The following is a 72,089-nucleotide window of genomic DNA, read 5'->3' as shown; positions in this document are numbered from 1 at the left end:
ATATCCAGTTATAACAGTGTCTTCCCGTAGGGCATACTGTTCACCGTGCTCAGAATACCAAATGCACAGTCAACTTGTTTCTTTTTTTATAATGGTCCTAGTGTGCTAAAATTGTCAGTTTATATAACGCCGGTATGTTTTGATAGGTTAACAAATTCTATCGTTTTCATACACCCAATTTTAGTTTCTAGCATTTTTAATGCAATGCAGGGACTGTGCTTTGTTCTTGGTGCCAAGTTTAGTACGTTTCGATTGGACAATGCAGTGGTTTATCATCTGTAGTTAATAAAACACCAAACTTCACCCACATTTGGGCTGTTAATTCCTTCAGACAGGGAACTCAAATGAAATGCTTAAGTACTGACCAGCTCTTATTTGTTAAATCTCCCAATGCTCGCAAATGTACTCATAGTAGACCTGCTACACATATGTGTGAGGTCTTTAATCTGATGTCTCTTCTTGTGATGTCACTTCCTGTGTGACATGGGTCGTGATGCTCCTTCTTGTGATGCCACACGCCGTGATGGTCACTTGCATAATTCCAAATTTGGTTAGACCTCCACTTTTTTCTTTTAGGTCTTGTGCCCTACTCCGAAACGTTAACATGCATGCCATTACAAACGCCCAGAGATGCGCACAGTATAGTGCCATTGTGGGCAGAATACCCACTCATTTATCAAGGTGCATTATCATTATGAAAAACACATAATTCTTCCTCGCCAGCCGGCAGACCCCCGCCCCTTACTTCCCTTTCCCCCTCCCACGCGCGCACTTCCATTGCCGCCTCGTTGTGCGTCTGCCATTGTTCCGACGCTTCAAAGGCCACCGCTTCCTTTGACATCTTTCATTATGTAGTGTTATGTCTGCAACAGCAGGCCTTCCTAGGCTGGCGGGATCAGGACGTCCAGGCCTTTGATCGGCAGTCGGCTCCTCCTGTCTGCTGGGACGGCCGCGAGGAGCTTCCGGTGTGACATGAAACGTGCAAGATGCCCGCTTAGGTAGAGAGGTACCATGGACCATCTGTGTGACGCTGAAAACAAAGCCGGATCGGATGACTATTGGCTGATACGCGGCGACGTAGGAGGGGAAAAAAACACACCGTGCTCCTCCAGAAGAGTAAAAGGAAACCCCTTCACCTCACACTGAACACGGCCTTATCTCAGCAATCAGCCCCGAACAAAGAGCTTTTAACTGAATAGAAACAGAAGGCTGGGTGGTGTCCCCACATCAAAGGGCAGGCCACCACCGAGACTACTAAACCAACAAGCCTTTATGACAGGTGCATGCTGTAAGGAACCCGGCTATTCTTTGATGTTGCAGTTTTGCTCCATGTGCAGCGTGTCTGTGCACTGCAGATGGTTTCGAGGACATTTGTTCACCGAGAGCTGTAAAGGTGCATGGCGGAAAGAAATAGCTAAACTCCCTGAAAAGTCAATAAAAAAGAAAGGCGCAGAGGCCAGAATCTCCCAGAGTACCCCCATTTCCAGCAAACCCCGCGCATTCTACAGAAAAATACTGATTGTACTTTATTAATGTCAAATTCACTCCCATAATTCACATTTCAAATGAATGTTCACAATCTTGTATCCCAAGGGCGACCAATGCATTTCAAATTTTTAACCGTAGCTACCTGGAGTGAAACACATACGCACATTAAATTGTCAATTTCCGGTTATACTATGTATTGAATTTAATAGCGAATACTATTCTAAGCCTTCTGCTGTCACTAACAAAAAACCCTTACACAAAGTGTGGTATCGTTACCCAAAAGATGGATGAAGCTCAAGTTATAGAAAAACACGTGGAATCAGTGTGCACTGTCGTAAAGATGTCACGAGAACGTCTTCTGTGGAGATTGTGTTTATGCATTGGCACTGACTTACTCCATAACCGGAAGCTCCTTATCCTGTTGCTGTTTAGTCCCTCATCAGACAAAATATGTCCTAGATGAAAGCTTACATTTTTGTATATCATACTACCCGCCAAGCTGTGTGTTTTGTGTTTTGGCTACGCGTGAACACTCATCTAAATATGCTACATATATAGCGGAGTCTAAATTTTCCCGGAGGTATTCTTGCATACGGTTAAGTGGAGTTTTCCAGCCAAATTCCACAACAAATGTGCAATCGCGGAGAAAATACTTGTGTACCCCCGTTTTCAGTTCATCATATGGATATTTTACCCTAAGGCATGTTCGTCACTGAAGGACACCTCGGAGATTAACTGACAGATGGCTAAATGCAGCGTTGAGCAAACCACAAAATTCCCAGGTTATCAAAACCGTGCTCTGGCCAGAGTTACTTTAAGGATGAAGATCACTTCGGCCCTGCAGTCGATATGTCACAACTTATTGGGAAAAGGAGGACTCTTATAGTTGAATACTAGCTATGAAAAATATCTCCTGCTTTCAGTTTGCCCGAGGACAAGTGACTGACTTTATTCACCTTGGTCACTTTTTTGCTGAATGCAACCCATACTGTGTACAGTGCAATCTCCCCTTTCCCACTGGAGAGACTGGATATGCCTGTCACTACACCATTACTAAGGTTCAGATTTATTTTTAACACTTTCAGCAACAGTTGACTTTCGGTAACAGAAAGAAATCATTAAACAAGAAATGAAATGCAAAGTTAAAAATTTATGAAAGCATAACAGATCAAGGAAAGAGAGAAGAAAGAACAAATATTAATGAGAAGAGCACCGGGTGCGACATTTTGCAGGGAACCAGTCCAATATAGGGCGAGGAAACACCTATGAAAGAGGCAAGAAAAAGAAGCTGTCAGTAGGACAAGCACTACCCTCGTAGCGAGGACTCAAGAGATCCAGGTAGACGTCTGATCGAAGACATTTGCTGATGTAACATCTTCTAAGAGGAAGGAGAATAAGATAGTGATTAACAGAGAGTAAAACCCATGAAATGTGAAACTGTATGGACAATGGATAACATGTAGGGGGGCAGAAACAGAGTAGGAGTAATTTCGTTCACCTCTTAAGGGATTATTGTTGAATGGCTGTTTGAAAAACTAAGGCTGGCTTGATCTGTGTGGGGCTCCAACAACAAGTTTAAATTCCGAGGTCTCTTTGTTTTCTTATTTATTTTATTTTGTTACTGCTATATGTGGACCTAGCCACAAGCACAATGGAACGTTTTTACAAAGAACATATCTCAAGTACAATAGGATTGCAGGTTGCCTGCTCCACAGCCAAAAGAAATACATTTGTTTTGGAGCCATTGTAGGATTTAAAATCATTGTAAGCATCTCGAGTCTTGGTGCCGCTCTGCCTCAGGCCCACATGTGTCACTTAACTATGTATCTAATATTAAAAGGCCCCTCAATATTCATCATATGAAATTGTGGGTATTTTGGTCATTATAACATTACGCTTATCATTGATTAATGCCCTTAGACTTTGCTACACTGGTATTGGTATATTTTTTTCATTTGCACGAAATTTCCAGAATCCTGCATGCAATGCAATAAGTATTGGTGCGGCTGGATATGATATCACATGCTCTCCTCACCATTGGCTGACACTAGAACGTTCCCTGAGCGCAAGTCCTCACAGCATTCACATACACAGGCCCAGTTAAAATGTGAGCACCAAGACACAACAATCATTATTATGACTAAAAAAACTCTCACTCAATGTAAAATGTAGGCCACACAACATTGTACATCTCAAAAGGGTCACCCTAGTAACGTTACTGCATGGTTGCTGTATTTACCACTCCGGTTTTATCAGCCTATTCCGAGTTTTACATGTTGGAAAGGGGAATAACGTGTTTTCAGTTTTATTAGTGATCTAATAACATGTTTTCTCCCTGTCGGACCTAGAGGAATTTGTCCAAAAAGGAAAACCCCGTGGTCCAAGCGCAATTTACATGGGATGCAGAAAGGTACATTTTGATTTTACGCAGGACTGCGGTAAGGTTGCTGCTCTTGATTTCTTAATAGTATATCCATCTCTGTTTCCTTGTGATTTGGGCCCTGCATGTAGCTGCGCCTCTTTTTTTGTGCTCAGCTCATCACAGGGTTCACTTTGGAGTCTGAGTTGTGAAAATGGGGCCAAGGCGGGAGACCTAAGCTAGCGTAACGTCTGGCTCGGCTCCAGGTCCCATCTGAATGATGGCTCAGAGCCAAGCCAGGGCAGTGCCCTCACTAACGTGGGTTTGCACAAACCCTGCCAAGTGAAGGAGAGCCTCTGTAACGCAGTATGGACATTAGTCAGATCTGATGTGTGTGTGCTTCTATTCCTAAAAATAATTACGATTTAAAATAAACACAGAGTTAAAATAGTCCACCACGGTAGCTGAGCTGAACCTCACAGGTAGTATCTCTCAGAGCACGCTCAATGTGTCTGTTTTAATGCCTCTGGTGGGATCACTGGAGGGCTGTGGTAGTAACACAGCCCGCTTCCTCAAACTTGCCTTTGTGCTACATAGATAAACACAGATTATTTGAAGACATTCTTATTTTGTAAATATTCATTCCCTTCTGTGCCCTCACTCATTTTGACATTGAATCATGGGCCCTTGCTTCCACCTAAAGTTATTATTTCATATAAAACTGATTTATCAAGTGATTTGTGTACTTGGCAAGTCCGCGTTCTTGTGCAAATTGTACTGATTCACAGGTTCGGACTGGGACAGACAATAGTCCCAGGTACAAACGTTTAAGTAGAGCGACTGACAGCTACGAACATGGCCCATATCCTGCAAATCCCGCCAGTTCTGAACTTGTAAAGACTTGCTGAGAAGGTGTTTTCAATCTGTGGAAAACTGCATGCATCTGTTCTTGCTGCAGGCAATGTTTGGGGTAATCAGGGAAATCATCAAATCAGTGATCAGTGTTGAAAAAAAGGCACCATCAGACTACAAACAGCCAAAAACAACGGCAATGCACGGCCCTGCCAGACCGACCCCTCTGCACCGATAGACCAGCCCGACCCTGCTCATTTCGATCTTGAAACATAACAATTATCTTTTTTTCCTATAAAATAAGAGAGTAAAGGAATAATGTCCTATTGATGATTTGTAGACTATGTGATTGTTAAAATGGTAGAGAAGTCACAGCTTCCCTACTTGACGAAACCCTGTAATCCTCGGCCAATATCTACACCTTGCGCTGCCTCATTTTCTTTTACAGACAATGTTGGGGTGCATTGAAGTGGTTAATATGTGGTTTCATTGACTTCAGGCCAGCTTGGCTGTTAGGGCGAAGCCAGACCATTAGCTCTGCTCCTGCTTGGCTCGCCTTGTGGAGTTTGTGGCGCGCCTACTACCACAAAAGGGTGTGTTGCAACGCTGGGCTCAGCCTGTGTTTTACAGTGCACTGTGCTCTTGTTGCTTCAATCTGTGGGCCTCAACCTTGTCGCTTGTAATAAGAACTGGACATAGAAGATTTTTTGGAAAGCTCATTTCTCAGAAGAACTATCTGATATACCAGCCTATGCAAGCTTTCTCTCCCACTCTATATTTGAGAGACTGGAGGTAGCTTTGTGAGTGTGTTTTTTGAAGACATGTTTTCCACAGCATGTGCTGAAGTGGGCATTCTAACTATATGTATGTTCTGTGTTTATTGTTTCATTTCAGTGCATTTCATTACAATCCCGGAGGCTACCATTATGCAATAACCTTTTATTGCTGCCCCAACGTGCAGCCCTTTAAAGAACAGTAATACATCATAAAGCATAGAGTGTTCAAAACATATAAGCATCTAGTGCACATAGTCCCCTTCCTCTTTTATTAGCTGCTCATTGACGTGTAAGTACTTCTATCATATCTGTATTAATCGTAGCTTTAATGGTTATTCCTTTTTTCTGTGTTTAATGGTTTATGCCTTTTTTTCTGTGTTAGGAATTGTTTCCATTTATACCCTTCCAAATTATAGGTGGGTTTTGGGTACAATTGTTTCACCTTATTTTTTTTATTGTTGCAGATATCTATTGTTCTCATTGTAACCTTTCAGACTTGTTTGGATCAGGGATCTATATTTTGTTCACTTGCCCCTTTGTCGATCCGCTTCACAACTGCTTTCCTTGAACTCCATTTGTGCTCTCAGAGCTTAGCTAATTGAGCACAGCCATGGCTCCTTTACAGAGTGCCCTTGCAGGGCCTGCTTCACTGGGCGCGGTCGCGGGAGGTGTTGCTTCTTTTAATATGAGGGCTCCATCTTCAGGTAGGAAATTAGTTTTAGCTGACAATCAGTTTTTCTGTTCTGAACTGGAAAAATAATTTTAACTGAAGATTGTTTCTTCAAACTTTATGCCCTAATAGCCTTATATTTTTCCTTTTTTTGGAAATGTTCCTGACCTGGTCTTGGAATCAGGTGCAAAGAACCTAGGTTAGGGTGGACGTCTGAACAGTTTAGAAACAGGTGGAAGATGGCCCGAGAAGGAACAATTACTCAAAGTAAATTGTTTAGAAATATTAGCGGCATTGAATGCCTTAATGCAGTAGTTCCCAGCCTTTTGACATCTGTGGACCCCCACTTTATCATTACTGGAACCAGGGGACCCCATCGGATCAATATTGGAATCCATAGACCCAGCACTGAGTCATTACTGGAAGCCAGGGACCCAGGCCTAAACATTGTTGATATTTTGAACCACGAAACAGTACACAAAAATACAGGAACAAGCATTCCATCAAACACAGGCACAAATAATAACACATTTTATTTAATTTAACAAATAAAATAGAAAAAATAAAAAAATTATGGAAAAAATGTATGGATGGTTGAGCTTTTCTAAATTCAATTGAAGCCAAACTTCGTCCATACTATATTCTGTTTGGTGCACCTGCACTTCTCCCACAAATGATTCTGAGGATACTAAATTAATTTTCATCTTCCAATTTCAAATCCCTTGAAATTTACAGTATGTTTTAAAATGTTCATATGTACATTTAGCCACTTTATTTATATACACTGTATTCATCTGTTAACATTAGTTAATTATCTAAGCAGTCACGGACCACCTGAGAAGGCGTTGCGGACCCCCTGGGGTTCCCGGACCAAAGGTTGGGAGCCACTGCCTTAACAAGTTTCAGAGATTTTCTGGCAAACAATGTTACCCTGATTCATGTAGACAAGTGTACAACTGTTTCTTATATAAACTGCTTGGGAGTTGTAATGTCAAAGGCTTTGCCAGACCTGGCCAAACAAATTTGGTATTTTTGTTGGATAATAAGATCGTGCTGAGAGCAGAACTTATTCCAGGCAGGCACAATGTGAAGGCAGACTGGAACTCGAGAAACCTTATGGATTACAGTGACGGGAAATTGAACCCGAAGGTTTTCAATCAGATCCAGGGACTTTGGGGTCCTGTATTTGCGAGCAGATTGACTTACCAGGTTCCAAGGTACTTCATTTGGAGGCCAGATTCGGGAGCAATAGGAGTGGATGCTTCCCTCCTTTCTCCATGATGCAAAGATTTTTGATGAAAGTAAGATCAGAGACTTGTAGCATTATTCTGATAAATCCCTTTTGGAAGTCTCAAGTTTGGTTCCAGGGGTGATGGAACTCGCAGTGGCTATCCCCCGGTTGATCCCAGTGTCTTTAGGCCTTCTGATTGACTCAGGCAGAGAAGAATATCTTTTAGATTGAGAAGGGAAAATGAACCTTCTTGTATTGAAAATCTCAGGTACTGGCAGATATCCAGGTCTTTCAGGAGAAGCTAAAGCTCTATTTCATGAATCTTGGGCCCCTGGAACTAGAAAGGGCTACAGGGTGTTTGGAACAAGTAGTGTAGTTGGTGCTTGGAAAGTGGTTTTGATCCTGTGGAAGCTCCTGTACAGGAAGTAGCCAATTACTTAGCATTCCTATTTAATTCTGGACTCTCCTGTAGGTCCATTAAGTGTTATAGATTAGCTATTTCTGCTGGTCATGCTTTTATCAATAATTGTGCAATTGGAAGTGACCCCATAATAAGAATGTTGATAAAAGGTGTGAGATTAAGGAGACCCCCCTAGAGCTCATTATGAATCACTTTGGGATGTTAGTTTGATTTTCAAATTATTTGCTTCTTGGCCATGCAATAAGTAACTTAAATAAAAATAGATTTCTATGAGGTTAGCTACTTCACTTTGTTCGATTTCATTCAGAAGAATTTCTGATGTTAAAGCTTTAGAAATCTCGAATAGGTTTTATTCTCCAGAAGGGGTACATTTTGACATTTGGAAGAGGTCAAAAACAATGCATGAATACAATTTTCTAACCATTTTTTCATGAATGTTAGAAGCTTTGAGTGGTGAGTTGTATGAACATTTATGAAAATAAAGATTTTAAGTTTTGAATGCAAGGGGAAAATCAATTGCTTTTGTCATATGTTAAACCTTATGAAGCAGTGTCTACAGCTACCTTGGCCTGATGGGTACGTTTTGATATGAATGAGGTGGATCTTTCAAAATTTGATGCCCGTTCTTCCAGAGGGGCGATGGCTAGCACGGTGTACTGGGCATGTTGTTCGTTACCTGAAATTTTAAGAGCAGCTGACTGGTCGAATGTGAATACTTTTGCTAAGTTCTCCTTAAGACATGTGGAGCATGTAAGTTGTGTGGCCCTTGATAGTTTTAAACGTACATAACGGTAGGCTCTGGTCTTGTAATGAAATGGCTATTCTCCAGCTAACAAGCAGAGAGAATCTTGATTTCATTAAAGACAACGGAGGCTAACAGTATCCCATCCTCCTCACCCTAAAAGGTGATGGTGGGAAACAAAAAAAAATTTAAGAAAATAAATAAAAAATAAATAAATAAGAAATAGAAAAAGTTACGTTTTTAATTTAATGGATTGTTATTCCTTAATTTACATATGGAATAATTTAGAGGTTTTTTTTTTCCAGACAAGACTTTATGAATTTTACTTAAAGAAGAAGTTGTTCGTCGCAGCCTAAAAGAGAAAGAGGACTGTGTGTATTAGATGCTTATATGTCTTCAACATTCTATTCTTTATGACAGTGGTTCCCAACCATTTGACTCCTGAGGACCGCCAATTAATCATTTCTGGAAGCCGGGGACTGCCAAGCACTATGTATGATTTAAATTTGAAACATTAAAACAGTAATTTGCAAAAAATACACAAACAAGTACACACCAAAAACAAATACTGGCATTACTAAAGATATAATTATTTTATATTGAACAAATATGTAAAAATTAAAAAATGTTAATGGGAAGGTTGACGCTGCATCTCGGCAACTAACTTTTCAATGTTTGGTTTTATTTAGGAAAGCTGAATCCTCAGGTCCAATTCTACATTTCTCAAGCGATTTCTGTTTTTATTTTTTAGCTACATAAGACCTGAGAAAGCATTTTCACATAAATATGTGACGGGGAAAGGAAGTAAAACCATGAGGGCCTTTCATTTCTCCATAGATTCTGTCACATGCAATACATTTGTTTTTATATCACCTCTCATACCAGTGTAGGGTGTCAAAGCACTTTTCAGGGGAATACAAGGGGTAGGATTCACATGTCATCCACACTGGTAGGAATTTTCTAAGAGCGCTTGGTCTGGAGAAGCACAGACCCAGGATTCAGAACACAACACAGTGGTTAGTGTTGACTTTAATAATAGGAATGTATTTCTACGCAAGCAAGCCTTTTTAGCGGCATAAGGAAAATGAAAGACTGGGAAAAACACCATAATAATTTGTGCCATGCAGTTTGCATGCAGCTCTTTGATGGCAGTTCATAGCTCACTGTGCTAGATTACGATTGTAACTTATGATCTGCACAGTAACAAAAGAATCTCTGTGACAAAAGCAGTAAGCCACTGTGCTATGCACATAAAATACTGTTCTTTGCATGATACATATTCTTTGCAGCAGGCATATTAGCCATGTGCGCTACCTTTGAGTCAATACTGCCACTAGACAAAACTCCTATCTCTCTCCAGCAAGTACATTAATCACTAGAGTTATCTTAACGCTTTTATTTTTGCCCAAAAGCTGCGAGATGTGCAATTAACTTTGGAATGCTTTTAAAAATGCTGCACCAAGCATGTTTGCCAGGGGCCCCAGCTGGAGAAGTGCCTTCCCCCAGCCTCAGGCCTGCTGACCACCTGGGAATGTGTCACAGACCCCTGGGGGTCCGCGGACTGACCACAGGTTGGGATCCACTGCTTTATTATGTATTACTGTTCTTCAAAGGACTGCATGTTGAGGCAGCAATAAAGTCATTGCATGTTAGTCTCCATTGTCTTCAATGAAATCAAGATTCTCTCTGCTCACCCCAGTGGCATAACAAAGGCCCCAACAGCTCCTGCGGAGGGGGCCGGAGCTCCATGGGGCCCCCTCAGCACAGTACTCTGTGCCCGGGCGGCAGGCCTCTGACTGGGTCCAGGAGGGAGGGGGTTCCCCTCCAGGTACTTTGCAGGGGGCTTCCTTCAAGTTTCATTTCGCCGCTGTCTCACCCCTCGGTTTACTGCTGCTTTTGTTATGGATGTTTAGACAAAGCAATGCTATGACTTAAGGCCAGGGCAGCTGGAAAAATAAGATGGTGTTTATTAACCATAACAGTTTTATATATTTAACAAACAAAGAGTGACACTGGTGTGATATTCTATTTCTTGCAAGTTCTACATATGCAGCTTGATCCAAACTCAGTGCCTTACACCACCCCAAAAAAGCAAGCCTTGTCTGTCCAACCTTACTGCCTACTGTAAAGTCAGTTGTAATTAGGAGGCACTTGGTAATTCATGGAGCTCACTGCAGGGCCTGGTTCCTTTGTTTCAATGTTTTTGCAGCAATGGTGGTTGCAAGGATAGGCTGGCCTTGTCGTAGCTGTCCGGTATCTTTTGGCATGTTTCCCCTGTCTTTTTGCCTTCTGACCCTCTGATTTTAGGGTTGAACCTGTGAGTGCATGCGTCAGCGCATGCGTCTCACTTGCAAGACTCTATGTTCAGTAAAGGGCTTGGAGCCCGCCCATCGCTTACCATTTGTTGGTTTGCATGGCACTCGTCTTTACAGCCTCGTAATTCACCAGGGCAGGCCTAGCATCACTTCAGTTTCTCTGTGTGGAGTAGGAATTAAGCATTAATTGATGCAACTTAATTAGTCCCATCCGCTGCTCCCAACATGATCGAGGTTCAGTTTGTTGTTTTTAACTTCGACTGCCCTGCAAACAGAAGGCTTGTTTGTGACTGGCAAAAACGTGCCCAGCAGGCACAAAATTGCAAAGTTTCATTTTTTAAAGCTAACTTTATTTTATTTTGCCAAGTCGTCTTTTCTCAGTTTCTTCTTGTGTTTTCTTTTGTTTTTGCTTGTGGGCGCTATTCTCAAAAGATGACAATCAACTTGTTCGAAATATGCAAGACCTATTACATTGCAAATGCTTGTTATGGTATGATGGACTTTGGTTTTGCTGGTTTATTGTCTCTGTGCACTTTACCACTGCTGATCAGTGCTAAAGTGCAAGTGCTCCCTGTGTAAATTGTATTGGTGATTGTGGTTTAACCATGATTTGTATATTTGATTTACTAGTAAGTTCCTAATAAAATGCATTGTGTGTGCCCAGGGCCTGTAAATCAAATGGTACTAGTGGGCCTTCACACTGATTGTGCCACTCACATGCAAGCCTGTAAATATGTCTGCAATGTCTGTCTGTGCAGTTTTAAATTGCTAATTTGACCTGGCAAGTACACCCACTTGCCAGGCCCAAACCTTCCCTTTTACTACATGTAAGTCACCCTCAGTTAGGCCTCTCAGTAGCCCCATGGGCAGGGTCCAGTGTATTTAAAAGTTAGTGTGTTTTTCATGTCCTGATAGTGAAATACTGCCAAATGCAGTTTTCAATATTGCAAGGCCTATCTCTCCCATAGATTGACATGGGGATTGCCTTTAAATTCCTCTTACGTGTAATTCCCTATTGGGAGCAGATAGACATTTGGAGTTTAGGGTCTCTGAACTCACAATTAAAAAATACATCTTTTAGTGAAGTTGGTTTTTAAATTGTAAGTTTGAAAATGCCACTTTTAGAAAGTGGGCATTTTTCTGCTTAACCATTCTGTGCCTGCCTGTGGAATCCATGTCTGTGTAGCCGACAGCTGCGGACTCTTGCATACACTCTAGACAGTCACACAAAGGGAGCTTAGGTGTGCCTTGCATACCCTGGTGGCTCTTCCTGGGCCAAGAGTGGTAGGAGGAGCTGACACATGCACCTGAAAAGAGATGGACCTGCCTGCTCAAAGACGCCTCCTCCTCCTAGAGAATGTCTGGGACAGAGCAGGACAGAACTAAATATTGTGAGGAGGAAGGATTTGCCGTTGAAGTTTGCCTACTTCAAAGGCTAGAACTATTATAAATATTGGACTCAAAACCCTTCTGGATCACGAGGAACCTCTGCCAAGGAGAAGAGCTTGAAGAGGAGTAATGCCCCTTTGCTGTGTGTGCTTTGCTGGGTTGGCCTGCAGTTGCTGCTCCTGCTGTGGAGAGGACAAAGACTGAACTTTGCTGTTTATCCTGCTTGTGAAGTTTCTCCACAGGCTTGAAGTAGAGCTTGCATCCAGTTGGAAGTCTCAGGGATATCAAAGACGTAAGATTCATCTGCCTACAGTAATGGGAACTGTGTGTTTTGTGCTGCAATGGAAAAAAAACACCATAAGACCGTCAATGATGCCGCTGCTTGCACCATGACCTGACAATGATGCAGGGGCCGTACCCCGCTTCGCACAGCAACCCTGGTCTCACTGACGCCACCACCTAACACTGTCACCGAGCTGTTCCTTGCACCATGACCCGCACTCCACATCACCTTGCTCATACAGCAGCCTTGGTATCCCCGACAACGCCACTCTGTGCTGACACCGACATCTGCCTGCCCCATGGCCTGAGGACACCGCTCATGAGGTACATGAAGCATCGTCCTGTCCAACACCGCAGCCCCAGCCCCAGCCCACCGACGACAGTGCAATCGACTCCAGTATCGTCAACAGATGCCCCTGTCTGCACCACAACCCCTGGGCGCCACATGGAGCCCGTCCCACATCGTACTGCCGCTTTGGGCCTACCGACGACAGCGCTTCAGCAACAACAACGACTCTGCCTCACCATGACCCGGAGACACCACAGATCAATTAATCAAATAATTTCTTAAGTACACTACTCACCCGGTACGGTCTCAAGGCCCTGGGGAGGGGCAGTTACTGCTCGAAAAGCCATGTTTTTAGGTGCTTTCTGAAGGTTAGGAGGTCCTGGGTCTTACGTAGGTTGGTGGGGAGGGAGTTCCAGGTCTTGGTGGCGAGGTGGGAGAAGGATCTGCCGCCAGAGGTGGTGTGTTGGATTCGGGGGACTGTAGCGAAGGTGAGGTCGGCGGAGCGGAGCTGTCGAGTTGGTATGTGGAAGTTTACTCGTTCGTTGAGGTAGGCCGGTCCAGTGTCGTGAGGGCTTTGTGAGCGTGGACGAGGACTTTGAAAATGATCCTTTTGTTGATGGGCAACCAGTGTAGGGATCTGAGGTGGGTGGATATGTGTTCATGGCGAGGGAGGTTGAGGATGAGACGTGCGGCTGCGTACTGGATTCGCTGGAGTTTTCTTTGAAGCTTGGCTGTGGTCCCTACGTAGAGGGCGTTGCTGTAGTCCAGTCTGCTGCTAATGAGGGCGTGGGTGACGCCCGCCCTGCTTCACACTGCAGCCCTGGTCTCACCGACGTCGCAGGACACCGTCACTGCACCGTGGCCTGTAGGCATCGAACGTCGCATTGTCCCGCTTTACACCACAGCCCGATGCCATCAACACCAGTGCTCCTAACTTCATCATTAGCCCGGAGTTTGATCTGCAACGCGTGTGACTTCCGGGGCCTGATGGCCCCTGCACTGACCTCCAGAAACGACACCCGCCGACGCCTGCCAATGCCAGCAATGCCGCACTCCGGATCTCATTGCGAGGATCACAACGCCCTACATTTCCCAGGTACTGTTTGAGGGTCTTCCCGACCCCGCGGTCAGCCTGAACTGTTGGATTTGTTGTTCACAACGCTGTGATAGCCCCAGACAGAGCTATCAGCTTCAAGGAACTGTATTTTTAAGTAATTCTTACAAAATTAACATCTTTATTACTCTATGTTGGATTTTTCTCGTGTTGGTCTTGTTTTTCACAAATAAATATTGGCTATACTTCTAAAACTGGTGTGGTGTCCTTTTGTAGTGTTCTCACTGTATTACTGTGTGTTATGTGCAAATGCTTTACATATTGCTCCTGAGATAAGCGTGACTGCTCATGCCAAGGTAACAAGGGGGTGAGCAGGGGTTATCTGAGCTGGGTATCTCCCTTACCCTGACTAGAGTGAGGGTCCCTACTTGGACAGGATGCAAACTGACTGCCAACTAGAGACCACATTTCTAACTGTAGCCATGACGTGCTATATAAATATTACAGAGTAGCTGCTTGCTCAACAACCCAGAAAGATCTTTAGGCCTCCCAAGGTACATGAAAACCGATATATAAATCTCAATACAGTACCCTCCCCTGGGCTACAAAGACCCTCGACAATTGACTTGCCAGGGCACACCTGCTTCACGTGTTCCCAAGCCCTATATTTCAGTAGCGTTTTTTTTAGCATCTTTTTAACTATTGCAGAATGGAAATACACCTGACTGTGCTGTTCTCCACACCTTTTTTATTGGTTTATCTGATATCTTTTGTTGGAAAAGCGTATTTACCAATGTGTTAGATCCCTGGAGTATGATGTGGCAGGGGAGTTAATCAATAGCTGGTTGCTACACCCTGTTTTTGCTCAGCAATAACAGAGCTGACGTGCTGCTGTGGCTTGGCTTGTACTGCATGTGATGAAGTATTGCTGTGGCTGGATATAATGGTTGGAATGTTTGTTCCAATGCTGCAGCATTTCTGTTGTATGTCTCCGAAGATTTCACCTTTGACCATTGAAGGCATTTTCTAGTTTATTTTACATCTGGAACTTATTTGTTTGTAGAGCTTGAAATAGGCCCCTGGTAGTTTTTAGAGAACTGTGCTTGAAAGAAGGACCCTCTGTTGATATTGTGCGCCCTTAACACAACAAAAGGGTCATCATGGAAGCACGCCTGGTAGCATAGATTATAATGTGCACATTTCAGGCCCCCAATTTTGATGTGACTGTACAGAGAATGGGTCAAGCTACAGAGTAGGTGAGTGCTGTATAGCAGAGGGGCTATACAATACAGAGGGACTGCGCGGGTGCAGATGGCTGAGCAGGTTGCAGGGTAGAGGTGATAGTGGAAAAGGTGTGAGCTGGAGTTGTGAACCAGTATTGAGAGTAGGAAGAAGGGAAACAAAAGGGTAGGGGTCACCAGGTGGGGGTCAGTTGTTCAGAGAGCTGGAAACAAATTGTTAGCCACTGGTGTTGCACAAACAACCACTCTCTCTTTCACCAGACACAACCTAGTAACACTGAGCATTACCTGGTTGTTGCCTTTGAGAATTGTGCAGGTAGCCTCAAAATGAGTAGGCAGTGGTCCATGCTCTTTCTGAAGTTTCCTGTTTCGGAATGCAGCGCAGGGATGGGGTGTCTACTGTCTACTGTCCCTTGCAGTCCACCATTCAGGTGTTTGTGGCCATTCACAGGTTGTCACAAGTTCCAACCGGCCTAATTCATTTTCATTGGGCAGGTCTTTCTGTGCCCTCCTGTGAATGGTGATTTTCTGAAGTGATCTAATAGAACACAGGTTGGTTCGCAAAATCGGAATCCATTAGCAAAAAGTTTGTGTGCAATTTGTGACCACTTTTGTGAAGGGACTTTTATTATTCTTATTTTATGTCATGCACTGAGCACAGAAGTATCCCTGCTCAATATGCACAACCTTTTTTTATAAAGAGGTCTGCAGTAGCGATGGGTTAAAATTGTTGGCACTTTAGAAAGCAGCTCAAATAACACGATGTAACTGTTTTACTATTTTTTTATCTCCTCTGATAAGAACATTGACACCCCCAAGGCCATTATGCTGTTTGGGAAAATATTTAATACATTCATTGCAAACCAGTAGGCTGTTTCTGTTGTGTGTAACTTGTGTTTTCTTCCTGGAGTGAAAGTCAGCTGTAACAGCTAGACGATTCTTTGTAGCATAAGACTAAATAAAATCAGTCAGTGTGAATTTTGATTGAGATAAAGACTGACACTCATCAAAGAAAGGTGTATATATAAGTGTCTGTTTCTGTATAGTGCTTTATGCTGCAATTGTGCATTTTCTAAACAGTGTAAATAACAGTTGTAAATAATATATGGAACTCATATAAGGACGCACTGAAGCACGCATGCAATCAAGGGAAAGAGACGCGGTGGAACTCTGCTGCCGCTACCCACAGAACCTACCCCTCCACCCCACTAACTGCCGTAAGAGCCACATGGACTGCACACGGCATTGAGAGAGAAGGGAGATGCAAGGGAAACTTTGCAGCTGCCACGATCCTCCTGCAACTGCCCCTGTAACTGCCACTGAGGCTGTTACACGCCATCACCAGGGGAGGCATGGAGGATTTCTGCTGCCGCCAGGACACAGCCAGGACGCTTCACAGCTTTGTGGCCACCCCTCCGCCACTACCACCATAACAACCACTGGGCCAGGCTCAAGAGAGGCAGAAGGCTAGGAAGACCCCCTGCTGCTTGTCCCACAGCACTTCGCAGCATCACATACACTGAGGTGCATTGCAGTGCGGCCTGCTTGGGACCTGGTACTGCCCATGGCACGTAATTGCCAGCAATCACAGCAACCGGCAGAAACGAACAGTAGCAGCCAGTAGCCGGCAGTAACAGAGAAGAATCCAGTAACCAGCAACCAGGGAAGGTGACCAGGGAAGGTCTGCAGTAGACCTGAAGCATTGTAAAGCGGCCACAGCAGCAGATGGCAGAACCAGGAGTGCTGTGAGAGCAGCAGGGGGCGGGTGAGGCAGGAAGGTAGGCTCAGAGCCGCTGACCCTCTTGGGTGAGGGGCAGAAGCAGCCAGCAGTAGGCAGTTGTGGCTTGCTCCCCCTCAGAAGGCCCGCCCACCACACCCCTCTCTCCCTGCCAGCTGGCCAGGCAGCTGCCAGACACCTCTAGTGTACTGTGTGGCGCACACTTGGTTTCCCTCTGGCACAGGGCAGATTTCATTCACATGCTTAACGACTCTGGAAACTTTCGCAAACCTGACACGGCGTCTCTGAACCAGAATATCTTACAGATCCATGAGTGCCATAAGGCTATTAAGGCAATGAAGAGCTCCCACACAAACTCTTCTATCCCCTCACTAAGGGGGTCATTATGAGTCAGGCGGTCACTTGACTCGCGGTGGCGGTAGGACCACTGCCATGAAAAGGCTGGTCGAGAACGGGTGTAGGGGCACCAAGGAGGCCCCTACACTACTCATGCACTTGGCACCTACAGCATTGCTTCTGGCTCAATCACTCAGGCTTCCACCCGCCGACCTAGCCGGAAACTCATAATGGGCCCAGCAGGGAGGTAGTCACTATGGTGGCAACCTCGCCCTAAACCATCTGCCGAACTCATAATAAGGCCTTAAGCCCCCAGGGCCCATCAAGGACAATTAAGGACCATTAAAAAAAAATGTGCGTGCTTGTGTCCCTCTAGGCCTTCGCACACAGGACGGTATTAGGGGTGTGGCGGCGCTCACTTGGCTCATATTGGAGGCATGCAAAATAGTTTGGATTGACGCAGTCACTCCTCTTACGGTTTCAAATACTTGCTACATGCATCCTTGTAGACAGGAGGGCAATCGGAGTGCAATGAGGCTTTGAAGGAAGTGTAGTTCTCTGGTACTACTACTGCCAATAGTTCTACCAAACCAAACACAACAGCTACATCAAGCATCAAGGAAATGAGTTCCAGTAGGATATGGCAGCAACCCGTACATAACCAGGCAAACTAGAAGAGAGAGTAAATCAATTAAAGCAAGTGAGACATGCGATGACACAGGTGATGCCCAGGGGAGTCCTCTTATATCCCCATTATTAAACTTTTTCGGAAACCCAAATCCCAGCGCAAAGTTCACCTTCCTAAAAGATCACAGAGCCGTAATATACTCAGTGCCAGGTAATCTAGCTGGCCTTCCCAACCCACCGACTCCTGAAAAAACAGATTCCCTAGAAAAATACCTGAATCCATCAGCGAGTCAGGGTTACAGAGAACTCCCTGACCAAGTAATAGAAGGAAAAGAGAACACCCCAGAAAAGAAACCGGATGTCATGCTCGGTAGCAAATGCATGAGCACAAATTTAATAACGACGCACAGATTCATGCTATAGTTTTCTCCTTGGGGCATTAACGGGCACACAGTAAATGAAATAAGCTCAAGCTTGAAAAAGCAAAATCATTCATTTTATTCACAAGAATGAGTCAAAGCAATAATAATCAAAGGCAGAGGAGATGGAGCCCCAGGATTCAATGGAATCCCACAGGCCACCTTTAAATGGGACCCGAATACTGGGCACGTATGCTATCCATCTTATTTAAAGAGGTGGAGTCGACAAGCAGTATTCCATCGATTTGGCGTGGCTCCATCATCAACCCCATATACAAAGATGGAGATCATACTAACCCAGCGAAATACAGGTTAATTGCATTTATAGTCGCAGAAGCAAAATACTATCTGTCACTGCTCCTAGAAGATCTTATAAAGTGGTCTGATAAGAACAACTTAATCCGACCTAATCAGACTGGATTTCGAAGAGGACTTGGCACAACTACAAACATCTTAGCCATCTCCCTAATAGCGGATAAATGCAAGCGAAAACATCAAAAACTACATCTCTGTTTAATAGATCTAAAAGCAGCATTTGATCATGTTGATTGTGGCACGTTGTAGAGGAAATTACGTGTGTGGAACATCCCCGAAAGAGCCCTGCGAGGAATAGAACAACTTTATACGCAAACCAGGATTTGTGTTAAATTGGGGGATGGCTCAAGGATTTCAAGAAAGATCGACACAAATAAGGGTCTGAAACAGGGGTGTGTGTTGGTTCCACACCTCTTCAATCTGTTTATGGCAGACTTAACACCACATCTTGATAAAGTTAACTCACATCCACCGCGCTTGGGCTTCCTACCCCCCGCTTAAAATATGGCTGGTTGGAGCCCAGTTGGAGGAGGTGAGAAGTTATAAGTATTTGGGCACATACATTAACAACAGATTTAATTACCAGGAGCAGAGACAATATTTGTTTAAAAAAGGAAATGCTTTGGTAATGGCATTTTGTGCCCTGGCAAAGAAATTGGAGGGCCCCTCCTTCAAGCTGCTGCTATCAGTAATCGCAGCAAAAATGCTCCAGACAGTGGCATATGCAAGTGTTGCTTTGCAGGGAAAAGATGCAGACCTTCTGAACAAATTGCAGGTAACAGCTCACAAGAGAGTGTTTCAACTCCAACAAAATGCCTCGTCGGCGCAGGTACGCCTGGAATCAGGGCTTATCAATTAGACTTTGGGAAGGATGTACATGTTTATAAAAAGTTGTTATAAGATCAAATTAAGTAGAGATCACTCCCCACTAAACAGTGCATTATGGTTGACACTAGAAGGTAGCCCTCACTCAACATATAGGAAGTGCCTCATCAAAGGGTTAAATCAGATGAGCACAACAGAGCTATGGAATAGGCACTTGCCGTTTGTATCATTCACGAAAATAATAAACAAATCTGCAAGACAGCATTCTTTTCTGATCGATAAGAACAGTTTTAGCCAGTGGTCTCATGCATTGCTGCTTAAATACTATGAAAGTCTGAAGCCGGCTCTTTATCTAAGTCTCACTTTCCTGGTGCACACACAAAGGAAATTGATGGCCAGCGATTTTGGCCGACTCCTGACTCTGGCTGACCAACCATCTTGGAAATATAGTGGTATAACATCATTGTGACTCTGGACTCCGCTGTTGTAAGAAGAGGACTTTACACATTTGATCTGCACATGTTCCTATCTGCATGCGGCTTGTGTTAGTTTGCTAAACAAGCATTTCCAATGCAACGGGTCTCGCATTTGTTCGAGTTAGAGCTATTAGCGTTGTAAAGCAAAACAAACGCAGCACGATCGCGCTATGTAAAATGTAGTGCGAGCGCGCTGGGTGGAAAATAAACAGGTAAAGTAGTCCGAACTTCAGGCTGAAAACATCGAGCCTCGTATGTTTTTGGTACTTTACCGGTGCTGTGTAGGTGGGCTAAACACCGGAAGAGGCATGACGGATGCATGCCTTCAACAAATGAAAGCAAGCGGATTTTAAATGGCAAGCCCACGAACCAATGTAAGTGACTGACGTGGCATGGGGGTGGTTTCAAGCCCAAAGAGAGATTACAGAATGGACGGAGCACTTTGTGCTCGCCCATAAAAAACCTTAATTGCTGGAGGTATTCGCACATGTAGAGCAGTAATAATAATCTTGATCCAGCTAATCCCCAGTTGAACACTTAACTGATTAAATATTTATTGTTACATGAACAGGCAGCTAACAATCATAGCTAGGGGAAGCAATAGCGTGCCTGGGGTAGTTCAGTTGATGGTTGATCCCCCCTTGCATTTCTTCAGCTGGTTGTTATGTTGACTTCACTTTGTTTTTACTTCTAAAATAGTTTTATCTTTTAGGATGGTCAATATTTGAAACATTAACGGGAAGTGAATAATTACCACATTTTAGCGACCTTTTAAAAAATGTGATTGATTTAATTATTATCTGTATGAATTCGTGTTGATGTTCCCACCAAGCAATATATTGACATTAGGTGCTCCGTGGGTAATAATATTTGTATGTAATGAGAAATGTTGTCACAGTTTTAATTAACTAAACAATAAAGAATTGATTGATTGATTGATATGGCCCTCACAAAGAAGATGATGTGAGTTGGCTCTACCAGGATTGGAACTCGCGATCTTCAGTTCAAACCAGATGTTACAGTCAAACCATCAGCTAATGGGGTATTTTTCTGATACAGTGTAGGAAGAGTGTGAATGAGATTAACATTCAGTATAAAAAGTGAAATATAATAGACAATGGATGGATTATGTTGCAGAGAGAGAAAGTTGACACAGTTAAGCGGAATGGGTGGTAGGAGAAGCTGGTAATGGGAAAAGCGAGTCAAAAGAGATTGATGATGACAGGTGTGATAAGTGAATGTTATGATGATGGGGACAGGAAGTGGTGAAAGAAAATAAGTGATTCAAATCAGTCTGGTAGTGTTTCAGGGGGATTCCAGAAAATCAGATTAAACACGAGACAGTGAAAAAAGAGAAAAGTGATTCGAAATTGGAGAGTGGAAAAAGAAAAAAGTGATAGAAGGAAGACGGATAAAAACCCACAGGAAAGGGAGAAACAAGTGAGTAAGTGTTAAGGGAGATGAAGACTTAGGATAAATGAGATGGAAACGAATATTGGGGTTTGGGGTGCAGAAAAATTTGGGAGCAGTAGTTGGAAGGTGATGGGTCAGAAATTACCAGAAAAAATAGAGATCTTAGTGTTCGTATTTTAAATCATCCTGATGTGGGCATGCGTTGTTGCAAGGTATCTGGATGATAACCAAAGAGGACTGATCAGATGCCTGGATGGAGGTGGTGCTATACAGGGTGTACATGGCTGGTTTGACATATATGCTGTGCTGAGTTCTGCAGGTCTAGTTTCCAGAAAGATAAAGTGGGACAGGAGATGGCCCAAAGGTGATCTACCAAAATACTGCCGATTTACCTTGTAATGATGGCCATGGTACATTGTGTGCATCCATGACCATATGGTGTCCATCCCTTGCATACTGGTGATAATTCTTTATTTATTGTAGACATTTATACCGTGGTGGTGTCCAGCTTTTATATAATGCTAGCACTGGCGTGTGATGGTGCTACCTAGGGCACACAAGACTACATCTAACAGGATGCATGGGTGTACGTGTGCATGGTTAAGGACAAAGTTATGTTTGGGGCCTAAACATCTACTTTATAAAGAGGAAGTTTAGTACCCTATGAAATAAATAGTTTTCTTCATTAAAATGGAAAGCTTGTGTTTTAGGTAAATACGTTTATTTTTCCACAATTAAAATCTTAATTGGACATGAATGTATTTTCATAATCTGAAAAACTGATGTGTGAGGGACAAACCGATTCATTTTTCAAATGCTTGTGTACAACCTATATCCGAGGGATAACCACTGCCGTTGTGTAATATTTTGTTGGTGGAAGATTGGGTTATACTGTCTGCTGGTTTCTGCAACCTTACTGCTGTCCATCTGTATGAAGCTGTAAAATCTGAATGTTTGATGGAACAACGCGTGCAAGAACCAGGCATGCCTGAACAACGCGGTCGGAACAATAACTGCATAGTTACCACAAATGTCGTTATCACGCATGCCTTTGCAGCAATTTTTTGTTGTAAAAGTATGCCTAGTAAAGGCATGTGTGGAACGGCATGTGTGGTTCTAGCATGCCATCCTCCCTAAGGCCCAAAACTACCCCACCCCTAATGCTAAAACTACCCTGACTGCGCCCCTAAAAACAAAAGTACCCCAACACCCGCACCCACCCTGAGCCCTAAAACTTTCCACAACCCCCCCACCCACCCTAAAAACAACCAACCCCCACCCGCCCCTAAAAACAAAACTACCCCCCCAAACACCACCCCTGAAAACAAGCTACCCTGATTCCCCACCCCCTAAACACAAAACTAAGCCAACCCCCCACCCCACCCTAAAAACAAAACTACCCCGACCCCACCACCCCTAAAAACGAAACTACCCCGATACTCCCCACCCATCCTGAGCCCTAAAACCTTCCCGACCCCCCAGCTGCCCTAAAAACAACTGACTGCCCCACCTGACCCTAAAAACCAAACTACCCCGACCCCCCACCCCTAAAAAACAAACTATCCCAACCCCACCACCCCGCCCTTAAAAACAAAACTACCCCGATCCCCCACCCCACCCTTAAAAAACAAACTATCCTGACCCCCCCACCCCTGCCCCAAGCCCTTCATCCACCCCCACCCCTAAAAACTACCTCCAACCCCAGTTACCTGACCGCGTCCTCTCCCGATCCACTCTGCCTTTTTTTCTCTGCCTTAACCACGCATAAGTGTAGTTCAGCACATGCATGGTTAAGGCAGAGAAAAAGGCAGTCGTTGTTCCGGCAAGCGTGGTTACGCTTGCGTTGTAGACGCAATTTTTGTTCGGGAGTCGTTGTTTAGGACGTTTCCTGTAAAATCTGTCTAGCTCTGCTGTCTGTGGGCAGAAAATGTTTGATTTGTGTATTCTTTATTGGTCTGCATTATTCCTTTAGAGTAGGTTTTCAGTTATAAAATGTAATCTTCTCAGGAAGGGTATAAAAATCGGAAAGGAAGTGCAACCAAGAGGTGGAAAAACTTGCAATGGAAAATCACAGACCATATGAAATTACATTGTTCTGAAATTCCTCTATCACATATTGCGTTGTTTAGACATTTTAAGTACTTTGTAGTGAAAATGCACCATATACCATATTATACTTTTTTACTTTTTTTTCGAAGTGCCGATTACCAGCACCTTTGTGCTAGCATGTACTTGGCACACCATGATAGGGAATATTTTCGGAGTGCCCTTTCAGGTTCTATGCCTTTTTTAGCAAATGTATAGAAAATTGTGCTTCTAAATACTTTATTTTCTCTCAACCACCACTGAAAAATCTACATTGATCCAGTAATGTAGGCCAACATTGGTCACATATGACCTACAACCTGCAGCTCCAAAATGGTAACACAGAAAAGAGTTGCTGTCTGCTAGACACCCAGTAAAGACTTTACAGAAGGTAATCCTTCTACAGTATTTTTTGAGTGAATCAGCACATGAGGCCAAGCCGGTGCTAGTTCTCCTACTCATTTTCACTCTGAAAGCATAGAGAAAGTGCTCTAGAAGTACAGTGAGTCTGGAAAACAAGTGCTGGTGTGTCCTCAGACTTATACATATAACATACTGTTTCTTAACTTAGGAGTGTAATAGTGCGCGCTCTAACATTTCCTTAGTTCAGACTGATAGATGAAAAATAATACGCTGTACAATCAAGACATAAAAGTAATTGGGGGTGGGGAAGCATATGGCTGTTGTTCTGCGATTGCTGACCCCAGTAGTCCAGAACACCAGGTATAAAAAGAGCCTGGAGAGAGCAGTTTTTAGGGTTTTCCTGGAAAACATCTGACTGGGGTCAGATCTACTAGAGAGCTTGAGATCCTTTCACTGTCTTGGAACTTGTGCTCCCATAGTTCTTCTGCTTGAGTGAACATTGCAGAATCAGGTTGGTGGGTGAGGAGTCAAGTTCTCCAGCAAGGGTGAAGCATGGCGCTGATTCCTGCAGCTATTTTAGTTTTTTTCACACACAGTTTTGTGAACAGTATAGAGAATCTTGATTTTGACCTTGGTTTCAACTGGCAGCCTATGACGAACTTTTAGACCAGGTGGAATTTGATTATATTTACAGAAGTTAAGGGCCATTCAGGCACTCTGATTTTGTATCCTAGAAGTGGGTGGTGCAATAACCCAGACAGGGGATGATGAGTGTTATAGTAAAGCCCATCCAATGCTATTGAAGTATTGAGAGGATGGAGAGCTGGAGATTGAACCCCTTGATCAAATTGTATGTCACCATAATGAGTGACAAAATATTGTCCTGACATTTTTATTGGGTCCAGAATATCGACTACCACAATATTTTGTTTGGGGAACAGGTGGTTTAGTTTCACATACTCTTGGAGCTGATTTGCTACCTGTCTTTACAGGATAGTAAAATGACTACCTTCTGGTTTATTATATCATGTTATCTATTTGCCATTTGTATTACACACATCCTGCTATAGATCTGTAACACTCGCTGCAGGCAGTTTGGTGACTTTAGCACTGGTTCCACCCGATACCACCAGAGACATGAATCTAATTCAGTTTGTGATGTTTTATGGTCAGGTCTCGACTGGGCATCTGTGTTATAATCATCTAGCTCTGTGTGTATGGTTTTGGTATTTATGGCTTGACCAGTAGGGTTTCGCTATTTGTGCATCTTCTAGGTCAGTAGACTATCTCACTGACCAACTGAGCAGAAATGTGCATGTCTATATTGATGATACAAGTGCTGTTGGGTACAACATAGTTTATTCTGTGGCCCATCTGATTCTTGTTGGATGCATGCTAAGAGTCCTGTTGGGTGTGTGAGGAGGTAAGTGCAGTTGTGAGCACTGTGATAATAAAGATATTGTAGAACTTTGCTCTGCTGAACGCATGCAATGGTATCACAATTTAAATATCGAGCTTCTAAAAATTCTTGGCCAAAATATCAACTACCACAATGTTTTGAAGGTAAGTATACATTTAGGCACCTTGAAGAGATATATATATATATATATATATATATATATATATATATATATATATATATATATATGGTAGATTCTGGTATTAAATATTTGGATTTTTTAAATATTTTTGTGCTCTTTAATATGACATACAACCAATGGAAGCTGTTTCGCTTAATGCTCTTTGTTTATTTGTGTTTCTTAATGGCTAGTCCTGTTGTGTTCCATGTGTTAGGCAGATCAATGGCATTCCAGGACTGTGCTGGGAGCATAAATGGTGTTTCGTTTAATATATTCCGGTGGCGTTTGTGTACTCTGTTTCTTAATGATCAGTACTGTTGTAAGTCATTTGATAGTAAACTTACCTGGGCTGTGGTGGGTGCATGTGATATGTTTCATATTAGTAACGCAGACAGTAGAAAACATAATATTGCTTACTAGCGGTGAATATTATGTATCAGGTAGGATAAGAGCATTTTCTTGAAAAGGAGCACAGTGTGGATGTGTTAAAGAATACAGTTTTTAATTCAACAACTATAATGAAGTGCAGTTCTGCATGTGTAACCCATTATAATTGTCCATTCTGTTACATTGGCAAAGGGTTTAATTTCTAGTCTGATGTGATAGAATGTCTCATTTTGGTGTAGGTAAACGTCTCACTGAGCAATGGTGGCATTAGTTATGTACTTAATAGGCAGATTAGGTTCTCTACTTCAAAAATGCACAGGACAAAGATGGACCAGGTTGTGTTCATTGGGCATCCTGACAAATGCAGGATTCCAAGTGTAATATGAATCAAATAAAAGAGCCCACGAACAAAGGTGGTTGACCTTTATTTGGGATCGTAGAATATGGAAGTTTAATGTCAGCTAGATGTGTATTATTGAAGATTCCAGGTATTACAGATTTAGAGGAATGGATTTAGCCTTTGCAGGGCCAGTAAGCACTACAGTAATTTGTGAATCCCACACAGGTGTGGTTTAACAAAGTAATATACAGAGATATTTATTTCCCTGGGAGTTGGCTTTAAGGTCCACCCGGAAATAGAGTACTGTGGAGACGGAGATTAGGTCCAGGTGATACTTTTGTGAGGTTTATCCAAACGAAGAGTGAAGGGGTGAGGAAACTTACACAATGAGCCAGAAAAATATTTGGCTTTCATTTTACACCTCGGGAGAGCAAAGCTGAAAAGCCTTTCGCAACTTCACATACATTTTGTTTAACTTTTCTAGCTTTGTGAATTGTGCAGCAAAGCAGTGGTATTCACATGTTTAATACTGTGCTCCCATGCATGTAAAAAAAATAGAGAGCCTCCAAAATGAAAAACATATGTTTCACAATTATTCTGTAAAACTGGTAGCTCTAAACATATTTAATAGTTAAAATATTGCAGTTATGCTCAGTTTTCCCTTTTAAACTACAAATACATGGTTGCCAACATGCTACGGGCAATGTGGTCTCCCTAAAGTGTAACAGTGTCCACAGAGTGATCCTTTATCTAAAATTGAAGGAGGGACTTTGAGGGTTATTTGTAGTTCTCTGTCCCTCTGACACCTACTTCCAGCTAAGACATGACATGAGTCACAAAAGATGTAATGACGGCCATTACAGAATGACCCACTGCCGCTCGTGTTTTCCCCAAAAACATAGCACTCTTTTTAGCATAATGCACCTCTTATCCAGTGCCTGGGCAAACCCAAAACCCTGTGATCAGTTCAAGCCCTCCCTAAGAGCCCCCAGTTTGAAGACCTCTGCAGTAAAGGAAAGCAGTGTTACTCTGAGATATATCTGAGGTTCCCCAGAAGAGGAATGTAGGAACTACTCAGAGCTACTCTCTCACTAGGGAGATAACTGTGAGGTTTGCCTAAATGTGGAGTAAAGGAATGCAGAGTCTTACTTCCTCAAGGGATATTTGTGAGGGCCATCTGACTGTGCGGAAAAAGAACAGATCATGTTACTCAGTTCGTTCAGATTATTTGTGACATCTTCACAGATGAGGATCACAGGTAATATGAAGAGATACTCAGGCCTTCAGGAGATACATGTGGAATTTACCTAAATGAGTATTACACGATTGTACAGAGTTATTCAGTTAATGAGTAAAGAGAGGCAGAGACATGGTCCACCAAGATGCAGTCAAATGAGGAATGTAGAGAGAGATTCAATTCCCATTGACTATTTGTGAGACAGGCCTTCTATTGTGGTGTTTTAGCTTCTAAACATACTTTTCACGTGTGTAAGAAATAATAGTGAAAAATACAAGTGTGTTGGGCATTGCTAGATAGTTAGAGGACAGGAGAAAGCAACTTGATATTCTGTCAACAAAGCTAAAGCAAAGTTATATATGTGGTTGGGAAGTATAAAAATAAACACTTATGTCCCATAAGGCACAGTTAGTTACTATCCTAGTAAGGACTGTACATATTATTTAGGAAGACTGGCAGGTACAATATAGTTACTCTGACATAATTAGATTTTGGTAAGGTGCTTTGGTTTGTAATAGTTGGGAGTCTAATTATACATTGTTAGGTGAATGACATATTACCAACTATTTACATGAGGAAGTGGCGGATGAGTGTTGTTTTCTTGCAGATAATGAAGGCAATTGTCCCTGGATCTGTGTTTTAGATTTTCTAGAACATGGCCAGAATTTGATGATCTAGACCCCACTAAGAGATTAATCAATGTGCCAATCAAAGACAGCAAACCAGTTGGACTGTGACTATTCAACAACCTACTAGGCAACATTAGAGTCAGATGTGTTTCAGGTAGCAATCAATCCTATGAGAAATCACAGGGATAGTAGGTTGAGCTCCAAACCCTCTTCCATTAAAAAGTAGCACCCTAGAGAACACAAGGAAACCATGGATACACTCCAAAGATGTATTTTTAAATGAAAATCCTGTCCTAGTGCACACAATATCAATTGTTGCTACAATAAAAACAAAAATAATGGAAACCCAATGGTTACTAAAAGTGTAAATAGCAAGAAACATTCTATCATATTCGCAATACATTTTATCGCAATACTACGCTCGTTTCCTTCCTTACTAAGCTAATCTTAGCACCAAAGAAGGCCTAATTGGAGCTTCAGATCTCTCCCCCACACAGTAGGTGTTTATGATTGTAATAGCAAGGTCTGCTGGTCCAATCTGTGCTCACAGCTGGGCTCAGCAGCTAGGGAAGTGAGGGCTGAGTGCCCCAAGATGTCCTTCAGAAAGTGTGGGTGAAGCAATTCAGCAAGGCCTGTCTTGTCTGTTTCAGCTGGTACGGAATCTCTTCTCTATCTCGTCACACTCTGTGCTGAGCTTACGTAATATTATTTGGTCCTTGTTGACCTTTTAAAACAAGTAGCTGAGAAAGGCCTAGTGCCCTTTTGCTTATTTCCATTTTGTGAGACCATGTTATTTGAACAATAAAACAAACAAGAAACAGAGCAGCTTTCCATGGAGCTGTCTCCTAGCCATGCAGTATAGACCTACCAATTAACCTGCCAGTTCACAGTATGTTTTTTTAAAGATCTGTTCTTTCCGGCAAGAGGCCTGTCTTACTCTACAGGGTTCAATAAGTGACAAGCACTGACAAAACCAAAATGTCACATGTTTGGACCCATTGGCTTTACCAATTCTTTTTACGGATACTGTACAGCATCAGCCAAAACCAGCATGCTTTTTGCCAACAAAAAAATAAGAAAAAAGGTGCAACGTCATTGTGGCCATAGTCAGTTGAATCTTTCTCTGGGCACTCATGCGTCACCATGTGTGCGCATGTCTGCAGAATGATGCAGGCGCCATTCTTATATTTTTTATTGACCAATGGTATGCACCATTTAGATTGATTAATGTTTAAAAAATGCTCAGCGCACAATAGCGCTTTTAATGTATAGAAGTGCCTGACAGCGAATGGAAGCTGCCAGACCCTCCAAAAAAAGAACGCAGAAAAAACTGGATGTCATAGACAGTTGAGGGAGCAACAGAGGAGCGGGTAGGGGGAAGCAATGGGATTGCTGGAGGGGGAGCAAGCAAAGCAGCACCCGGGGAAGAGACCAAAACGCAGCATGGGAGCCGAAGGGAAAGCAGGTGAGAGAGCAGCGCACGAGGGCGAGAGCTAGACACAACTTGCACTCTTGTGTAGTGCAGAATGGAAAAAGTAGCTGCCTAAACGTGAGCAGCGGAAGGATACAAACCACCCAGTCAAAAGGGTGGTAAAAAGGCTATGCTGCAGCGGAGAGACACAGAAGAACAGAAAGGCAAGATTTTCTATAAAAAGCAAGCACATGAGAATGACAATGCAGGCAGCCAATGGTAAGCAATTGGCTGAGCGTGTTGTGACAATATGCGCTGTCTGGTGGGCAGTACCTACAGAAAATTACCGTCTACGACTCCTACAGTTGTTTTAAAAAAATCAAAAGACACCTTCATTGCTTTTCCACAATTCTTCTCCCTACCATGACTTCAAAGTTCAAAAGATTCACGAGGTTGGAGCCAATCAGAGTCCTCTTAAAATTCAAGATATTCGGATAAATCTTTTAATGTTTCTCCAACGCTTGTTTCCCAGATGATAAGGAGGGTTCATTATAGGAGATGTGTGAACTTCTCAGTGAACGTGAAATGGCTTTTCTGGGCGTTCCCATTTGGGCAAAAATGTTGCAGAAGGGAAATTTGGTGAAGAGAAAATTGTTTTCGTTTCCATGTTGGAACAATGCAATGATAGCGAGGAAAAATGAAAACAAAAGTGGAATAAATAACTCTCAAGCGAGTTCTCTGTACAGTGAGCCGGGCAGGGTGCTGTGCGAAACTGACTTGTGGTTTTCGTTTACAAGGTTTCCAGCTGAGCGCACGCGATGCTGGACTTCAAAGTGTTTGAAAAAGGCAAAAATGCTGAGCTCTGGGTGCAAACGGCTTTGGCAGAATGGCACAGTAAGTTCAAGTCTAGGGTGTGCATTTCGTTTCACAGATAAGTCCTCCAGCAGAAAACCAGCCCAGACTGCACATTATTTCCGCACACAGTGAGTGCAGCCGCTGTAATGCGCTGTATGCGTGAAGTGGGAGAAGCAGGTATAACCAGAAAATACCCCAGAAAGTCAAGTGCCCGCAACGACATTGGTTCTAATTCATTCTTTTAAACTCTTTGTGGGACAGCTGGTCTGGTGGCGGCCATTTTTTTTCTTGGTCTATTGTACTTAAGTGCCAGGGCACAGGCTGAGTGCAGTGCTTAATTTGTAAACAAAAACGTGCCGGTGTCCAGAGCTTTCTTCCTAAACATGCGGCTACTGCAATTAAAACTTCGAGCACGGAATACTGAGGCGGAGTAATCTTGAAGCCGCCTCAAGCCTCTTCAATCCATATAAATCCAATTCCTGCCACTTCAGCTCACTCTTGCAGCTTTCTGCTTTCTCCCATTTTTACGCTTTTATCGTTTTTCCCTTCCTTCGTCTTTCCCTTATGTGTCTTTTGCTCTCAGCAAATGCTTGAGGCAGAAGAATGAGCCCCGGCCCTCAAAAATAAGTGCCGGTGCTCAGCACCGGGAACACAACACGCACAAATTAAGCACTGGTTGAGTGACCCTGAGGGAATGCTGCTATTAGGAGATAATGTTCCCTATTGTTTAAGGTCTTGTTGTATGTTCATTTTTATTGCTTCTTCTATATGATCAGCAGAATGCAACTGCTCCCACATTTATGCAGGCTAGATTGTAATGAAGGAGCATTGTTGCTCTTTTTTCTCTTCAAAATCTACTAACTTTTTAGAAAAACAAAGAAGAGTGATATGAAAATACAGTACTTTCGAGAAAGACATACACAAATGCCTGTTCCCTATGCAGTGATAAACTTATTTACATGCATAGCTCTTAGAAGGTCCGAGTACCAATTGGCACGTGCTATTTTGTGACATGGATGCCAGCTCCGCCCTGTGAGTGGGGCTTCCTGGGTGTGGCTGCCCCAGGGAGAGCTCTGCTTCCCCAAAGTTGCTGCCAGAGCTGTATGGGTGCAGGTGCCTCCAAATGGGTGTGGATATTTCAGGATCGCCACTCTGCAAAAAGGAATACTTACCCTAGGCCCAGTGCAATACATAATATGACTGCAGTTTAAGAAAATACTGCGACCAACGTTACCTGCCAAAAGCATAAATCTCTGTCATACGTAAACAAGCAAAAAGCATTTATTAAAACGAATACGGTATAAATGTCTGCAGGCCTTGGAAAGTCAGTGTGTCAGTCAGGAGGGCACCCCGGGGCAGGTCTTCGAAAGCCTAGTGCTGATTCCGAAATCCTATCTAATTTTTGACCCACTCCCTTCTACCAGGGGTCTCAAAGCTGCTTGAGAAGATTGTTAATACACAATTATCTGAAGTATTGGATACTTTCAATCTTTTGCATCCATCTCAATTTGGTTTCAGGGCACAACACAGCACAGAAACGGCCCTTATAGAAATAACCAATTCCATTAAGCTAAAGCTTGACCCAGCGCACAATGCCTGCACAATGCCTGCACAATGCTGATCCTGTTAGGCCTCTCTGCAATGTTTAACACGGTCTCACATGAGCTCCTGCTGCAGCGCCTCACTTCAAGTGGGGTAGAGAGGGCGGCATTAGGTTGGCTTGGATTCATAGAGAACAAGCCGTGTGGCTGAAGCCTTTTTACTCAGGGATGAAGACCTTATTGTGCGGTGAACCACAGGGCTAAGAATTGAGCCCTAAACTCTTCAACAATTCAATGTCCCAGCTTTCTTTCTTGATTGAATCCTTTGGTATCCAAGTTGACTCATATGCGGATGACACCCAGCTTTTGCTGACCTACGAGGGCATCTCACCCGAATCTAAAGAAAATTTCTCAGCCTCCATTGTGATGGTCATGAGGTGACTCAGAGTCAACTGCCTACAATGTAATCTGGACAAATCTGAGATCCTGCTTTTTGGCCCAACCCCTCTTCCTGGTTGGTGGAGTGCCTGGCCGAGCAGTTTCTCACTGCCCCTCTGCCCACAGAGGTGGCAAACATTTTAGGGGTGCATTTTGACGTTCACCTCTCTTCTAAACCCCAGATCTCTTCAGTTGTGAAGGCCTCCTGCTGGATTCTCAGATTGTTAAGGAAATGTTTAGATTGTCTGCCCTGGGAAGCCCAGAAATCAGTAGTCCTGGGACAGATCCTGTCCTGATTAGTTTATTCCAATGTTCTGTATTTGGGGGTTCCAGATTAATCCATTGGCTGCTAATTATGCAGAATACGGTAATCCGCCTTTTGTTCGAACTACCTAAATGTACCTTGGTGTCATACGACTGAAACCAACTGCAGTGGCTACTGGTGAGGAAAAAGATTGTTTTTAAACCCCTTAACATTGCTCACCGAGCCTTCTACAGGGCAGAACCCAAATACTTGACAAACAGGTTATAGGAATACTTCCCACCCGGGGCTTTTCGCTCGCAGGCTGCCTGGCTCTTAGTCATCCCACACACTAAGCAAAAGAAACTTGGCAGTCTGGCATGTTCTGTTTTGGTGGCCAAACATTGGAACGAGCTTCCCCTTCAATTTAGAGATATCCCAGATGAAACCATCTTCCAAAAGTAGCTAAAAGCCCATCTGTTCCCCCTTTCTTTTTGCCATAGCGCCAGAACACTATCATAGTAGCTGTGCGCTTTGGAAGTTTATTCATTCATTCATTTATTCATGTCGGCATATGTACGTAAACTGAAGTCAGTGGTAACACACAGTTCCCAGAAGTTGTGTTTCTGTTCCTGTCCCCATGGTGAATCCTAGAAATGCGCTCTGAAGGATCGCCCCAGTAGTGCACTTGCACGCTGCTGATGGATTGTGCTGGAGGTGCTCTCCATCTATTGAAGGAGTATTGTAGACCAACCAGGCTGGATGCGGGGTGAAGAAGATTGGGATCTGCACCCTCCAGAACCGAAACACACGGATGCTTGACCCTGGGTAGGCCGTGCAGGCAGGCAAGGCAAAATCGCAGCCGGAAATGGTGGCCACAGTAGTGGCATCGAAAATGGGTTCAGAGAATGCAGGCCCAAACAATAACATCTTCCAACAATTCCTAGAAAGCAAATGATATAAAAATGAGAAAAGGTAAACAATATTTAAGAGCAAATCATAATTCCTCACCCCATTTGTTGGGTGGAGAGCCATACCACCCAGATGAATCTTCACTGGTGGGGTCTTCACCTACAGGCTACAGTATCTCCCAACTCGGGTAGGAAAGGAATAGATGTCCCTACAATCTTTGGCATTTGAATCAGCAGTTGTGCATTGGCCACAGTCCGCATACAGCATGCACTGTAGATGCAGCCTGAGCGTAGAAAGCAAGGCAGTGTTTTCTACCTTGAGGGGGAGACAAGGCCTGGTGCCCCCAGTACAAGCTGAGGGTAACCAGACTCTCCTCAGCTATCTTCAGTACAGTGGCAGCAAGAAGAGAATACTTAAGCAGGGAGTAACAGCAGCCAAAGCAGGTCCTCTCCCAAGCAAGGTTGCTTCAGAAGTGCACAGTTCCTTGTCAAAGCTCTCCTAATAGCTCACCCACTTCCCAGGCTGATTGGGAGAGTGCCTGGCTAATTTCAGGAGGAGAATGAAAACTCCAACCAGTGGATTTTGTAATCCTGTTGTAGGGACCCCAGCCTTTACCTTGGATTCACGCAGACATCCCAGCACAACCATTGCCAAGCCTCAGACACGTAACAGGACCACCCCTATCTTCACGCCAGTATAAATCCTCGGGATGATTTACAGAGGGTAGGCCACTCCGTAGCCCACCCTCCTGGGCTGCCACAGAAGAGGTGTTGTTAAGGTTCACAAGCTCACAAAAGCCAGTGACTTTGCCCCCTCTTCTGTGTACTGTGTGCCGGGAGGGCAGACATGTTTACAGAGGGATGCCCAAATTATCTGGTCTGACATGGTAATGGGGCCAATCACTGGCGTCATTGTCCTGGCCCATGAGGGCAGGGAGCAGAAGATATTCAATTCAGGCCGAGACCCCTCCTTCCATTCCTGCAGAATAATATAAATGCATATTGTTGAGAGGTTTATGTGCACTTGTTTGTAGCTGGAGCCTTAAGGGGCTTCTTGTGGCCCTGGGGCTGAAAGCTCCAAGTCATGGCCCAGTCTTACTAATACTGCAGATGCTCTTGGCCGCTCGATTGCCCTTGTAAGTGGCCCTATGCAGAGACTGCTGGAAACAGGCACTGACGGCTACTTGCCACTCACGCGTCTTGAGTGCGACCCTCTCAACCTACAGTGATAGGAGAAGGCGCAACAACTGACTCACTCAACAGGAAACGGATAGTCATGCGTGCATACGTCAGTGTCATGAAGATTGGCAGCCAGGATGGACGGTGTAGGAGGACAAGGCTTGCATACACTCTCAGACGCCCCAGTAAGGGGTGGTTATTACATTAAACACATCTCCACCCTAGCCCCCATTTGTACTCTTATACTGAAGGTATTGCTCGCCGAAAGAACTGTACCAACCAAGCACAACTGTCCCAACTACTAAGAGAGTCCAAAAAGCCACCATAAAAGATCTATGCAATAAGAGGCTGAATTTGGTCTTTGCCGAGACGCCATCCAGCCAACAAAGCTAATCACACACTGAAGCTTTCCTCTTACCCACTGTGGCTGCATGTGGAACGCATGTAGGAACATACATGGGGACAAACATGCGGAGGTGGAGCTCACCTGGTGTGTCAAGGAACAGATAAGCTGACAACAGGCTACAAGAAGGCAGACAAGCCATTGACATCGGAACACACAAAGGAGATCAGTATGCAAGGTAGACATTTCAAACAGTTAACTTTTTATCTATTCAGGAAGTCTGAACATAAATGCAGTGAGTACTTTGGTACATTATTTTAGGTGTGGCTACAGAGAGTTTTAATTTACTGCTATTGACTTTAATGGGCTTTTCACTGTTGTCCATTGTTTCCATGGACGGCCCATCAATGCTATGGCATTTTGAGGATATTTTTATTTGTGTCATTACCATTAGCATTAGCTGATGGGTCCATCAAGTAGTCTTTGTTCAGAATGCTGGTTTATTGCTCTTTTTAGGAAGTGTTTGCTGACTGTATGTACTTGGCCCCATTTAAAGCACAGTGCTATTCACTAATGGGTCTTGCACGTCCACTTTCCTGTCATGATTACATGTTAGATTTAACTCTTTTTTGTTCACAAAGTAAAGACATGGGTGCGATGGAAATACTGACGCTTTGTATATAGTCTCTTGCTATGTATGCCTTTTAAGTTCATTATTTACCACACAAACTTCATCTTCTGACTCATGTTCATAATACTCTTCTTTGCACTAGCAATTCCGCTAGTGCAGTCTGTTCAGCCAAGGGTCTCTACTCCAAGCTTACATATTGTTGTAGCCAAGATTTTGCTTCCATGTGGGTTTTTACCAGAACCACTGGGGCAACATACACACACTCACCCAATTATTAATACATTCTTACCCTATTAAAAAAAGCCAGACTTATTAGCTTTGGTAGTGTGTTTGCTACTAAATTGCAAAATTAATATGTTTTAAATGTTTGTAATAATTTCTAATAATATTAATAAATTCTCACTTTCTGTCGGCTGTCACATTTCAATCTGTGTATGCCAAGATTTGCATTGCCTCTACTAATACCATCTAAAAGCCATCCACCATCAAAGCACATTTTCTTTATGTATGGTACAACTACTGAAATTCGAAAATACCTCTGTGAGATTGTAATAAATGAAAGTTGCAGGTTGTGAACGAAAATCTGTGCAAACATCAGTCGAAGTCTGAAAGGGTTTATTAACAAAAGAAAATTAACTACAGGGCCGTAGCTTGGGAGGGGGGATTGGAATGTTACACCCCTTATAAATGTATTTTCTGGCAAATAGTTGGGTAAAGATGCTCTCAGTCGGGTATGTTGAGGTCTGTGTTGGATTTTACCCGGAATTTATACATAAACAAAGACCAAAACACACATACACTTTCTCCCTCTCTGCTTTGAAAGTCTTCAAAAATGTTGGGTATTTTACAAAATGTTGTTTTTTCTCTCACTTACTACCCCTGCCAATCCACATTCTGCTCCTTTAGCCCCTCTCATGTGACCTGCTTGTAATATAATATATTTTAACAGAACTTGCCAGCGTGATTGTTGGAGAATCTGAAGCTCACATCATCCCAGTCATACTGACCAAGCTAGACCCCTGATTAACTATCTGAATCATGGATTCAGTTGACCGTGGGGTGCGTTCTCCCAGTAAACGCACAAATCTGTAGTGTTCTACTTGCCGGCTTCCGTAGAGGCTCACATGACTCTGTAGAACAAAGGGAATAAACAGGTGCCTGGCTCTGACCTCACCATAAAGGAATTTTACTTCTATTGTAACAACACCTTCAACTTTTTTGGCCGATCAAGCTAACCAACACTTTCTTCTCTCAGAAGCCAGGATGTGAAAGAGAGAATCTAGTTTCCTGAGAGAGGCACTTCCATTAGGCATGGGCAATGAGCAAGAAAATATGACTTTAGCAGTTAAAGTTACACTAATGTTCTTGCTGTGATTAGCTTCGCCTATATATAACTGCAACCCTGACGGTACACCCTGTATGCAACCATCTGTACTTGTTCAGTGTGTGTCCTGACACTGATGTTTATGCCATTGTTTTTGTATGGTAGTTCAAAGTGGAAATACAGTGACAAAAAGTTACACTGATGTCGCTAAGGCAATATTTTGTCGTTTACAAGGTTTAATTTAATTCGTGGTGAACTGCTGTCAGCTTGTGATAGATTACATCTATGATACATAGAAGAAATTCACCATTTAAATGGACATAAAGGGCACCCCCCTGTAACTAGAATTGCTCATTCATCTCAAACATAACCCACTAAATACAATTAGGCATATTTCTGTTAGAGGAAATAAAAATAACGTATACTACTCCTGGTTTCACACTTTCTTTTTCCTTTTCAGTGGCGAAGGAGCATCGCCCCCCTGGCTAAGCCAGAAGCTGAAAAATAAAACAATATTTCTTTATTGTTTTATCTTTCATCTGCTGGCTCAGCCAGCAGCATGTGAAGGGAGGGGTGGGGCTGGACCATGGGGAGGGAGGAGGAGGAGGAGAAGGAGTGGAGTGCACCTAATGTGTGTTTGGCCAGCTGTCCTAGACCGGCCAAACACACATGCGCACTTAGGTTTCTCCAGCCCAGCTGTGTTGAACAGCCGGGCTAGAGAAACTGCACAGACCCCAGGGAAGTGTCTGGGCGGCAGTCCATGCCACTCAGACCAATCCTGATGCTGCTTTCATGCTAGCTTTAGCATGAAAGCAGCGCCAGGATTGCTGGAGAACCTGTGCTGGTGTCCGAGTGAATGCTGTGACACCAGAAGAAGAGGAGAGAGGTGGCAGGAAGCGGCTGCGGCGGGAAGAGCTATGTTTGTTTTATTTTATTTATTTCCCCCGTTTCTCCCCCACCACCCCGCCCGCCCCTCCCGTTGAGATTTGTTGCAGCGGCTGCTGTGTTCTACACCTAAATGCACACACTGGCCAATATACTTAATTGGTAAAACTGAAAATTCCAGATGCATTCTGATAACACTCAGATGTGTATCATACAAAGTCAGTGTTTAATTTGTGCTTGTTGTTTCCGGTGCGGGCACCAGCACTTATTTTAGAGGGCCGGCACTTATATTTCTGCCTCAAGCATTTACTGGGGGCAAAAGACACATATGGGAAAGACGGAGGAATAGAAAAATGAAAAAGCGTCACAGAGGGAGAAAGCAGAAAGCTGCAAGAGTGACCTGAATGGGCAGGAAGTGCCTGTAAATGGATTGAAGAGGCCCGAGATGGCTTCAGGATTACGCTGTCTCAGTATTCCGTGTTCACACATTTAATTGCAGCAGCCGCGTGTTTAAGCGGAGGGCTTTGGGCACATTTTTATTTACAAATTAAGCACTGGAAAAGTGCACCCTGATGAACGTTGAACACATATTTATAAATCGATGCATGAGACATTTGTTTGCCTAAACAGATCGAAAATGGAAATCTTCTTCACACACAGATCCAACACATCTCATTTAACCTCCTTGGAGATAAGACTCAACATAGTTGACATGAAATAGCCTTTGATTCTCTGTTTTTAGAGTCTCAAGTTCAGCTAGTCACAAAGAGCAGAGCCCATTTTCAGCTTTTCTACTGAAAGACAATTTTTTGAATTTTTATATTTGACCTCAAACCAAAACTATTAAAAGCATCTGCTTTTAAAGGAAATAGCTTGCAATATTTGTGAGACATGTATTGGTGATTTTAAGGTCGCCTCCAGTTAGACTCAAAATCTAAATTTGGTTCAATATAAAATTTCCATTTTATAGTACAGTTTTCCAAAGGAATTGTCCCCAAATCCATAGGGATTACCAGTGCCCGATTAGCCATAATAGTAATTGTCTGGGACACCTGTGACCTTGAGTCCAGTTTCAGGATGTGAAGGGCGCAGCTCCACACTCTTGGAATAAGAACTGGAGAGCACATTCAAACTGCTTTGCCAAGCTGGGCAAAACAGAAATGCATTTTCAGCACGTTGGGGGGTACAGCTCTGTTGAAATGAGATGGACCTGAAACTGTGATCTGGCCTCAGTGACTGGTAGCAGCCAGCAGAGAGCGGGCCCACGCACGCTGGAACGCAGCCAGGCCACGCTGGTCACCCTCCTCCTATGTGCCACACATACCTTCGCCTCACTGTGTGTTCTGTGTGCTAAGGCAGGGCAGCCAGTGGGACAGCAGCAGCAGGTGCAGTGCATGGAAGCACACGTGCTTGTGTGTGTTCAAGAGACACGTGATGCTGCCTCTGGCTGGAGAAGGCAGCACAGGGGCACCTTCTTGCTGAGCATCTCCCTGCTGCCTTCTGTATGAACTGGAAACATTATTTTAAGAATGAAAAAACAAAGGTTAAAGTGACGTTATAGTTAGTTATGTGTATAATATCTTCCTTTTTTTTTTTTAAATATCCACTAGAAAAAAACAAAGGTAAAAGTGACATTATAGTCAGTGTGAAAACGTCACTTCAAATTTAACATTTCAAACTTAATACAACACTTGAGTTCACCAGTTATAGCTATTTAAAGTTACTATAACTCATGCTCCCACCATGTACTTTGTTGTTGTCAGTGATGTCATTTTAGATTTCGTGTTGATGTTATCAATATTGTCACAGAATATGTCATGAGTGATGTAATAAGTGAGGTCATAAGCAGTGCATGGCGAGGGCGCGAGTTATAGTTACAATACACCTCTGTTTGGCCCATGCCCTTACCACACACAGCTGTGCATTTGGAAGACACAGCCCAGGGCTGGGTTGGTGCAGCATGGCACCAGTTCCGTGAGCCATTCACGCTTGAAAAACTAAGAGAAGATATAGGGGGGACTGCCTACCTGTAACACTCCGGGCTCTGATGGACTAGCCACTGAGTTTTATAAGTGCTACGGAGAAATACTAGCACCCCACCGATTGGCACTATTCGAGGAGGCTCGATTGCGGGATACACTTCCTCCACTTAACTTAAAGCAGCCTTCATCAGCCTATTAAAGTCAGGGAAACCAGCACAACACTGTGGTTCCTATAGGAAACATTGTTATTTCTATAGGGCTAGTAAGCTATAACTGCTTAATTTTGATCTCAAGATTCTGGCCAAACTGATTGCCAACCACCTAAACCTATTGCTGCGACCTTGTGAGACAGGATTAGGCTGTATTTGTCGTAGGTGGTCAACGACCCATAATTTACATACCCTGTTTCCTCTTATGCTGGACTTAGACCCAGAGTGGATGCAGTTGCTGTCTTTCTGGATGCCTCCACACGTTTGATTCCCCCGATTAGAAATATCTCTTCACCATTCTCTCCAGGATAGCTCTACTTTCCACATTTATAAACAGGAGTAAAATCCTATGTGCATCGTCCACGGAACGCATTCATGCAAATGACAGCCTATCCTTACCTATTAATATCCCCAGGGGCATGAGACAGGGTTGCCTCCTGTCCCCAATAGTGTTTGTCCTTGCTTTGGACCCCCTGGATGCTCGGCTCAGTCAACACTACTTGGAACATACTATCCGAAAACTAGTCAACATATTTTAATATCACTATATGCTGATGACATGATGCTCTACATCAGAAACCCCAGGCATTGTGTCATTTTGAGGTGCCTGATTTAGAACTTTGCTATCTGTGCGCACAGACGGACTTTGCGCATTTCTTTTGCCCCATCTCCTACATGCTGCACCTTGTAGTAGAAACTGACGCAGCCCACCCCACCCTGCTGTGGTCCCCAATTGGGGTACCCATGCCTCATTAAATGCTGAATATGGTGACCACTGCATGCACATTTAAGGCCTAGAATGAATTGGGTAAATAGGCAGGGCTGAAACTTTTCCCTCTCTCTGCCTTTCCATCACCACCCGTTGATGCCAGTAACTCATGAGCCTATGCCAATCATGCAATTATCCAGGCTTTGCCAAGAAGGGAGATGTATAGGTAAATTTATATGTACATAAACAATTTCTAAAACTAGACGCATTCTCTGGGAATACACCTGGCACCCCACTTGACACGTTTGTCTATCACCAAATCTGAGGTGTGCTCAGGTCGATCACTCCTGACTTTCAAACAGAGCCTTATGCCTGCAGTGCATTGGATGGGCTCCTGAGGGCCACCTCCATTAAGCAACTGATTTTCAAATTGTATGGTATTCAGTGGCTGCTAGCAACTACCGAGAGTGGTGGAGCGGGAAAATGGGTGGTGGGTGGGCGCATGAACGCTCGCTATATGTAAGGCGCCTATGTTATCAAATAAATAAAGTAAAAAGTTACTTACCTTCTTTGCTGCACTACATGTCCTCCTCACTCCGGTCAGGTGTTCTTCTCTTGTCCAAGCTCCAGCGCGGACCCCAGCCAACTTCCTTAACCAATCCTGGTGTGGCTCTCATGCTGTTAACGAGCATGAGAGAAGCGTCAGGATTGGAGGGCGTGACCTCTCTCCATGCTCCCGAGGGCGCTGGAGGACTGTGCTTGCTCTTGACCCAGCTGTCTAAAACATCTGGGGTAGAGAGGTTTAAAGTGGGCATGTCTGTCTGTCTGTCTGTCTGTCGCAAGCCTGCCAGCCAAAGTGACATGCACACTTTAAACTTCAGTGCACAGGCAGCCCACCACTCCTCCCTGCTGCTGCCAGTCAGCAGGGCCTGCCCCGAACTGACGTACTGACACTCGATTTGGGACGGGATGATGAAAAATAAACTGGTAATAAATTAACTTTATCACAATTTTATTTTTCATCTCTGGGCAGTGTCTGGAGGCATTTTAGTTAGCGGGGCAACACTCCTCTGCTCTAATGAAGGAGCCGCCCCTGTCCTGCCCTTGATGAAACACATGCGTTGGTGGACTCTGCCGTCCAGGTGGACGGCCTGGGTGTGTTAATGGAAAAAACGTGGACATTGTTTACAAACAGGAATGGTCTGCTCAAACAGCAGAATGTGTATTATTAATTTTAAATTTCTACAACAGGTTTATTACACCCATAAAGCCCTTTAGCTGTATGGCCTCAGCGATGACTCAAGCTGTGCTAGGTGTCGTCACATAGTGCCCCATTATATGTATCAGCATTTTGGACAGATATACGCAATGTACTATTAAACCTATAAGGACATTGCTGGCAAGTGCAGATACCACATGTTCACTGAAAGCACAGGCTTTAGGCAGCATTTGTAATTACATGTGCTCAAGAAACTGAACTGCATTTGGATTAAACAAGCATTTGTAAAGTCAATAAATCTCACCTATGGGATATATTGGCTTTGCCAGTGTTTTTTTTTTATGCGGTACGGTAAAGCTTAAACAATCCAATGACATGGCCTGCTGCATCCTTAAAATGACATGGACATTGTTTTTCCTTTTAGTTACCGCTCTGAGTTGTATCAGTGAGACGAAAATATGTTAACTTTTTGTTTGTTTTAAACCGCTGAGGGGTAGCAATATGGAGAGCCGTGGGGGAAGCAACACATAGGCCCTCATTACGACCCTGGTGGTCCATGGACCGCCAGGGCCACGGTGGAGGTCTCACCGACCGCCATATTACGACCATGGCGATTTGGCAGTGGCCACTTCCCCGCCCGTATAGCCGCTTTACCGCGGCCCGCCAGCCCGGCAGGAGTGGAATAACCACTGAGATTATTTCGGCTCAGGACACCACCAGCATTTTTTGGCGGTCTCACTGCCACACAAATGCTGGCAGAAAGTTATCCCAAAGTTATTTCGACTCAAGACACCACCAACATTTTCTGGAGGTCTCACCGCCACACAAATGCTGGCCGAAAGTTATCCCAACGACAGGAACTTGCGTTCCTGTCACTGGGCTAACCCCCAAACACCTCTGCACACACGCACGCATGCACCCACACACACAGTCACACACAGACACACCCACACTCACACACGCATTCACAGCATTCACCCCATAGACACGCATACATACCCATACACTTCACACACACACACATACACTCTCCATCCCTCCACCCCCTCCCTTCAGCTACATACATACACAACCCCCCCATTCACTCATCTTCACACAACTGCACCCCCTACACGTACCTCACCGCACTCACACACACACACCATATATACATACACGCACCTGCACGCACGAACTCACACCCAGTCACACCCCCCCCCCATTGCAGATGACACTTACCTCGTCCAACAAGGCGCTCCTCCGTGAGGGGACAGGACCCGGCGCTCTGACCGCAGGCAGTACCCTGCCACCAGAAGATCGCCACACTGAATTATGGGTCGTAATTCTGTGGTGGTCTTTTCTGGCGCATCAGTCGCGGCAGTGTAACCGCCTCCATGAATGCTGCCAGATATCCGACCGCTGATGGTGCGGATATCAGGTGGCAGTCGTAATACGGTGGGCGGAAGATTCGGAAAACACTGCCATAGTTGTAATGAGGGCACACAGGGCCACTCCGGTGGAAGCACCATGGAGGGCCGAGGTGGCAAGAAAACAACACAGAGGGTGTGAGTGGGGGTAAGCAGCACATAGGTAATAGGGAGAAGTACACAACATGGAGAGAGCACAGCATGGAGCTTGGTGGATAGGGCCCATAATTATCCTTTAAGCAGCAGGTTGTTTTTTTAAATACACTGGCACTTTTTAGTTCATAACTTGTCAAAAGACTCTTATGGACCATACCAAGAACTTATAGTGGGCTTAGAGCCTGCCCACTGCTTACAGTTGAGTAGCCTTATCGTTACTCTCATTTGCTTGCTGCTTGTCTGATGGCTTGCCTTCCTCTTCTTGTGTTTGTCCCTCCAAAGCAGTATAACCTCTTTACCATCTTTTTCATTGGCTGACTTGTATTCTTGCACTGCCCATTTTTATGGAACTACTTTTTTCTTTTTCATTAAAAGGCACTGCATGATGAAACATATGATCAAATGCAACATTTCTCCACTGATTTCAAAGTCTTCTTGAGGGGAGAAGCCCCTCAAGTCCCTCTTGCATGGTTGTAATCACTTGCCGCACTCTGTCTGCGCAATATGGGGTTATATAACAAAATTACCAATGATGCTGTTGGTTCCCATGCTGCCCTTTGGTTTTACAGACCTTCAAAATAACCTTGGCATGCAATTTGGCATGGCTTGCTATCATTTTGAAAAAGGGTATACAGTAGAATACAACCAGTGTGCCACCATCAGATTTAATGGTGGTGTAGCTCTGGCCTGCTGACTGTTACCTGCGTCCTTTGTCACAAGTTCTAATGACGGTAGGGTTATGACAGCTAGGTATCTACTGCCTTGGAGTAGGACAGCTGAGCAGATCTCAGTCCATTACTGGAGATGCAAGGGTATGCTTTTGAATATACAAGTTTTCCTTTCAATAAAACCTTCTACTTTTTAGATCGAACGTAGCAGCCTGCAAGCGCTGCTTTTCCGACGTGTTGGTATCTATATTGGCTTTTAACCACGGCGTGGGAACCATCATGTTCGCTCGTTCATGGGCTTGCCTTTCAAAAATCCTTTGTTATCATTGGTAAATGCTTTATGTTTGTCCCTCCTTGGGGCGGTTTGGTTACTGTTACTTGTATAATTGCACGTTTGCGGATATGTTTGACTGCAAGCGAACTTCTTTTTCCTTTTGTATCTCTCCTTCACGCTCATTGCGGCTGTGGCACTTTGCATTGGCTCGCTTATGTCAACTGTTTTACTTTTTATTTTCAGTTTATGTGGCAAGGAAAATCCAATTGGGAATTTACAACACTAATAGCTCTAACTCGAGCAAACGCGAGACCCATTGCATTACAAATGCTTGTTTAATTTTTCTTGCTTGCCCCTTCTAAGCATATCTTTAGTCTTACAAAATTACTGAGAATATGCTTGGAAGCAGTGGGGTCCTCGGGGTGGTGTCTGCCACCTCCCAACTGTCACTTGCCATGTACTGCCAGGGCTTCTGGCCACGCGTGCTGTGAATTGTTTAACAGTGTCATGTGTGTGTTGGTAATGTGTGATGCAATAGTGGCTAATACCACCTTCAGTGTCCCTCTTAGACCTGATGGTCACAACATCCTGTTCTTACTTTGAAACCTGCATTTGTGATGGCTTTTGGTCGTGCATACAAAAAATAACACAAGACCTTGCGGTTTAGGAAAAATGGCACAACAGGGTGTGACTGCCGTAAATATACCACAGGCACAAAACTTCCACTCAAAAGCACACCATTTAATATCAGAAAATGGAATAAACAAGGTCAGCGCCGACAGAGTAATAAGTGGTTAAAGGAGAGCCAAATATTTACACAAAAACTGTAAAGAGGAAAAATGCTCAGGAAGCCAAGATTTCCACAGCAATCCAACATGTGTTTCACATCATCTTCCCCTGGGCTGCAGAGGCTGATGCTGAAGAAGGTATTTTTCCTGCTACGGTGGAGGAGCATAATACCATGAACATAGGCTGTAATTCAAGAGGGAACTGCTCAACTGGAAGAAAAGAAACATACACGCGCAGGGCATCTTATATGTCCGCAGGAGCTCCCTCTGACAAATGCTAGTCTTGAACCAACCTCATGCCACCTGCATCCTTCAGCGTTCACTCCCTTCTTATTTATCTCACTGTTGTGGTTTCATGCTTCCTCAGTTTGTCACAGATTTCCAAACTTTCTCGACTTCCTTCTATTTACACCCTTTTTTCGACTTTCTCTTTTTTGCTCTGGGTCAATGGTGAAAACTGAATGACCGACCCAAAATCAGTGCCCGAGGCCACCACCTGCACGCACTGGCACAGTTTAATCACTGCCTCGAGCAAAGGAGGGCAAGGCCAATATCCGTTGTCTCTGATAGCAAAGAACTCTTTCCACTAGAAGACTTTTCTGTGGATTAAGCCTTAAATGTTGTCAGTTCATTCTCTCCTGGCCTCAGTGTACTCAGAAAGAAACCCACTGTCTAGGGTATAGTTTCACCTGGAAAGGATGAATGTGGGTTTAGTGGGAATGAGCTGCCTGTTAAACGTTCAAGGTTGCATGTGAAAAGCAGCTGTCCCTCAGCATTCCCTGGTCTGTTTCATAACTACATGCTACTTTGGTCATCTACTAAATACACGCATAGTACAGCCTGCCCTAGATTTTCAGATGCAGCCCTGTCGCTGGGAAAGCTTCTCCACAAGCCTGACACAGTTGTGCATTAGTTAAATGACTGCTTGTTACTTTAGACAACTGTGACTAAAACTGTGATACAAAAACAAGACCATTTAAAGTCCCATACATATGCCGAGACAAAAGTTAGGGACTTTAATGGGTCCCATATTTGTACTTAAAGCATCAGACATTCTGAACACACTGGCACTTTCTTATCTAGGTCATACCTCGGTGAAAGCCTCAAGTGAACCATACTAAGAACTTAGAGTGGACTTAGAGCCCGCCCACTGGTTACCATTAGTTGGCTTTACTGTCACTCTCATTTGCTTGCTTCTTATTCGATGGTTAATCTTCTTCTTCTTGTGTTTTTCACACTCTTAGAGAATATCCTATTTAATATATTTTTGAATGGCTGACTTGTATCCTTCTACTACTCATTTTTAGGGAACTGCATTTTTCTTTTTTATTCAGCACTCCCTGAGAGTGCATGTGTTTTCCATCTCTTTCTCCGCAGCCAAATGACAGCCCTCCCAATGCTTCATGTTGTTCTCTCTCACATGCTGCTTTCTCTCTTGCATGCTTCTCTCTGCCATATCCCCACCTGTACGTCCTGTTGCTCTCTTCTCCATGTGTTGCTTTTCCCCTTTGTTATCCCTTCTCCACCCTCCCAGATTTATTTCCATTTTTTCCCCTCACCACCCACTTCCGGTTACTACCTGCACCTCCATTACTCGGCCTCCCCTCACAGTCCTTTTAAAAAATATTTTGTCATTTTTTACATTTTTCGGAGGACCCAGCAGCTCCCATTTGCTGCTGCAACCCCTCCACCTGCTGAAAAGAGCTTTAGAGTAATTGAAAGTTTATGTTTTTATTTATCATGTCAAGTAGCGTCTGCCATCTTTTAAATTAAAAAAAATAAATACATTTCTCTCTCTGTTTTTCAGCAGGCACGCGCACGTGTGACGAAGTATGTACACTCCGGCATCATCATGCAGGCACCAGTAGAGTCAGGATGCCTACACACTATGCATGCCTCACATCATGGAGCATTTTTCCCTTTATTTTTTTTGCCAATAATGCACAGCTTCAGCAAAATATCTTTTACCAATGCTATACAGCATCATCTAAAAGCATTGGCAACAACAAACAGGTTACCAGGGCAAACCTTTTGGCATTTCCAATGCTTGCTTCAATTATAGGCACATGGGAGCAGCTGACCATGCCTTTCATTGAAAGAATGTGTATAAGGCATGGCTTTTTGGCAATTAAGTACTGTTGGGGAGGGGTCAATATTATATGCGTACAAAGAGGTCGGCCACCGGTCATTGCTTGTTTTGGCTGTCACCTGGCCCTGATTCCGGCTTCTCACTTGCTACATTACATGCTCTTATCCACCACACCTCATTATATCACTGTTACTTTTTCTTTTAAAAAGTCTCTGCTACTTTTCAATAAAACATGAAGATCAATGCTTATCAGTTAAAAAGATCAGATATTTCTAACAGTTGCCGTCACCAAGAGCTCGATTACCACTTGCGTGGTAATAGGCGTACAAACTCCGCAGGCATAAACACCAGTACTGTGCTGTAAGACCCCACCAGGACCGTGCAATTACAAGTTAGTCCAGAATGGGGAATAAGTGAGCGGATCCATTTTTCGTGGCAGAATTGCGCACTCCTTTACCTCTGGTCAGGTGAGAGCCAGGGTACTGGTGCAGGTTTGAGGGTGATGGGAGGGGGTTGGTTAAGGTGGCAGAGGGAAGGAGAGAATGCAGGAGGGACATGGGCCCAGGTCGTCCTTGAAACCATACCCACAAGCTGTTTACCATCCTTATTTTCATGATGGTAGATTTGAGTCTGGTATTCCACCATTTTGGAAAATCTGAGTGCAGGTCCACTGGGCCAGTTATCATCTATCAGAGCATGTGGTCACCACTCGGCTCAACTTATAATCATGGCCAAGTGCTAAACTTACATAGCCATTGTGAGCTTTTCATCAATGTTAGTACATCCTAATGACACGTAGAAGGATCTGGCTCAGAGTTTTATCTTTTTTTATAAAAAAGATCCCATGATTTTTGCTGATGATGATAATGATTATTATTATTATCCCCATTGAGGGTAGTGGAGATCCATTACACCAGTCTTAACAGTCCCTTTGTTTGTTGGAAGGGTTTCCAAGTTCCCAAAGGCCGTCTAGAGTCCCGTACAATATTATTGCTCCTCAGTCACAATGTTGACACTGCATGTTTTGACCACCTATATGGCGGCTTAACAACTCCTGGGAGGGCTCCATCAGTACTGTGATCCTCATTAGTGGTAAATCTAATAAAAGCAGTTTCTTTTAAGTGCCACCTAATATCACAGCTTCTTTAAAAAAATAAGAATTCTCAAGGCCAGTAAATCTCGCCTTTAATACCTATTGGCTGTGCCAATGCCTTGTGGCGATACTCTACAATTTTGGGCTTTTTCCAAACAATGTGCAGCATTATCAAAATAAATTTATAAAGTGGAGTGATAATGCAACTGATACTAGGGAGGCATACAAATGTGGGATAACATAAGTGCACCAGTAAAATGAGAAGGGTGTAATTTGCTCTTATTTTGTTTTCACCAAACTAAGATGGTGGACGCCAGTTGAATTGCTAAATAAAAAAAATAAGATTTTTCAAGTGTGAAAGCACATATTTAAAATAAAAGAAGACCATAGAGGGAACCCCACCAATTGAGGAGCAAATGGGGGTTGGATGGGTAGGGTAGAACAGGAAAAGCATTGCAAGAGGGAGTGAGCAACAAAGGGGTGGGGAGAGAGGCATAGATTGATAGAAAAGCACAGACCGCAGACTGAGGGGGAAAAAGCACACAAAAGGGTGAGAAGCACATGAAAGTGAAAGCAAAACAGGGAGTAGGGGAGAAGTACATAAGAGAGAAACGTGGACTGCAGCAGTAGTAATTTGGAGGGAGCACATGGTGGAATCTGTGTTTAGTATGTATGCATTCTTTGGGGTGGATGCTTGAAGGCTCCTGGCATGGGATGATATCCCACTTTAATTGATTCCCTCTGGAAGCCTTACAGAGCTGTAGGCACTTCAAGGCCCCAAAAGCCCACTATTGCCTGCAGAGTCCCATAGGATTCCATACTGTCCCTGTCATCTTAAACTTCTACATGGAGCAAATTGGTACTCTACTCATTGGCAACAGGATCAAGATTCACCAGTACGCTGATGATGCAGAACTCTACTTGAATTGTCCACTGCTTCGGACATCCAATACTTCAAACACTGAATGAACATCATACAGACCTAGATGCCCAGCAACCACCTGATGTTGAACCCAACCAAGACAGAACTCCTATTATTTGAACAACAAATCAATCAATCAGTGTATTTGTAAAGCGCTCTACCACCGCGAGGGTCTCAAGGCGCTGCAGGGGTGGTGCTACTGCTCAAATAGCCAGGTCTTGAGCCGCTTTCTGAAAGTCAGCAGGTCTTTGGTCTGTCGTAGGGGCAGGGGAAGGTTGTTCCAGGTCTTGGCGGTGAGGTGGGAGAAGGATCTGCCTCCGGTAGTCGCTCTTCGGATGCAGGGGACGGTGGCGAGGTTGGCTGAGCCGAGTTGGCGGGACGAGGTGTAGAAGTTGAGTCGTCTGTTGAGGTAGGCTGGACCGGTGTTGTGGAGCGCCTTGTGTGCGTGGGTGAGGAGCTTGAAGGTTATCCTTTTGTTGACGGGGAGCCAGTGTATGTTTCTCAGAAGGGGAGTGATGTGGCTGTGGCGGTGGGCATTGAGGATCAGGCATGCGGAGGCGTTTTGTATGCGTTGCAGTCGTTTGAGGAGTTTGGCCGGGGCTCCTGCGTAGAGGGCGTTTCCGTAGTCAAGTTTGCTGCTGACGAGGGCTTGGGTGACTGTTCTTCTTGTATCTGTGGGGATCCATCTGTAGATCTTGCGAAGCATGCGGAGGGTGTTGAGCAGGATGAAGAGACGGCGCTGACTTGCTTGGTCACGGACAGTGTTGAGTCAAGGATGACGCCCAGGTTGCGTGCTTGGTTGGTGGGTGTTGGGGGTGCTCCTAGAGCGGTCGGCCACCAGGAGTCATCCCAGGCTGAAGGGTTGGTGCCGAGGATGAGGACCTCTGTCTTATCTGAGTTCAACTTCAGTTTGCTGTTCCTCATCCATTCGGCGATAGCCTTCATCCCATTGTGGAGGTTGAATTTGGCGGTAAGGGGGTCCTTGGTGAGGGAGAGGATCAGGTGGGTGTCGTCGGCGTAGGAGATGATGTTGAGGTTGTGTAGTCGGGCGAAGTGGGCGAGCGGAGCCATGTAGACGTTGAACAGTGTAGGGCTGAGGGACAATCCTTGGGGAATGCCGCAGATGATCTTGGAGGCTTCGGAGCGGAAAGGGTGGAGGTGGACGCTCTGGGTTCTGCCGGAGAGGAAGGAGAGGAAGGAGGGGATCCACTCTAAGGCTTTGTCTCGGATCCCTGCGTTGTGGAGGCGTGTGTGTAGGATGCGGTGGCAGACGGTGTGGAAGGCGGCCGAGGGGTCCAGGAGGATGAAAGCTGCGGTTACGCTGTGTTCAATCAGGGCCCTGATGTCATCGGTGGTAGCGACGAGGGCGGTTTCGGTACTGTGGTTGCTGCGGAACCCTGACTGGGATGGGCCCAGGATGTTGTTTTCTTCGAGGTAGTGGGTCAGTTGTCTGTTGACGATCTTCTTGATGACCTTGGCCGGGAATGGGAGATGGGGCGGAACATCTTGAGGTGTCTCGGGTCCGCCAAGGGTTTCTTGAGTAGGGGTTTGATTTCAGCATGCTTCCAGCTTTCGGGGTAGGTTGCGGTCTCGAAGGAGATGTTGATGACTTTGCAGAGGTGGGGTGCGATGGTGGCGCTTGCTTTGTTAAAGATGTGGTGCAAGCATGGGCCTGATGGAGATCCAGAGTGGATAGTGCTCATGGTTTTGATTGTGTCGTCTTTGTTCACGTTGGCCCAGGTGAGCAGAGGGTCGTAGTTGAGGGTAGGTGGAGAGTCTGGAGCGTCAATGATTGGCGGGGTGGTCTGACTGTTGAAGCTGTCAAGTATGTCTGTGATCTTGTGGTGGAAGAAGGCGGCGAGGGAATTGAACAGGTCTTGTGAAGGTGGGATGTCGTTTGTGTTGGAGCTGGGGTTGGAGAGTTCCTTCACGATGTTGAAGAGCTCCTTGCTGTTGTGTGCGTTGTTGTCTAGGCAGTCTTTGAAGGAGGTTTTTTTGGCAGATCTGATGAGGTGATGGTAATTGCGGATAGCGTTCTTGAAGGCGCCATGGTTGTCTGGTGTCTGTTAGAGGAGCCACTTTCGTTTCAGTTTCCGGCAGGTTTGCTTGGAGCCTTGAAGGTCTGGGGTGAACCAGCTGCCTCTCTTGTTGGCAGCTCTGTTGGAAGGTTTGTTGAGCGGGGCGAGTGTGTTGCCGCAGTCGTCGATCAAGCACCAGAGGTTGCAGGTAGCGAGGTTGGGATTGGTGGGTTTGTTGGGTGGTTTTTGGGCGAGGCTGGTGTTCGGCTGGTCCTGGTTGATTTTGCTCCAGTTGCGGCAGGGATCTGTTGGGTGCGGTGGTGCATGGTGGTTTTCCGGAAGGTGAAGTGGACGCAGCGGTGGTCAGTCCATGGGAGTTTGGTGGTGTGGCTGAAGGCGACGTGGGGAAGATGGGGTCCAGCGTGTGGCCGGCGGAGTGTGTTGGAGTAGTGACGAGTTGTCTGAGTCCGAGGGTGGTGAGGTTGTCGATCAGGGTGGTGGAGTTGGGGTCGTTGTTATTCTCCAGGTGGAAGTTCAGATCGCCGAGGAGGACGTAGTGGGTGGAGGCTAGGGCGTGCCTGCTGACGAGGTCGGCGATGGAGTCACAGAACTGATGCTGTGGTCCAAGGGGCCTGTAGATGAGGGTTCCTCTGAGGGTGGTGTGGATCTGGAAGTGCAGGTGTTCGGCTGTGATGAGGGTGTCTTCGGTGCAGGTTGTAACCCTGATGGTGTTCTTGTGGATGATGGCGATTCCGCCTCCGGTTCCGTTGGTGTGATCTCTGCAGGTGATCTTGTAGCCATTCGGAATGGCTATGGCGATGTCAGGGGCCGAGGAGGCGTTCATCCAGGTCTCCGTCAGGAAGGCAACGTCCGGGGTGGAGGAGTCGAGCAGGTCCAAGAGTTCGATGGCGTGTTTGTGTGTGAAGCGGGTGTTTAGTAGGATGCATCGGAGGTAGTTGCTGTCCGGTTCAGCTGGTGGTGTGGCGATTTCGAGGCTGGTGAGGCTGCAGTTCCGGCAGGTGAAGGGTCCCTGGGTGTGGCCAGGGAAGGCCAGGAAGTAGGCTTGTGATCGTCCGGTGTTGAGTGCGTGGAGGGTGCTGGCGGTGTAATGACGTTGCTGGGCGTGGTGTTCCTGAGGACCAGGAGTCCTGGCGCTAGACGCGGTCGAGGCGCAGACGGGCACAGACGGGCTTGCCTCTGGCACGCCAGCGGCGCGGCCGCACAACGCCCGCCATTAGGAAGGGGAAGTGGGAGGGAGGAGCTGCTGGGAGAAGGGAGGTGGTGGAACCAATAGGAGAACGAGGGGGTCGGGCCGCAGAGGACGCAGCGGCAGGTCCGGGGAACTGGCAAGAGCTGGAGTGAAAAACAAGGCAGCAGGAGCAGTGGGAAAAACAAAGTGGGGCACTCAAATGGCACAGATTTAAAAGAAATCACAGTTAAAAACGAAATTAGATCTATATGGAACGAAATATAGAGCGAGTGCAGAAAATGCTGGAAGCTCTTAATGTAAAGGGCAGCGGCAGCGAGGCAGCAGGGACGGGGCCAGGGACATGGGGGCAGAATGGAGGATCCGCCCGACGCGAGGAGTCGAGCCTGGCCTTAATACTGCATATAATACATTGCAGCTGAATGCAGGGAGAAGAAGTTGATAGTAGATTCTGTGCTGGATATACCGGATGTCTTGTATGTGGATGCAGGCAACGGCATTCGATAACTTTACTTCACCTTCCGCTGCACTACTAGCTCCTAACATTGACGCCTTCAGGAAGCTCCTCACATCTAGGCTTTTCTCTCGGGTTCTTTGTGGGTTTTTTCCATGGCAGTTGATGTTGGATATGTTTTCTTTGTTCTTTGTCTTTAGTGCAGACATGCCCTTTGTGTGATTGTTTGCGCTTTATAAATGCATATTTCATTCATTCATTTATAGAACCCACCAACCACCACTGGTCACAGTCAGACACCACAAGAATAGCCGACTTAAGAAAAGAAGTAAACCGATTATTGTTACCTTTGTACTTTTTTTTTTTTTTTTTTTTATTATAAACGTTTCTTTGATAGAGGTCAAGGACACAATACCAGTTACAAACTGTTGATTATTGTGTTTACAGCAGCAAACTACAGAACAGTATCCAATCACTTATATACTAAAGCAAATATCACGTGTGAGTGTATCCCAGACGTTGTAAATGTCACTGCGAAAGTAATACCAATTGATGGTCAATATTCATGTTTGTTGAATGACGAGTTTATATGGGAGAGCAAGAAAAATCACCAGCCTAATAAGGGGTTCATTTTACTAGCAAAATAGATCAGAGGGGAGCACTTTTTCTTCCTGGCACTAGGGCCCATTGTGCTCTGTGGCTCCAATGAGATGCTCACTCCTAAGTGCCTCACACTTTTCCACATGTGCCTGGTGGGCCATCGTCTGTTACACATAGTTATGATACAAAGCTCACAACTATTCTGCCATTTATGACTGTAACATGTTTCTAAAGTCTATCCTTTGACTGGTTAGTAACGGTGATAGTACTTTTCCCAGAGTCTTATCCTAGTCTCTTTTAGTAATTTCCAAGTGTAAGTGACTGAAGAGTTTCAAATGAATGAACCTCTTCCCCGTCCTTCTCAGAGCCATGAACAGTACATTCTTGCAGAATGACAGCACCTTGGTTCCAAATCCCACAGTAAGCTTTTTGCCCAAAAGTGATGGACTATATGACATTACCAAAAAAGGGGCCTATTTAGAAATTGAATTTTGGAGCCCGTTTGTAGTACTATAAAAGTACTGTTAATGTACTACACAATCTATTCACATATCTGCGTGCTAAGATCTACGTCTACCCTACCTTTTATGTCAGAAGATCTCTGCAGACGTAAATATACGTTTTAGTAGTAAATGTGAAAAGAAGAGGGGAGTTTCTGGAAAATGGAAATACTACTAAAGGGGAAGGCTTAAAGGGGGAATAAAGAGTGAGGAACAAACACCCACCCAAAAAAGAGTAAAAACAGTTGTAAATGTACTGTAGATCAGACCTCAAGTAAGCTCATTGATAGTTACAAACTGCCCAATTGTAGTTGCTGGAGCCGAAAAGGAGCAAAAACCGTTGTAAATATACTCCAGTCCGAGGTGGATTAAGTCCAGGACCACACGTGGTCAGAAACTGCTGAGTGCTGCAACACCCTCCCATACAAAATAATGGAGATAAGGACTTAAAATAAAACTCTATAGGAACTAATAGTAAAATAAATTATTTAAACTTTAATGTTTAAAAAAAGACTATAAATAAAACATAATTATGTTAAAATATTTTATTAAACTTTTTTAGGTTTAAAAGTTAATGTAACATTGATATTCATTAAAAATAATGAATTTACTTTGATGTAATTATATGAATGACTTTTCATAATTTCTAAGATTAAACTTAATGTTTACCTTTGGGTAGATTTCTTTTAATTTATACTTCAGGAAAATATTTTTCTTTTAATTCAATGTATTCAAAATAGTTAAAGTTTTAGTTTAAAATTAAGTTAATGCTGTAACTTTTTATATTCTACATTTTAAATAAATATACAAAAAGTATTTAAAATTAATATTTAATGTAATATTTTCAACATTTTCGCCACCAAATGTGCAGAACATCAAATACAGTTGAAAGGTAGCTACTAGAAGTAGTTTTATGGTGGTAATTGGCACCTGCTTCATTGGGTTGGGTATGCAAGTCTACACTCTTGAGTAACTGTACACTCGTAAACGGTGAATAGCCAAAAGTAGTAACGTTACTCAAAAATGTATTTACATTTATTTGTAGTAAGTCTACATGTGTAGAGTTACCTATGTGAATAGGCACCAAAGTATGCAGATGTGTGCCGTTTTGGTCACAGCCTCACCACCATTTAGACATGGGGAGCAACCTCATGCTATAGAATTCATTGGGTGGATAAAACAATGTTGATTATATCTTAATGAATGATCCTAGACCTTTTAATACCTGAATTCAAGAAGAGGTGCTGGTGTTTTCTTCTTGGTCGTTTTGAGATAATATATATTTTTTAAAGAAATCTATTATTATTGACGTTTTTTCTTCTGGTTTGGAATCTTTAGTGTTGATTTCACGTCCAAAGTCTGGGACCATCTTATACGTATGCTGTGTTTTGTGGTTTTAGAAATCAATATAATTTCTTCTTTTCAGGAACTGTGTCGCTGAGTGTTGCATATGGCTTTCCCACAAACAAAGTGGACTGCAAGCTCCACTGATCCAAATCATTTTTCAGATATAAGATAAATTGTTGAAAATAAACTTAACCTGTGATCAAGAACCTCCATCCTCCTGAGAGCTTTTTAAGTTGAGCATAGCAGCACGCAAGTGCTGCTTTTCCGACATGTTGGTATGTGTCTGGGCTTTTAACCACGCCCACCGCACACCCATCACTATCACTCGTTCATGGGCTTGCCCTTCAAAAATCCTTTATTTTCGTTGGTAAATGCTCTACGTTTGTCCCTCCTTGGGGCGGTTTAGTTACCGCCTTGGACATCGCCCTGTTACATGGCTAATTGCACTTTTGCTGATACGTTTGACTGAGAGCAAACTTATTTTTCCTTTTGTGTGCCGCTTCACGCTGATGCCGTGGTGCTTTGAATCAGCTCGCTTATGTGAAACTGTATGACTTTTCATTTTCAATCTATGTGGCAAAAAAAGTCCGCCTTGGAGTTTACAATGCTAATAGCTCTAACTCGAGCAAATGCGAGACCCATAGTATTGCAAATGCTTGTTAAAAGGAGATATTACCTAATGGGGAGAAATGACTGAATTGATTTTTGTTGTATGTATTTTTTCTGCTACTTTGAAAATGAGAACATTCTATTCTCAGAGGTTGTTTACTTTTGTGAACTACTGGGTCAACATGTGCATTTTTGTAATCATTGTGTATGTGAATTCCTAGATACTATATCTGTTTCATTTCATCTGAATCTTAAAGGAACAGATAGATATAGATTTAGACAAAGTCAGAGGAATTACTTGCATAAGCTCTGTTTTGGTGATATTTACATAAGATACAGATATAGGTCCAGGTTCCTGGAGATGCTTATGATCCACCAGAATAGAGATTGTGAGAGCAGATCAAAGCAAGTGAAAGTCATTTGTGTGCAGCAACATTTTTCTGTACACTGTTAGCTGTATTTGTATGTTTTATGAGTCATTTCTATATGTCATATTGAGTCTTGCTTTACTGACCTTGATGCGAGTGGTTAGTTTACAGGGGTTTACACTAATACAGAGATGGGGCATTCTTCCCATACACGCTGAGCCAGTAGACCAGTACTAAGGGGAGAAGCTGTGGGAGTACCTTAAATGAGTGACTGGGCTGATTAGTCTGGAAGTCTCAAGAGAAGGCTCCATTAAGGGTTACCTGACCATGTCAAACACAATCTTGGTTGGAGGGGACTAACAAAGCAGGCAGTGGTGGTGGGGCTCTGTTTGTCTGATGGGAACATGCAGTCCATCTAGTTCCCCTCACATGAACACTATACGAATGCCATGAATACCTACTGAAGCTGCCCTTTTAAAACAAAGCCTACACAATTCAGAAAACAACTATGTGAAGGTGCAGGTTACTCAGCTTCACAAATTAGCAAACCCCTAAATAAAACAATATGATCTTCCTGTAGAGGAGGCATATACTACCTCCTCCCCATCATGCCTGGGGCATCATTAAACCACAGTGCGAATTTGACAGAAATTCTTTCCATAAACTGTTGGGGAAACTTGATGAAAAGTAGCAATGAAAACCTGCAACGAGCGTGGTGTAAGTTACAAGCAGATGGAGTCAAAATACGTGTTAGGAGACACAGAAGCGGTTACCATAAAGCCATCAAGAGAGTTAAAAAGGTCTGTTGTTCAAGTGAATTTGTTTAACATTGTATAAGCCTGTAGGCGCAGTGCTAACGTGTGCTGGATTGCAAAAGTGGCCATGCAACTTTAAGTAAATAGATGCCCAGATGTTCTTAAAAGTGACCTGAAAAGTTCTCTGAGTCCCAGGTTGCCAAATCCACAAATCTGTTATCACCTATCCAGAAGGACACCCTTGTCCCTCTATCTGACCTCCATGCTTCAATCCCTCTTCACACCTTTTGGAAACAGTTGAGTTTCTAACCCTTGTTGCAAAAACAAAAGCATATCAATACCATATGGACTCATGTGCCGCTGCATGCCTCAAACAATTCTTCCCCTCATCTGCAGAAAATACATCTAACTTGACCAATGTCTCCCTTCTCTCTGGTACAGTTGCTGAACCTTTACAACACAGTGTCATCACCCCAGTTCTAAAAAGAAAAAAATACTCCTGATTTAACAACTCTGGCTGCAGACCTACATCCAATCTCTCATTCCTTAGGAAAATCTTGGAGAAGGTGATGAAAAGATAACTTCATAATTACATTGAATGAACAATCTGATCCATGACCAACAGTCAGGACTCCATTCTTAAAGAAGATGCAAACAACACATTGGCTAAAATCACATAAGACCTTCTCCTACCCTTAACAAGAGCAATGAAACTGCCTTCATGGTCCTTGCCCTTTCATTGCCCACAACATTGTAGATCACTGAGTGCTGCTTAAAAGACTTGAACAGTGGGTAGAAGTTTCCAAACTCATTCTGCAATGTATTCATTCATTTTCTTACTAATCACAATGAAAAAGTAAGGATCAGATCATTAGAATTGCCTGCGTGCCCTTTTTCTGTGGCATCCCTCCAAAGTAATTCCTCTCATGCATTTACTTCCGATGTATTTACTGCCCCTGGCTCAGCACTTCCAGCAAAACCAGGTGACCTTCAAAATGTATGCTAAAGAAACATAAATCTTCTTCCAAGTGGATAATTGGCTGAAGAATACAACCAACATCACTCATGCCTAGCCCACTTGTTCCACTGGATGAAGGAAACCTTCCTGTGCATGAACAACACCAAGATCTCAATCCTATAAATTGGCAAGACTGCACGCAAATTGCCACCACTTAACTGCCTGTGTAGCCTCAGAAATGGATCTTCCTTCCTCTTAGCCAAATGTAATGAACCTGGTGATTCTTTTCAAAGTCAATCTCCCCTTTGTGCCTCTAGTTAACGCAGTGGCAAACGGTGTAAACATGCAGTTTACTCTCTACACTATAAAATACTCCTATTCTGTAACGTAAAAAACACACAAACAAGCAGGCTAGAACCTTCTACCTGGCCTGTCAATTATGGTAAAATCATGTACTCCAACGTCCTAAAAAGAAATTAACTGCCAGACATAAGAACCAGGCAGACAGAATTTACTTTAGCCTTCTTAATCAGGACCACTAAACCCCCACCATGTTGACACAATGATCAAATTAGAGTTTTTACCCACTATCCACAAAGCAGGCTAGGAGAAGGCCCAGACCTCATTATGCCCCGGTCAGAAACCTTCCCTCGACCTTTGCTCATCTGATCACCAAATGATTATTTAAGAAGATAAAAAACAAACCAAGATCGTGAAGTACACAAAGTTCTCGCCCCTGGGATGCCCTTAACTTGAACTTGGGACCCAAGCGCACCTGCATGTGGTTTTCCGGACTTTAACTTTCTGCCAACAACTTGAATTCTTCATACCTGAGCCAAGCTGAGTAACCAGAAGGAGACAGATAACACTTTAAGAAATGTCATAAGTAAATAAATAAAAAAACAAATAAATTGAGATAAAGGCCAATCAAGCAGCCCTATCGTTCTGTAGGCTTTAATTGCTGTTTAGCTATCTTGGACTTTTTTGTGTTTCTCATACACCAGATCTTTTGAAGTATGCGAGAGCGCTAAGGATGTAAAAAGCCAACAGATGGAGTTGAGTTGGCTACACGTATGATTGTAATCAGAACATTGGAAAGTTGAAAGCTCCATGGAAGATGATGGAGCGGGAATGGAATATAAACACTGGAATAGGCCGCTGCTCTCAACATTACATTGTAAAGATCTAGCCTTCCTTCCACCCCACCTCTCAGGGGATATGAGGAGTAATCACGGGACGGGAGAGACTGCGGAGCAGTAACCCTTTCTCCCTCCATCATCCTAAGGTTCATAGTGTCGCAGGAGCCACAAACGAGGGAGGAGGACATCCTTCGCAGCTCCTGTGTCTTCCTCTGCTTTGCCAATCGAGGCAAAGGCACTTGACAGAGTAGAAAGGGGTTCAGGTGGCTCTTGTGCCTTCTTCAACAGCTCCTGCCATCACTTTGTATCAGTTCTCTCTTAGTTGCACATGTGGACATGTGTGCGACCAAGCAGTAGTTGGCATGGGGACACAACATGAACTGCCACGGAAGGCAGAATGAAGCCAGAGTCACGGCAGGCTTTTATTGGGACATTCCACCTTCACTGGATGGACTGGTTTAATGGCCTTACGGCCTACATTTTGTGGCCTGCACCGGTTATTAAAGTCTTCCTTGTATGTTGTAAGCTGCAAGCCCTCACCCTCAGCGCGCTAGTAATGCAGAAGTGGGCCATGAATAACAACAATAGCCACAGTCGGACTGGGAGGGAAAATGGGCCCTTGCACCAAAATAAAAGTGGTCCCATTAGTGAATTAGATAGCAAAAAAACGTAGCCAATGTTTGCTAGTTGGAGCAGTAATGATCTTGTAAAGGCACTCTGCATAAGTTGTTTGCAAGTTAATTTAACAAAGGTTGAGATATTTAACACATCCGATATTTGGATGAGTTACTTACAGGGCCACAGGAATTATGCGATTGTGAGGCAGCCACATATTTTTTGAATAATTATAGATTTACCGCATCTGCCACAGAAGACATCATCTGCTGCATGATTTGCAGATTTTAATTTTAAAAAATAGTTTATAGTTCAAATGTTACTGAAGATGCAGCGAGCGCAGTAGAAGGTCTGTTGCACAGGTTGACTGGTCAACTTTATGTTGCTTATTGCTATTTTTCGGTATCAAACGGGTATTAAGGAGGTGCAACCAATCTCCAGACAGTGTTACCAAGTGTAAAAAACATGAAGTAATATATTACAAAATGTTTCTCTTTACGCTGCATTACTTGCCTTTTCTTGCCGCACAATTTACTCAATCCTTCCGCATAATTTGTCACCCACTTGCACCATAATTCCAGTGCCCTGGTTTTATACCTTCAAAATCGTAATTCCCACCCATGTGAACAGGGGTTAACACATAGGTCAGAATATTACAAGCAATTCCCAATCAGGCCCTCTGTGTCTTGAACTCATGTGCTTATTGCCCAAGAAGGTCAGCGACCCCCAAAGCCCTCATTTTTCGAAAAGCAAGAAGAATGCCGCTCTCCTCGTCGGGTTCTGTACTTGCAGTAAGCTTCAGCGCCTCGTCGTGGTTCTGAAGCGCTATATAAATGCAATTACAATAAGTATATGTTCACTGGGCTTATTTTCAGCAGTCATTCCCCATGGACGTAGTCCCCCCTCTTCCAGTACGGGTCAGAATTACCCTCCGCTTCGGGGCGCTCTGGCACATTCTTCTTCTGAGGCTGCGATCGATCCAGGCTGCTGGGTTTCATTGCGCTCTGACGCTCTCGCTGGCAGCAGAGCTCTCCTGCTTTCAGCAGCTCGTTAAGCCTTGCATAAAGGCGAGCTCCCTCGCTGAGAGGGGGAGGTGACCCGCGAACCCCACTTGACAAGTTTTACACGCGGAAGTTCATCCCCTGTTTATGGAAGCAACTCTTGCACACTTCCGGGGAAGCGCATTCAAAGCGCCTCTTTAAAAAGCTGTGCGTTTGTGCATTTGTATTTGATATGCATTCTTTCCTCTTAAAGGCCACACAGCACCCTTAATCAACCATGGAGGTTGGGGCCTAGGCACCCTTAATCAACCATGGAGGGTGGGGCCTAGGAACCTGGACCAAAGAAAAAATAAGTCACAGCATTTCAGATTGTATTTTGAAGGTGAAAAACACTGAAGTGGGCTCCCTGAGCAACTTTTATAGCAAGGTGAGGAGGCCATCTATGGCATCACCAGCAAGGCTACAAGGTCCCCTCTGCAGGAAGCGTGCCTTCAGCCCCTGCCAGAGGGGTGGGGCAGAACATTTCACGGGCCCCGCCCCTCAGTCTAACATAAGACTACAACATGGGGCTAAGTATAACACAGAGGCACACAGAGAATACACTGCCACTCCCCTACTCCAGAGGCCCAGGAAATAAAAAGCCCGTATGGAGCAGGTGATGAGAATGTAGGTTCTCCAGCCGGGAACTGACTGAGCTGGCGAAAGAGGAGGCAAAACATTGGTTACCAAATGAGGAAAACCGAGCAAAACAAAAATCCGGATGAAAATTACTCCAAGAAAGAGTCCAGTGTCCTTATTCAAATTGGAAAATGGGACACACAGAATAATGGGGAAGGCAAAATATGCGCAGCACACAAATACTGGGAAGCTCATAGGTGGCAAGGAAGGAATTTGGGTTGTGCCATGACCAGTTCACTACCTCAGCATGACAATCGGATGGAAGGGATCAGCAAGCCACGACAAAGACCAGTGTTCATATGACATCCTACCTAAACTGTGTGAAAAGCAGGAAAAATGTCCCAGGCCAAGGCTCTGTTTTTTCAGGGGGCAGGGTATTACATCTCCTATTCCGTGCACCCCCAACTCATTTTCTCAAACTTCCCTTCGAATGTCTAGGAGGCCATCATCGTGCACAGCACAACCTGCAGCCTTGTAGATGTACAAGCCAAAACAAGTCGAAAATCTGTGAGTGTGGACCGGAAAATTACAGATACCAAGTCAGGTCCTGTGATATGTGAAAAAGGTTGATTAATGTTCATGCACGAATCTAATTTCGTCTATTGTTTGTTCAATATTCATGAGTCTTTTATGGTCGCACTGTTAGTTGTCAGAGGCAGGGCTGTAAATTCACCCTTGATTATGAATTCTAGTCATGATTCATATATTCAGGGCTTTATGCTTCCTTGGGTTTAGAATTTACCCCTGAGCTTGGACGGGGTCCGGCCCCCACTTGTCCCACAGCAGTTGAACTCCTCCACCTGTCTCCTCACTCCCGGTATCTTTCTAGTTTGTGGAGGGCTCAAGCACTTACCACCGACAAAGAAGAAGGACTTATGGTAAGAAGGGTGCTGCCTCTCAGCCAGCCTGCCTCCCTCTTCCCCTGTACTTGGCTGGAAAGGAGGAGGAGCAGCTGTGGTGAGGAAGGGTGTAGCCTCTTAGTCAGTCTCCAGTTCTACTGGTAGAGGCCTGACTTTTATAGCCCCAGGACTGAACCCCTGCTTTCCTTTGTTCCTTCCAGGCACGGCTCCTCCATTAGGGCAGAGGAGCGTCACCCCCGCCAGCAGAAGCAGCTGCAGAACCTTTTAATACAAAACAATGTTTATTATCGTTTTGTATTAAAAGGGGGAGGCACTGCTGTGACTGGGATGGAGGGGGAGTGCACAGCACTTTCCCTCACTGCGCATGTCTGTTCCAAACACACATGCGCAGTAGGGTCTCTCCAACCCACAGGGCAGGCTGGGAGCCTGTGCCTGCAGCGAGGACGGAGGAGCGGAGCAGCGGGGTGCGGCTTTCAGGTACGTTTTTTTCTTCAATTATTTTATTTCATTTCTCTGACTGCTGCACCACCCCGCCCTGCCCCTTTTCCCTCACACAAGCCACCACTGGTTCCTCCCTTTCCACCTTCATTGTTGTATGATCTTTCCAACACATCCTCAGCTCTCCTTTTCACTCCGCTATTGGTCCTCTACTCTATTGACTCCACCCCTTACAACCTCCCAACCTCGCCCCTTCTCCTCCTGGTCAGTCCTAGGTGTCCTGGTGTTTCCTTGTTGTACCTACTCGCCAAAGCCTGCTCATTCCCTCTCTGCATGTCAATAACTCTGTTATGGGCTTTGAGGACAAATAGGGACAGATAATTTGTTCTGTTATTTTGCAACCTAGTGTTTTATCATATTGACCGTGACGTCCTGTCCTCACACTAAGAGCCGTTCTACCAAGCATGGAGGTCCCCGTCTCGGAGTCTTCTCCCACTCGCACCAATTTTTGGGGTGACCCTGCTTCCAAATCCTCACAGTAAACCATTGGGTTTGGAAGGGTGCTGGTATACAGCTGGCAGGTAGAAGGGCATGCTGGGGTTAGGGAGTAGTATAGCCATCACATTACAACTTTTCATCCATGCACAAATGTACTCTTGTTTTCTTTCAACATTGGAAGTTATATTTTGTGATTGTCATGTGTCTGATAACAGTGGTATCTGGTATCAGCATCTTCTAGTTTTAATTCAGGTCTCATTCATGGTTCCTTAACATCACGATTATCAGTTGTATAATTGTTGTACTTCTCATCATCCACTGATGTCCACTGCCACGCTGCAATATTGTGTAGCAGGCAACATGTCAGGCTGTGCAAAACATATTTCCTACATCCCCACTCTAATAAGGACAATGAAAATGGGCCTTCGGCTGACAAAACTCAAGTCCAACAGTGTTGCAGGTTTGGATATTTGACGTATTATATTTTTGTTCCTGTTCAGTGGCTGCTTCTCTATGAGATCTCATGGGCCATAGCATTGAGGATATTCAGAGTAGGGGTGGGTGATAAATTTTGCTCTGCTGGCGAAGTTGGCTGAGTTTTGGCCAAATTCCACCAACCGCCATATAGCAGAGTTTTTTCTCATGAGTGGCAACCAATGATAAATTGGTGAGAATAAGCAAGAGTTTGCACTATTTTGTGTCACTAGGAGGGCACCCAATGAGATTTCTCCAACACTGTCAATCGCAAGCAGTCGGCACCGTTGGCGGTGAGAAAGGTGCAGCTTGAGTAGAAAATCTACTTTAGTAGCAGCAAAATCAACTCGAAAAGCAGCACCCTCTGTCGCACCGCATGGTGCTATTCATGTTTTTTCAGTGTGGAACATGTTCCCGGTGCTAAAAATTAGCACGGACAGTTCAGCGTGCCTCATTCTGTACATTTGTGGAACTCCACAGAAACTCGTGGAGTTTCCATGTAAGTCAGTGGAATTCTACAGAGTGCAACTCTGCGAGGTCCGCCTACCTCTAATCCAGTGTCAGAGAATATCATTGTTTTTTATAATATTCTTCATTGCACGTTTCTCTGTCTGTGGTTATTAGATACTATTAGTAAGACTCGAACTTGATATATGACATTCACTCAGCGTGGCATCATCTCATTTCTATCCTTTATCAATTGGCATGAAGGCTGATATTTTTTATTCAGCATCAATTTGTAACATCAATGATGTCAACTACATGGCTACACATTGGCAGATATGTGAATGCCATACACAAATATACTTGACTCATAAATTTCTCTACAATCATATAATGGGCTTCACTCAGTAAAGTGATAAAGTTGGTGACCTGTTCATATACAGGCTACTATTGGCATCCATCAATGTTGTTTTTGTCCTAGAATGTCTACTCACGGATTGGTGTCAAATTCACAACATTGACAACATGATTATGGAACAGAGATACAAACATTTTGAGTTGTTTCATTGCATGACATGCGTTTGAACAGATGTGTTAACAAAAGAACGTCATCTGTGTCATCATAATCATGATTGTTACCTAATAAGTAGCTAAGGGCCATATGTACGAACACATTTTCCCATTGACACAGAATGGGAAAAACCCTTTGCTACATCTGGCCCTAAGTCCTTAATGGGTGATGGGTTTCCCTGATGTAGGTTCATTGCATTATGACCTGAACCAGGCAGCCTTGCACAGCAATGAGTGAATCAGAGGTCAGCATCACAAATAATCTGGGCATGGAGGGTGTGTTTTATGTTGCACTGTCTGCATACTGTCTCCAGAGCCTTTGGGAGCACCAGTGGGTTGTGGGTGGAATCAGCACAGCCTGTCACATCTGGAAATCTTACAGCGGCATAATGTATTGCCTTGACAGTTTTGCAATCTTGGGCCTTTCCCTCCATCTTGGAACTGGTATTGTCTTTTCCTGTGCTTTGTATCCTGATCCAAGGCATGTTGCAGGGGTATAGCAGTATGGTAGAATGGTCCGCGACAGCTTCCGCCATGTTGATATTTGTGAGGACCACCTTTATAGGTATTGAAGTGTAATTTTAGCACCTTTGTTTGGAGTGCATAATATAATGCTCAGGGGTTCTGTTTGATGCCCTTGTGTAGGTGAAGTGGCTTGAAGTCATTTCTTAACCCTTTTCTGCAGTTTGTGTTTCACTTTCATTGGTCCACACTTGCTTTCATGCAGCTATTGTGAAGTCTCAGTGTCTTTAAATGTTGTTTTTACAAATTCCTACCGTCCTTATTCATTTCCCACCAGCTTTTGAGTGAAGGAGATTTTCCGGGCTAATTTGTCCCTTTCTATTGCCCTTCATCTCATTCCACTGATGTAGCTCTTGCTCATTTTCACTACTGATTTTGCTAAAACTTCAGATGGTAAAACCATATGGCACATTTTGCGTGTGGTGATTCTGATGTATTTTTGTAATTGTGATGGGTAGAATTTCCGAGAGGAATTCCCATTGGGTGTGCGCTAATGAGAATAACTCAGGACTGGAGGTAACATAAGTATTTCCACATGGCGTGTCTGACTGGAAGGTGCTGGAAGTATGGGTGCACCCCCAGAAATAATCATGCTGGAGGTCAGAAGGTGAATGAGCAATGAAAATTACTTTACATTTTGTGAGTATCCTGTCACATGTGCTGCCACATTTGCTGCCAATGTCAGGCTACATATTCTGACAAATTGCTGCTTACTCAGAAACTGGATTTCTCTGACTCCAAAGTGAGAGGATTTTGTAAAAGTGATTTAGGTGACAATCCTGCAGGGGTACAGTACATCAAAGGAAAAGCTGTAGCATGCTAGTTTTTTCAAACACACAACAACATTTATTGGGAAATTAACTAAATAAATATATCTGAAACTAGAGTTGAAGCACACATGAAGTACTTTTTGTAATTCTCAAGTGTGATGGATCAGATGATTTTAATAGGATCAAAAGAAATTAAGGCACTTTACTTGGTGATGTGCAAATGATAAATATTCACTGAAACACAATTTCATACATATAGGTTTTTGCACTATATATTTTTACCAATAAAACTACATGTCTATGCAAATTTAGTCACCATTTCAACGAAAAAATGTGCTGTCTGTATATGACAGTGCACTGTCTCACCAATGCTCCAAAATGCATCACAGGCTACATACCACACCCTTACCACTCCCTGCAGACTGGGCCTGGCACATTTTCTACACTTGTTTTGTGTATGACGCTCGCATCTTTCACAATCCCTATGACTTCAGTGCTAGAATATAAATGGCAGCACCCCACTCTGAAACGGTTCTTGCACAACTGGCCCCACTCTTCACCAAATATGGCTCATTATCCCCCTCAAGCGCTCACAATCCCCCACCCACCCCACTCTGCTCCGATCTTATGTACCATCGTTCCTGCAATGTACAGCACTTCGTGTGCAAACGCTGTTTGCTCTCCTCCTGCTAAAAGTAAACGTGCACTTCGATGAAACTACAGAAATAAAGTGCGATATGTGAAAAACAGTGCAGATAAACACAGAAATGAATGCACACTTATTGTTACAATGCGCATCTTGTTGTCGACACTTCTGCTGTATCATCAGGTCAGCGCGAGATCATCGCCCTGAGGCCCTGTGAAAGTGGCCAGGCGTTCAAGCAAAGTACAATTAAGCACTGACAAAGCCCAAAGGTCTGGCTTTGTCACGACGCGTTCTTAGCACTGCTTATATGATTTGCCCAGCAGCCGGACACGTAGACAGACTCTAAACACTGCCCTGGGTTACACTAAGTGCTACGTGTAGACAGACCCACGGACAAACCGTAAACACGGCACTATTTACGCGACATGCTTAGTTCTAGCAGGCATCCACAAACAGAAAGAAGTGCCCCCGTCCCAAGACTGGTCTGCCAATCGTCGCCATTCCTACTGCCTCCTGCCCTCGGACCTAGCGCCAGGACGCGCCAGGCCCTCCTTATCGCGTGAGCTCGAGACCGACGGGGGTGGGGCCACTTTTACCACACCAGAACCGAGCCGCATTTACTTTGTGCCATTAATTATATATATGCACTACATATGTAGTGTTTCTTCTTCGCAGGTGCGTAACGCAGGTCCCTGCGCGGCAGCGGTGCCCCACCCACCAGGGGCCCCCCATTGAGTCCAAAGCCAATGAATATTTGTGAGATGGCGGAGACCCCGGCGCCCTTCATCAAGGTCTGCGGGGGGGAGCATCATTTTCCATTACGCCATTGCTAAGTTCATTTTCCTCTCACGCGAAAAAAAATGAAGGCGAAGTCTTCCTAATACTTAAATAAGAATATGTGATCCCCAGAGTAAAACGTGATTTCTTGCTGGTGTCTTATCGTCCTCCTCCGTCCTACAAAGGCTAGCGCTGGGAAAGAGATTCTCTGGGAGAGAGGGGGCTCCCTGGCGACCTCATGCATTATTTTGGGTAAGCATCTCCTGATCCTGCTTGCACATTCGTGAATTGACAAAACCCTACAAGTATGTTGGTGAAAAATAGTTATTCTTTTGAGAGGTACTGTAAGGGTATTACCAGTTCTGGAATTTGTTCATTTAATAGAAACCTATAAAACAAGCTTTAGCAAAGCCAGTAGTTTTTATTGTAGAGCCCTATTGGCTTTGCCAGTGTCTTGTATTCGTGCCGTACAGCATCAAAACATATGCTCAACAGCAGACAGGAAAGATAAAACAAAGCAGAAAAAACATAAGAACAATAACAGACGCTGCGACGTGTCATTCTGTAGGTGTGTCCATGCGTTAAACATGCATGCGCGCACCTACAAAATGGCGCAGCCCACCAGCCACACCATTGTGCGTTTTTTCTTTTTAATGAGGTGCAAGGATTGGGTCAGGGAGGGCGCTGGGCAGCAACCAGTGGCCTCCCGTCCTTTACGGCAGAGGGGCCACGCCCCCCACCTTTTGCCCCTCATAAAGAGTGTCTGTCAGGCTGAACAAAGGCCAGCCTGACAGACACTCTTCATTTTCAGCTCAGACAGCCAGGAGTGAGCCTATGCCTGATTTGCGCAGACTCCTGGCTGCCTGAGCTGAACTTTGCTGGGCTGAGGAGGTCACAGCTCCTACGGGCGTGACCTCCACGGCTCAGCAAAGGTGCCTCGAGTCTCTCCCCTGGGTGACAAGGAAGGCGTCACCCATTGACTTCGACCCGGGCGCTTCAGGTTTAAGCCGTGAAGCGCCCAGGGCGAGTGTCAATCAGTGACACTTCGTCACAGAGTAGGGTGGGGTCAGCAGTCTCACTGACCCCATCCCATTCTGTAACGAGGCTGGGACTGCTGCCTTCCCTCATTGGCTGACCGTAGGGAAGGTAGCAGTCCCAACCTTCTTGGGACCTGGAGGCTGAAGGTAAGTGTGTGTGTGATGTTTGGTGCTCGCGTGCATGTTTGAGTGTTATGAGTGTTGTTCATGGATGTGCGTGCGTGCGTGCGTGAAATAATTAGTGTGTGATCTTTTAACATGAATGTTTGGTGCATGCGAGCATGTTTGAATGTTATGAGTGTTAGTGGATGTGGGTGCGTGTGTGTGTGAAAGAATGAGTGTGTGTGTGATGTTTTAAAATGAATGTTTGGTGCATGCGTGCATGTTTGAATGGTATGAGTGTTGTTAATGGATGTGCGTGTGTGCGTGCATGTCTGTTTGTGAAAGAATGAGTGTGTGTGTGTGTGCTTCCCGCCCGCCCCCCTCCCTCCTAAAGCTGCCGGCCGCCACTGGCAGCTACACTGGGAGGATGAAGGCGCTAGATGCACATGAGTTAAGGAGAACAACGTAGAGAGAATCCAGGAGGCAAAGAAGCACATAGACAAGCTAGAGCAACATAGGATGATGGGGCAGAAGCACACTGATGAACAAGAGCAACATCGGGGGCACATAAGCACATGGACGAGAGAGGTCAACATGAGCGCGTATGGGAGAGCGATACGGCGTGTGGTGGAAAGAGAGAAGAATATGAGGGAGACAGCTCAAAAACACATGCACTCTCATTCAGAGTTTGAACAAAAATAATTTTAAAAAGTAGCTTTCAAAATGTGAGCAGTGGAAAGTCACAAGTACTTCAGCCATGCTCTTCGGGAGGGTCAAACACAAGAAGAGGAAGTGAAGCCGTCACCTAATAACAAATGTGAAGTAAGCAAATGAGAGTGAGAATGAAGCCAACCAATGATAAGTAATGGGTGGGCTCTGAGCATACTATACACTAACAAAATGTCTCTCCCACAACAGTGCATGTGCAGTCTCAGGCAATGCCTAATTATGTTTGCACTGAGTACCATTTAACTTGCATTTACTTTTCATTTAATGAATGTGCATTTTATCTACATGAATGGGCAAGAAAATAGTTACATAATGGTTTGTTGTTTTTAGGCATGCCTCTGATCCCACGTCCAAACTCATTCAGCCCACTCCAAACTCATTCAGCCCACTCCAAACTCATTTAGCCCACTTCCTTTGCACTCAAACTCACAGTTCCCATACTTCCTTATGCAATCCAACATCTAAATATATGATAATGGAAATATTAATTTATTCCAGCAATCAAAGTGGTACCTAAGGCAGTGCTTAATTTGTAAAAGAAGTAAGCTAATACTAAGGCTGTCATCTTGATTCCACCTCATGCCACTCTCTTCCACCTCCCCACTCCTCCTGTCTCTTTATCTCAGTCTTGCAGATTTTTTTTGTCCCCCCCTTTCTCCTTCTGCTACTTTTCCCCTGCCCTTCTCTTCTTCCTTTTTTCTTCCTTTTTTCCTTTCCCTCTCTTCTCTGTCAAATTCTGATGATGAACAATTACCCCCAAAATAAGTAAGGATATGTGGATAAATCGCAACAAAATAATGGCAAGAATGGGCCGGAATTTAGTGTCGGAGGAACACTAAGATAAAGATGTGGCGATGACGAATGTTAAGCGATAACAGTAATAAGATATTGGGCCTCGGAGGCCGTCCGCCGAACTCTTTCCGCTTTCAGGCCGACTGTGCGGCCTGAACCCCCCTGGCCCTATTAGGAGTTCACTGCAGTTTCCGCCCGCAGGCCGCCAGCCCTGCGGTGGACAGGGCCTTAACATTGACATCGGCTCCTAATGGAGCCAGGGCCAATGCGCGGTGCGGCAGGTGCAGCAGCACCCGTCGCGCATTCCACTGCCCATAATTTGGGCAGTGGAATGTGCGACGGGGCTGTGCATGGAGGCTTCCGCACTGCCCATGCCAAGTGCATGGGCAGTGCAGGGGCCCCCAGGGGTCCCCCGACTCCCCCATTCCTCCAGCCTTTCCTTGGTGGTGTAAACTGCCATGGAAAGGCTGGCGTATGGGGGCTCTTAATCCCCAGCGCTGCCCTAGCGGATTACAACTGCCAGGACTGCCAGGCTGCAGGCTGGCAGCAGCCTGGCGGTGGGACTGTAGTGGCTTCGCCACGGTCATAATGTGGCGGTCGGACCACCACCATGAGTCCCATTAAATGCATGTATTGTTTTTATTACAGTTACATTTTGTTTGTATTTAAAAATAGTTTCATGGGATCACTCTTTGAAGGAGTCTTGGAGTAATTCCTAGGAAGATCAATTTCAGAGAGCTGGGAGTGGATCATTGGAATGGATCACTTCACGGAGGAGCCTTGGAGTCAGACCTAGGAAGGTATCTTCTAAAGAGTTGGGAATGGATCACGGATCATTCTTTCACGAAGGAGCGTTGGAGTCGATACTAGGAAAATCAGTTTCAGAGAGCTGGAAAAAGTTCCCGGCTATTTGGGTTTTACTGTCCACAGTAATTTTTCCATGAATCCGTTTCGTACAAGTGGGAGGGGAATTAGGTGGATCTTTGGTTTTAATTACCTTGACGTCCTGAGGGCGCCCATGTGCACTCAGAGGGATGACTGTTGTGGCAACACCAGCTGCAGAGCCTACACCCTCCTCCTGCACGAAACACACACCCTGAACATAGCAGCGGAAGAACAGGTGTCTGCAGGTGGCATTCCGTGTGATATTGGATACGGCACAGGTACACGGAAGGCATGTAAGGGCAGAAGACGAAAACACTTTTGGTTGGTTTTGTCCCTTTTCAGTCGAGAAACACATGAAGGTTTTATAAAGGCTCGCGACTAACAAAGATGAAGGGCATTGTAAACTTTGTGCATCTCATTTCACCTTATATTTCAAAACCCACCTGTAGTCAAATTATACTGACGTTTATTCCAACCACACTAATTAGTGCTGGGATTGTCAAGCTGCCAAACACTAAAATCAAGATAGGTTCACATAATGATTCCAAAAATACAAAAGCCACAAACATTCATTATATGAACATCTTTTTAGTACATATTCCTTCAGCATCTCCTGGAATCCTGATTGGGTTTGACTTTTCAGTGGATCTTCCCAATTCTGGTAAACCCCAATGTTACCCCCCAGTCATCATCTCCCCAATACAGGAAATGAAGCCCACACTAGTCTTTTCAGTCATCACCATTATTATCCAGGGCCCTCTGTAAAGCCTCTTCCAATCAGCATTGTTCCAACACTGGAAATGTATACACAGCGGTTATCAGTTCCATTGGTTACCATGACAGTGATGGGACTGAGGACCTGATTTAGAGTTTAGAATACAGATACCCCACCACAAACTTGATAGGTTTCCAGTCCCCCTATTACAAGTGCATTATATCCTAATAATGCATGTTTGTGATACAGTACCCATCCTTTAAAGTCCAGATCGGGCCCATAGTGCCAATAAGATCACAATTCAGTGACCACCAGATATATTCAAGAATTAGCCCCAGTCTACCACCATCATCTTACTTTTAAAGGGAGTCCAGAATACGCACCACGGACATCCACTCATAATCATTCTTATACATGGACTCCAGAGT

This window comes from Pleurodeles waltl, chromosome 4_1 (genome assembly GCF_031143425.1).
Source record: "Pleurodeles waltl isolate 20211129_DDA chromosome 4_1, aPleWal1.hap1.20221129, whole genome shotgun sequence".
NCBI lineage: Eukaryota > Metazoa > Chordata > Amphibia > Caudata > Salamandridae > Pleurodeles > Pleurodeles waltl.
The sequence above is the reverse complement of the archived record's forward strand: the minus strand, read 5'-3'. Positions refer to the sequence as shown.